We start from the raw sequence: 66115 nt of genomic DNA on the forward strand, positions 1-66115 counted from the left end.
AAATTATATATGCAGAGTACATCATAAAATACAGTCTAGATTATTTTTATTTTGACCCCATAGATAGTAATTGCGTTGAAGAAAAATGTAACAAGCCAAATCATCTGTTACGATCAACATCAAACATAACTACCAACACAAAATTAAATCCCCTCCTCGAAAATTCACTATAAAATGACAAACTTACGAAAATTGAATATTCAAAAAGCAGCTTTAGATAAATAAAAAAATAGATTATAAATTTTTTTCAAAAAAAAAAATAAAAAAAAAGATTATAAAATAAAATAAAGATGTAAAATCGTGAGCATACCCAGTATGAAGCTTAAAAGGTAGACTTCCAGGAAACCCAGGTAAAGATTTGACGAGCTTTGAATGAGAATTTGGTAAATTAATCGAATTTAATGGTGATAATTTGATCAATAAAATCAGAAGAAAAGCAGAGTAACTCTGTTTATTGATATTCCTCTGCTTCATAATTGGTAGAATTAATGGTAACTTTTTTGTATTTAGGCTCACTAATCAAAATCTATGACTGTCTATGAAGTGATTTAAATTGGGTTTTTAGGAATGTCTTTGATTTTTGTTTACCTGACCAATCATTGATAGTCACTTATCAACTCTTTTCTGTCTTTTTCCCTATACTAGAGTTGACAAATACAAATGGAAAACCAACACGTGTAGTTATTGATATTTTATACAAATTACAAAACAGTTAGGACATGTTAACATTTACTGAACTCAGCTCAACTGAAATGAACTGAACTGATTGGAGCTGAACTGAACGGTACTGAATAGAGCAAAAATGAATATTTTATGATAGAAGGAAATTAGAAACTGAACTGAACTCAAATTAAGCTGAACTGAACAAACAGGCCCTTAGGGCGTATTTGGAAAGATATAGTTGTTAGATTTAGTACTCTATACCTTTTTATTCTCTATGTTTTTACTTTAATGATCAACATTTAAAAAAAAATTAAAAAAAATAATAATAAATAAAAAATTGACAATAAAAACTCACTATTATTCTTTCAAAATCATAGTTTCAAGGTCAAATTTAAAATTGCTATTAATCACAGACTTGGAGGAGTACTCATTAGCAAGATTCTTTTGTTAATACATAATTAAAGATAAATAATTTAAATTGTTCAACCTTTTGCAAAAAGGATGTCTAATGGAAATCCAAATATTCCCATGAAGTCCAAGGTACAAATGTTGATCATATAATAATGTTGATCATATATATTAATATATGCAATTATGATAGAGGACTAAATGCGATCCATCTTTGAAACATTGTAAAACATTCTCGCGGCTTATATTCGGGGGCAACATGCCCTGCGCCCTACAAAAATAGCAATTTGATTATGCAATGCTACAAATTCAATAATGTCTTATAATATGATTTCTTAATTGCAAATAAAATGAAAAAAGTCATTTTAAGCTTTATTTGAACTGGGGCCAAATAATATGGAACAGTAAATAATCCTAAATTGGCCATATATTAAGAAAAAATAAAAATTAAAGAAATAAATCATATGAATTCGCGTTTTATACCTTGATTGTAGTAAATGTCAAATTAAAGTAGCCATTGGAATATCCAGTTACATATCTGCATATATAAAGCAATAGATTAGTGATAACCTTCATGTAGAAGTATTTATAATTTAACACCACCAATGATAAATAAGGAAAATTTGTTTAAGACAACCTTTTAAAGACAACCTTTTAAATTTTTTTTGGCAAAGACAGACCTTATTATAATTTTTTTTTGTTAACGACAACCAACCCCCACTTTCAGGCGTTCACCCACCGGAATCCGGCGTTGACCTTCACGTGACTTGCACGTGACCCTTATTTCTCCTAATTGCACCCCACCATCGTACCACCATTATCATTAGCCACCACCAGGCCATCATCACCGACCACCATAAGAACCACCGCACCAGACCACCAACACCATGAACACCTTCAACACCAGACCACCAACACCAAGGCCACCATAAACACCTTCGACATCGCACCATTACAACCACCAATCTTCTTCATCTTCTTTACCGCCACCGCCACCACCACCCGCATTATTCTTTGTCTCAATTAAGGATCTCTAATTGACATGAAAGAGAGAGAATTGGGTATGCAATCTTAGAAAAAACAACGGAAATCGATCAAATCTAAAGCTAGGGTTGGTATTTTTGTGGTGGATTTCGATTTGATGCGGTCCACGGGGGAGGGTGAGTGAGGCCGGTAGGTTGAATTCCTGCCATGGGGTGGCTTTTATTTGCTGCGAGGAGGGTGATTATAAGGTGGGGTTTCGGGATTTGCTGGTGCTTGGTGGTGGGGTTTTGGATTCAAATTTCGCTGGTGGTGTGGTTTCGGTGGTGGTGGGGTTGCGGGTTTCACTGATGGTGGGTTCAAGGTGGTGGTGGGGTTAGTTTCTAGTTGTGGTGGTGGCCTGGTGGGGGTGGTGGTTCGAGTGGAGTACAAACATGGTATCAGAGCCAACGTGACACAAAGGTCACGGGTTCGAATCTCATCCACCCCTCCTAAAGTGGAATTAATTCGCACCAGGTATGGGTGGGCCTGTGTTGCATCCACATTTCAAGCCCAAATAGCCTTTCATGTGAGGGGGAGTGATAGAGTATAAAACATATTCCTGGGCCTCAACCATCAGCTTAAGCTTTTGGTTGAGTTGGTCCTCTAACATTTAGTACTATTATTTTTTATTTTGATTTTGAAAGGAATTAAAAACAACTTCGAATCAAAATTTTACAGCAGTAAGGTGATTAATTTTAACATAAACAAAGTAATAACTCTCAATACATTACATACCCTGAAACTTGGCCATTATTAAGAAACCAAGGCCTCCAATAATAATCATCATTTGGGACGACATTAAGCTCCTTGATCCATTTCAGTGTGGTCAAATATGGAACACTCATATCTTGGTCACCACTGATTAAATTTGATTAATATCTGTCAAAGTTAATGCATTTTGTGTGCTCTTATATGAAGTATATTCTAAAAAAGCTTCTACAAGACATATGGATTACCTGAAGATTAGTGCCCTGAGAGGTTGGGTGGTAAGATTCTGATGATAAATGATGCTACTATCGATATCTTTATTGTACTTAAATACATCAGACTTTGTGTGACCGCGACAACGAATCCATTGGCTAATCGTTCCCTAAACATACACAATCTCAAGATTAGATTGTTTCACTCAAAATATTACAACTAGTATGCTATGGATAAATACTCCATCCGTCTCTTTATTAATTTCCACTTTCTATCATCTATTACTCGCATTATAAAGAGAAAGTGGACATTAATAAAGAGATGGAGGGAGTACTATTTATTGGGAAGACCCTAATGGAGTATTACCTCTCGAACATGAAGAGCTTCTTGGACATTAATGTTATTTGCCCACTGGCTAGCAATCAAACGATCATTTTCCTACAAAATAAAGGCCATTCAATTATTAACCCATTTGATCATAATCAATTTTCCCAACTTTAATTTGAATAATTGTAAATAAACCTTTGCTCTATTTATTATCAACTTGTATAACACGATGAAATGAAATATTGAAGCAAATACTACGTACCCTGCACCAACGATTTGAAGAAGAATGAGTGCATTTAGGATCCAGTACATGTTGGTCTTCTAGTGAATCAATGCACTGCATAGCCCAATATTATACAAGCATTAACTAGTTATATCTATACTAATCTATACTAATCTATTAAAAGACGTTTATAAAAACGTCTATGCGCCACGTAGCCTCTTCCAAATTACGCCATGTCACTTCACCAACAATTCATGACGCCACGTCACTTCACAAACATTTGACGGCGCCATGTCACCTACCCAGCATCTCCACATACCACACCATCGCTAAATAAAAAAAAATGATGATAAAAGGATTTGAACCCCAAACCACTTACAACAAAATTGATTCTTTAGCCATCTAAGCTAATTATCAAACACATTATAATTATGAAAACGAAATATATATAACTTTGAACCATATGGTTTAATTATTACAAAAAACATCACATATTTATTTCCTACTTCACTTTTTATTCCCTATTTCGTACTCCGCATATTAAAAAGCGTTCCTAAACCTCTTATTACACATATTACTATTAACCATCTAAGCCAATATCAACTATGTTATTTGTATAGAAAAAAAATTCATATAAGTGCAAACCACAAAGTTCAATTAAAAAATAAAAAAACTATATTTAAAGAATAACTCAATTTTGATTTGACAATGACAATTGTAGTTTTGAAAAGACTTCTAAAAAATTTATTGATTGTACGTCTACAACAATAGCAACTCGGGGCAACGCCCAGGGTCACTCACTAGTTATACTATATAAATCTTGTACAAATATGAATCAACAATTTGGTGCTTTTTTTTTGTTGGTGTTTAGAGAGCCACAAGGACGGGTGATGAGAATCGATCTCGGGATCATGTACCTGAGACCGGGAGGGGAGCTCTAACCACTTAAGCTATCCCTCACTCTCAACAACTTGGTGCCTTTTAAATTCTCATTACTTCATTTTGTGGTTAAAATAATACTTGAATTTTATTGATCGTGCTAAAAGAAAAGGTTTGTAATTAAATGTTGATAAGTTCAGATAAGATAATGAAAATAAATTCAAATAACAATTAATTAAAGCTATTAAGTAAATCAATTTACTATTTAAAATAAATACTACTTCGTAATAGTTTAATTTAAGTCCATATATAGTGTGTATATGATCGATGATCTTGTTGAGTTAAAAATCGTATGAGATTGTGTATTATATATTCTTATTGTTTGAAAATGATAATGCTTTAAAAATTATACAGTATGAACTGGTAAAAGTATGCATTAAGGAAAAGAATAATATAATGTATTGAACCACTTACATTTGATACATCTTCAAGAATCTTGTTGCACTGTACATTAGCATCATTTGTCCGATAATCTCCATTGCAGCTTAATTTGGCAGACTAGCAATTGAAGATACATGATGCATTATTAGTGAAATAATAAAAATTTAAAGAGCTAACACTCAACAAATATTTTAAAAAGATTACATAAATAATATCTCGGTATATAGAAAATTAAGTAACGTCAACTAACCTCATATAGCTCATCGGATATAAGAGAAATGCGATGAGCATATTCAACTTTCATTTGGTCATCAAGGTACCAAGCAGTGATTGGATTTACAAGAATGTATCCCTAATGCATATATTACCAAGAGTTAGAAAAATCTCAATAAACATACTAAAAATGAAAGTTGTTAGGTCGAATAAAAATGAACAAATGGAATATAAATATATACATATGTATATAAGATTCATTATTATACCATACCTGAATATTCATTTTTTGCCCAATTTCCGCTTCATTTCCTAATGGGCACGAAACTCATGAATTAGATTTAAGAATATCACACAAGGTCACAAGGATATCTTAGCTAGAAAAGGTTACCAGCGACCTTAAATTTAACAAAGGTTTGGATTGTAAAAACTAGCTTATTATATTGGTTTTATATAAAATCAAATTACTATACTAATAAGATTTTTGTTAAATATTTTCAATACCAATATTTTTGTTTATTCAAATTCTACTCACTTTCTATATTCATTTTCTTATGTGACCTACACGCTCACTATATTTATGATAGAGTGATTGCATATTATTCATATCCAATCATATCATCTCCTTGCTTTTTGCGGAGTAAGGCCCTGTTCTCTTCACCTTTAAAAAATAATATTAAGTAAAAATAATTTCAGTTTAGTAAAAATAAGTTCAGTCCAGCAAAAATAATTTCAGTTCAGTAAAAATAAGTTCAGTTCAGTAAAATAATTTAAGTTCAGAAAAAAAATCAGTAACTTCAAAGAAGTAATATAACATGGAATCAGTAAAATTAATTTCAGTTCAGCAAAAATAATTTCAGTTCAGTAAAAATAATTTCAATTCAGCAAAAATAAGGTGAAGAGAACGGGACCTAACTTTATAGGGAGGATTGGAAGTACCTTTTACAATCTCCCATGTAAGAGATGGAACAACTTTTCCCCCATATGAAGCACCAGCAATGTACAGAGGGTTTCTTGCAAATTTAGGATGCTCAATAAGCCACTGTATGCATCACTTTTTTAAAAAAAAATTAACTAACTTGAAACTTCATATTTTAGGCTTTATTACTACGCAAATAACAAACTAACCTTCTTCAAAAACCCGTGTGCTTTTTTTGATGTCTTTGTATCACTAGGGTAATAAGATTTGTTAGTTGCATAGGAGAATCCAGCGCCAACAGGTGAATCTAGAAATATTATGTTTGCAACCTAAAATATTAATTAGATTGTTATCTTATACATAAAAGAATTATTAAAAATTATACTTTGTATATAGTTATAAATAAAATATTTACTCTTAAAATAGGTACATATACTAAAAAGCTAAATAATGACTTTTTTTTTTACGAGAAAAATAATGATTTAAATTCTATAATCTGTCCCCTTTTGATAGTTCCTTATGGGCAAATTTATAGTCCCAAAATGTTCACCCCATTTGTTTTTTCCAACAACCATTAATATTGATTTTTTACCAAAATTTCCTCCAATTTGCAACAATATTTGTGCAAATTTGACTTTCCCATGTTTACCGTGTACTTTTATTACTTTCTCTCTCTACTTTTTTGCATACCCCAATATCAATTTACCTTTTCAATGAACTTTTACTATACTTATTTGTGTTTATTAATTTCCGTAAAAAATGCTCATAAAAGACTATCAAAAGGGGACGGAGAGAGTATATATATATATGAAGAAAAAACTATATTAATTAGATAGTTGGATTAAACAGGTACCTTGGTCCAGGAATAAGGATTTAATTCAAGTCTTGGTAGATCAACCTCCCAACTTGATGTTGTATAATTGAAATTAATTCCCGTATAATTGAAGGATATAGGCCCTTTTATTTGTTGTTGTCACAACAAAAGGTTATTAGAAAATAAATTTAAGATAAGTGCAATATTACAAGAAATCGCAATCATGCATATGGTACATCAAAGATAAAATAGTTATGCAATCTCGTATTCAAAATTATGTTCATTCGTAAACTTTCATTAATAACACTCAATATCAATTAATATATACACCACATTTTCTAATGATGAATCGAGCTTAAAGTTACTAAATTATAAATTTACCAATATGTCCAAAAACTAGATCAGTAAAGGATGAACAACCAGGTCCTCCAGCAAACCAAACCAAAATTGGATCTGTATCTGGATTTTTCTCAGATTGTATGAAGTAGTAAAATAACTGCACTTCTCCCCAAACTTCAACATATCTGCATTGACCATGCAAGACAACTAATTTGTTAATATACTTCCTCTGTCTCCTTTTGATAGTCCCTTATTATGGGCATTTTTCACGAGGATTAATGAACACAAATAAGAATAGTAATAGTACATTGAAAAAGTAAATTGATATTGAGTATGCAAAAAAGTAGAAAGAGAAAAAGTAATAAAAGTACATGGGAAAACTAAATTTGCACAAATATTGTTGCAAATAAATTGGAGGGAATTTGGTAAAAAATTAATATTAATGGTTGTTAGAAAAAGCAAATGGGGTGAACATTTTGGGACTAAAATTTACCCATTAGGGACTATCATTTGGGGACGGAGGGAATATTTGCAAGCGTTGCATTTTACATTTTTTATATATACATGCGTGTATAATTAATAGGGCTGTCAAAAGCTGACACAACACGAAATAAGCGGGTTTGGATCAAGTATTCTCGACCCATTTACATTAACGGGTTAGGTTTGGGTTGAGATTTTCAACCCGAAACCGACATGCATAACCCAATTATATAAATGGGTTGAATGAAAACCCGCTAACCCGAACCCAACACGCTTAACCTATTAATAAAGTAGTAACAAAAACCGAAAATTTTGTTCTAAACTTGTAATTTTGTAAATTGCCTTGACACCATATATACATTTAGGTAATTTTTGGCAGTTAATTTGGAGGATAAAATAAATTTCAACTTTTGTAAATTAAAATTTGGCTGCTAGATTGGGACAATTCTTGTGTATGGTTGTGCTACTAAAGCTACCTCAAAAAATCTTGTTGGACTTGGTCCACAATAATATTATTGTGGACCTAAGGTTTATACACACGTAACTGGCATCATTTTTAACATAGTGACCCCTAATATAGTAACCTTACTTTTTACATAGTAACCTTTTTTAAAACTTGTGTGACCTTTAATGCTCTTATGAACTTAAAGTACGACATTATGTTGAATAGTGACCTAATTTTAACATAGTGGTTTATTATTCATATTGACCATTAAAATTTTCATTAAAAAAAGTTAACCTTTTATAGCTGATGTCACACTAACTTTTATTTCAAAATAATAACCTTTATTTTAATATACACTAGGTGAAAAAATAACATTGGCACCGCCCTAAGGCCACCGGTTTTCAAAAACCGGTGGGGAAAATAGGGAGAAAAATAGGCGAGATTTTGATGGGTGATTTTTGCCACCGATTCAAACCAAACCGGTGGGAAACCCATTATTCCCACCGGTTCAAACCGGTGGCCTTTTATTAAAAAAAAAAAAAAACCCATATATAAACCCCCTAACCCTACCCAGCCCATTCACGCAGCCTCCTCTCTCCTCTCCATTCTCAATCTCTCCTCTCTCCTCTGCATTCTCCATCTCTCCTCTCCTTTCCTCTCCTTTGCATTCTCCATCTCTCCTCTCCTTTCCTCTCCTTTGCATTCTCCATCTCTCCTCTGCATTCTCCATTCTCGATCTCTGATCTCTCCAATCTCCTCTCTCCTCTCCATTCTCCATCTCTCCTCTCCATCTCTCGGTCTCCCCGCGCGTCCTCTTATCTCTCCTTTCCTCTCCCTCGTCTCTCCTTCTATCTCCTCTCCCTCGTCTCGTCTCACCACCACCACCATTACTAACCACCGCCGCCACCATCAATTTATCCACCCTCACCACCACGACCACCACCAATTTTCCCACCACCAATTTTTCCACCACCACCGCAACATAACACCACCACCGAAACAATGACCAAACCACCGCTACAATAACACCAAGAACACATGCATGAGCAAAACCGACTTTAATTGAGGTTAGTGTTTGATTTTAATCAATTTAAATTCGATCTTAATCGATTTTATTGGATTTTTTCTTGGTTTTTCTGGGTTAAAAAACAAATTTATCTGGATTTTTTAAATTGAATTTTTCTGGGTTTTTTGGATCGAATTTTCTTAGGTTTTTTTAAATCCAATTCGTGGGACGTGGTGGTTTTTGGTGGTGGTTTAAGGTGGGTGGGTTTTTGTTATTTTTGACCAAATTCGAAATGGATTTTTCTGGATTTATGAGTTTAATTGATTTCGAAATTTTTCTAGGGTTAATTAATCTTCGAAATTTTCCTGTGATTGATTGATTTCGAAAATTTTCTGGGTTTTTCTGGGTTTCGTAAATCTGTTTTTTCTGGGTTTGTCGAAATTTTTTTGTGATTCGTAAATGTGGTTTTTTCACATTTTTTTTGTGAGTTTTATTAATTTCTGGGTTTAATTGATGCGGGTGTTAATTGATGCAACAAGGATTGAAGACATTGATTTTGGAATATTGTTTTATGTTGTAATTTTTTATGTTGATGTTGTAATTTTTTTTTTTTTTTTTGTGATTTCTAAGTTGTAATTTTTTTTTTAAAATTTTTGAGTTGTAATTTTATTGTTCAATTTTTAAGTTGTAATTTTTTTTTTTTTTGGTATTGTACAATAACAATTAAATGAAAATTATATTTTTGTTGATTTTGAGTGTTTTTGGTACATTTTGATTATGATATTTCTGAGTATACTAAACCCAAATAAAACCAAAAAAAAAAAAATATTTACATGTACATTGCCACCGGTTAACCGGTGACAATAGTTGTTAAAACCCAAAAAAATAATTTGCGGGAAGTCTTATTGCCACCGGTTAACTGGTGGCAATACTTGTTTTTGCCACCCCCCAAATGACCACCGGTTCAAAACCGGTGGCATAGGGAGGTTTTAAAACGGTGGCTAATTGCTTATTTCTACTAGTGATAGTGACCTTTTTTTATTAACAAAACAATCATATTGTCTATAATGTTGGTGGTTCACAATAAATTAGTGTAAACCAGGTCCATTTAAGAATTTGTAAAGCTACCAACTTTAAATTCTTGTAGTACTTTTGCTATAATTACTAACTTTAAACTCTTTTACTATCATTAATGAATTAATGATGTTTGTCTTTTTAATTTTTATATTGAATATTATAGTTTATGACATATTATATGGGTAAAAGGTTACACGGGTAACCCGTTTAATAAGCGGGTTAGGTTTGGGTCAAGGGTTTTTCAACCCGTTTAACATCGACACGAACACGAACCCGACACGACACGAACCGTTTGACAGCCCTAATAGTTAAATTTGATTAAAACCACGTAAAAGTTCGCAGAAATTCTGAAAATTTTAGTCAAAATTATTAAAGATCAAATGAGTAGCAAAACATTAGGCAAATAATAAAAGGGAAGAAGATGAACAGGTATATTGATCATCAGTGCGTGAAATGATAGGGCGGTAGAAGAAGATAGTCAGCATTAATGAAATAAGAGGAAAGGGTTAGAAATAGGGGTAGGTCAGTAAATTCATAAATTAGAGTTAATAAAGTCAGCATTAGTGAGTGATTAACCCATTCTAAGTGAGATTTGGCCACTAAATAGAGTTTAATGAAAGTTTGGGTTCACCAGAGATTATGTTTTTTTTTTTTTTTTTTTTTTTTTAATACCAAATAGAATTTGTAAAAGTTGGAGGCTTAGAATTTCCCATAAAAAAACATTCTTAATGAAACAAACAAAAAAGAATAAAGTATGTACAATCTAAACACAACTTAATACCAACAAACGTTATTAGATTCATTGAAAACTCAAGAATTTAAATGGCTGAGAAATCCTCATATATATATTTTGAATCTATTTACTAAAAGTACACATACCCGGTTTCGAGAGTGAAAGGGAGCTTTCCAGGAAATCCAGGCAAAAAATCAACAATTGTAGAATATGATTCCGATGTTTTTGTTGTGGCATGTTGAGGATAATTGGACAATGCCATTGATACCAAACTCATCAATAATATTACTACCACTTCAACATAGTAAGCTATAACCCTTGATGCTAGCTTACTCATTTATGCACGCTTGTCGCCTTTCTACATATATTTTAATGCACAAAGTTTAATACATACTGATATGAAACAAACAAAAATACGAGTTTAATAAAGTATAAAAATAAAAAAAAAGTTATACTAAAGCTATAAATCGGGACAAGTCAAACATGATAAAAACAACAATAATACGAGTAGTAATTACTTCGTAGTAGAGCGCTCACCGGGAATATATTACTACTTCCGGAAAAAAAAAAAAATAGGAGAAGAACGCCACAGCAAAATAATGGTTATTTGTATATATGGCAAAATAACAGATGTTGAAAATGATAGAGAGGGGGGTTCGTTAAAAAGGCCAATGTCTCTAGTTTGATAATTGAGGGACCAAAAATAAAAAATTGAGTGGATCAAAATCTAAGATTATTGATCCTAATAACTGAGGGGACGTGGACGTATAGGAGACGGCCAATCGAAGTCATGTTTTTAAAGAAGCTACAAGCCTACAACAACCTACAATAACTTAAAAAAATTATATTCATTCTAATTTAAACTGGCTATCTTAAGTTTAAGCATCATCCATACGAAATATATTTATTACTTGTATTATATTTCCTCCGTTGTATTAATATTGCAACAATGGACTTTTTGCACTATTCATCACTCTTACACAATTATAGATATTTAGTATATAAAATGTGCTTTGAGATGCGTAATTTTCTCTTTGTTGCAATATTAATAGAACGGATGAAGTGTTACACTAGTGACATTATGTGTTACCTTTTCAAATGATTATATTGTAAGCAAATGAAATACAGAACAATTTGGCTATAACATTAAGGTATAACAATATGTATTTTACTCATGCAAAAACGTAACCTAAAAAATTGCCTGGATTCAAAACTAGTTAAAATTGTAAGTATGTTTTACTATTAGTGATAATACATACTTCGTAATACGGAGTACATAAATGGCAATGAGGGACTACAATGTAATAGAGGCAATAAATGGTTGAAATTTTTTCTGTGGAGGCGGATGCACCATGCTTGGTGCATTCAATGTTCTTTAAAAAAAGGCGGAATGAACATTCAGCTGTTCAGTAAAGAACATATAGTTGTTTTGTAAAGAACATATAGCTATTTTATAAAGAACATCCAATTTTTTTATGTTTTTTTTGTAAATCTAAAGAACATGATACTATTAAAGAACATTATTCATATAGTAAATGTACATGTGGTATAAATGATCATGTATGTATATGAAATGTACATTTTACTGTATTATAATATACATTGTATTATATTCTAATGAACATATATGTTATAATGTTGGTTACATGTTTTATGTACATTGTATTATTTGCATCATATAAGTATATGAAAAAGAACATTTTACTGTATTTTAATGTACATTGTATTATTTGGATCTACAACTTTTTCTAAATTTGTCTATTTGCTTGCTTTCTTCTTCCATAATATATTAATCGGTTGATCTTCTTCAAGAATTTCATTTTATTTCTCATTGCAACAACAAAATTATATCAAAATCGCAATTAATTTTTAATAAAATCAAATATTACAATTTTCAATCAAATTTATAAAAAACAAACACTCAAACTCAAAATAAACAAGTATGAATGTCAAATAAACAAGTATAAATGTCGAATTTGGTCTTACCTTTTATTTTTATTTGTCATCTTGAACAAGTATAAATTTCGAATTTCTTGAAATTTTGTTTGACGTTTGAGGAATTTAAATGGGTTTGAAGTTTTGTTTGGAGAGAGAAAGTGAAATTTTGGTAAAAAAAATTGAAATGATTTGTAATTAATGTATGGTAAAAAATAATAATTATAGTACTATTTATCTATTTCATTATACAAAATTTCTTTTAAAAAAATATATATACAAAATTGTTGCATAAAAAACTGATGTACATTATAAATGAACACTACGTTCTTTTATGTATATGTCCATGTACATTATAAATGACTACTATGTTCTTTTATATGACCATGTTTATTAATATATATCTGAATGTTCATTCCGCGTTTTTGTATTTTGGAGCAGATGCAACATGTGGATTGTGCATCCGCCTCCACAAACCAACTATTAATAAATGGCCACGACAAGACACATAAAAAGATAGATAAGTGTGATGATAAGGTGTAATTATATAATAATTCATTTTTTATCACAAGTCATGGGCCATAGCAAGACTTTATTGGCACATAAATGTTTTCAAAAAAAAATATTGGCACATAAATAGTCCCATCAACGGAAGGGCAGCATCTGTAGTGGGGTATACTCGAATTCAAATGTATTGATACGAGTAGTAAAAATCCGTGAGTCTAATCAGAGCGGACAGAAGACCGAAAATTTTAAAATTTAAGAAACAAAGACTAGACTAGTTTTGCTTGGACATTTGATATCATCATGGACCATAACAAGATTATTTTTTACTACAATTTAATCAAATATATGCTCCTACATTACATCGATTTTTTTTAAAAAATATAATTTAAACATTCATACATTTTAATTTGGTAAATAACTAAATATACTAGTAAAAATGATGGTCTACTACGCACACTCTACATTGCCATTTATAGAATTAAGAGCCGAATTTTACTGAGAAAACTCTAAAATCTGTTACATATAACATTTCTCTAGTTAAATAAAAAAATGTACCTCTTGATCATAGTTTATTTCCAAATTCAAGGCATTGATAAAAATATTACGGTATGTATGTGTCAAAAAATAATCTCAATTTCTTTTATTATAAACTTTATATTTATGTATGAATCTATGAAAATATATGAGCTAAATTAAATTAATGTATGAAAATATTTATTTAATTGCAGATTTAGAATAGAGTAAGATGGGGGAGAATTATGCATCACAGTATGTGAAGTTAACAAAGGAGCAAGAAGCTGTTGAAATTACCCCTTGATGGCCATGCTGACCCCTTTTCAAATCCTACTTACACCCTTGCAAGTTGTAATACTATTGGGGCCTGGCTTGGTAGGGAGTGCTGACAAAAACTCGATAATATTGTCGGGGTTGCTTGATGGCCATAAGTGCTGTGGTCGAAACCATGTGATGTAATGTGTGTATTTCCCATTAGAGGTGATGCCCTAAGGATCAGTTGCTGGCAGTGATGGGTAATTGGGTTTCTCCAATAAGTTCTGGAGGAGAGTTTGTTCCTGAACTGGAGGAGGGTTCACAACAGTCATAGCTGTCACAGTATTTTCTGATAGTCGTCCCTTCATTTCCCTGTGTTCCTGGCATAGTGCACACCAGTGCATGCAGCAGTGCACAACACATGAATCACAGGGCGAATCCTGTATTTTACGTTATGTCAGTAATTTCATCTCCCTACTATCCGAGAACAAACGAAGTTGTCTGACTCTTGGACATGTGTCTAACACAAGTTCCCGAGTCTTACTACATAGTTCATCAGTAAATTCTCAAAGCTGACATGACTATTGTATGCTCTTCTGATTAAAAAAGTTGAGCACTACAGAACTAAAGATCAGCTCTTGACACTCTTAACCAAAACAAAAAATGATACTATACCAAGTTTATTTTATTGCGCTAATTACCTGAAGATGATACTTCTTTTGCAATTCTTCTCGAAATAAGCCATTGTATATTCCTCATATCCACCAAGCAAACAGCAAGCCCTCACCAACAAGACGTAAGGTATTTGGATCGATGAAACCATTGAAGATTGATATCAATGCTGCAATAGTGATGCCTCCTTCGACACAAATAGCATGACAAATGCACGCGTTTGTCCAAGGGTTTTCTTCCTTAAATCTTTCAACATTTCGACCAAACAGAACACAGGGGCAGAACAATCCAGTCATGCCTGCAATTTACTTTATTAAATAAATAGTGTAGAAATTTTGATTGGTATGCAAATGTTGATGAGGCCACCAACATGACAAACGTTAGAGAATTTTAAACTCAAATTCCTGGTACAGCAGCTAAGTAGTTCGCTTTGGAAGAAATTTTATTAATTGAGGGTGTACATTTTTTTATGATGATCGATCAGTCAATAGAGACTTACAGCTCTCAGGATCTTGAGCACATCCACATATTCCACTCATCCACGGCTCATCAGCAGGAATCTCGAACCCAGCCGGTAGCTGTTGCCCACACTCCGGGCATGTCTTGACATGCAACTGTTAAGTGATGCACCAATTTATGTTTACTTTCATATAACACATGATCAATGATAAAGCAATTTCAAACATTTTGAGATGTTGTCGAGGCCAAGGAAAGTAATTTGTCTATAAGCTCACCAACTAAATAGCTAATAATGATTGTTATCATGATTTATCTTCTAAACTATGCTAGTTATTTGATTAAAGTTATAGTAATTTTGTAAATGAAGTATGATGTCTATCAACTATGCATTATTATTGCCTTGTAGAGTTGTAATTTTCTTTTAGTAATACATCTTGTTCTAAACTGTGAATTTCTTTACCACCAATAATAATCTTGTCATTCAAGAAGCATAACAGCATCCAAGGAATCCCATTAAAAAAAAAAAAAAAAAAAAAACAAAAATATCATCCAAGGATAGTCTAACTAATTTTAATAATTGTGGCATTGTCTCAACCTCTCATAATTAAGAATTTATATGATTATTACTAGAAAAATTATTGCATTCATCACTTTCCCCATCTTTTCTCCACAACGCCTAATCTAGTGAAACCATGCTTCAAAATACATACGAAAAATTATCAAAATCTACCAATTTTCCTTTAAGCAAACAATATTAAAATATATTACACTAAAAATAAATACCCCATAATATTTATGGTATACAAATTGTCAATTTGATACATCATACATACATGCAATCTTTATGGTATGTAGATCTATCTTGTTGGCACGCATTTTTATATTTTTATACTATAGAGCTCAATCAGCCTGTTCATGTTCCTCAGGTTTTTTTTTTCATGTGAACATTTAAACATCTTGATCTTTCGGGTAATTCTGTTTTCGCGATTAGGATTATTGATGTTGTCGAATCAATAAGAAGAGACTCAAAATGATTGAATCTCGTATACACCATTCTCGTTCATGACTCCATATGCAAAAACTAATTTAAATGTTATTATTTGGAAGATATGGCAGTATAGTATAAAAATATAAAAATGCGTGCCAACAAGATAGATCTACATACCATAAAGATTGCATGTATGTATGATGTATCAAATTGACAATTTGTATACCATAAATATTATGGGGTATTTATTTTTAGTGTAATATATTTTAATATTGTTTGCTTAAAGGAAAATTGGTAGATTTTGATAATTTTTCGTATGTATTTTGAAGCATGGTTTCACTAGATTAGGCGTTGTGGAGAAAAGATGGGGAAAGTGATGAATGCAATAATTTTTCTAGTAATAATCATATAAATTCTTAATTATGAGAGGTTGAGACAATGCCACAATTATTAAAATTAGTTAGACTATCCTTGGATGATATTTTTGTTTTTTTTTTTTTTTTTTTTTAATGGGATTCCTTGGATGCTGTTATGCTTCTTGAATGACAAGATTATTATTGGTGGTAAAGAAATTCACAGTTTAGAACAAGATGTATTACTAAAAGAAAATTACAACTCTACAAGGCAATAATAATGCATAGTTGATAGACATCATACTTCATTTACAAAATTACTATAACTTTAATCAAATAACTAGCATAGTTTAGAAGATAAATCATGATAACAATCATTATTAGCTATTTAGTTGGTGAGCTTATAGACAAATTACTTTCCTTGGCCTCGACAACATCTCAAAATGTTTGAAATTGCTTTATCATTGATCATGTGTTATATGAAAGTAAACATAAATTGGTGCATCACTTAACAGTTGCATGTCAAGACATGCCCGGAGTGTGGGCAACAGCTACCGGCTGGGTTCGAGATTCCTGCTGATGAGCCGTGGATGAGTGGAATATGTGGATGTGCTCAAGATCCTGAGAGCTGTAAGTCTCTATTGACTGATCGATCATCATAAAAAAATGTACACCCTCAATTAATAAAATTTCTTCCAAAGCGAACTACTTAGCTGCTGTACCAGGAATTTGAGTTTAAAATTCTCTAACGTTTGTCATGTTGGTGGCCTCATCAACATTTGCATACCAATCAAAATTTCTACACTATTTATTTAATAAAGTAAATTGCAGGCATGACTGGATTGTTCTGCCCCTGTGTTCTGTTTGGTCGAAATGTTGAAAGATTTAAGGAAGAAAACCCTTGGACAAACGCGTGCATTTGTCATGCTATTTGTGTCGAAGGAGGCATCACTATTGCAGCATTGATATCAATCTTCAATGGTTTCATCGATCCAAATACCTTACGTCTTGTTGGTGAGGGCTTGCTGTTTGCTTGGTGGATATGAGGAATATACAATGGCTTATTTCGAGAAGAATTGCAAAAGAAGTATCATCTTCAGGTAATTAGCGCAATAAAATAAACTTGGTATAGTATCATTTTTTGTTTTGGTTAAGAGTGTCAAGAGCTGATCTTTAGTTCTGTAGTGCTCAACTTTTTTAATCAGAAGAGCATACAATAGTCATGTCAGCTTTGAGAATTTACTGATGAACTATGTAGTAAGACTCGGGAACTTGTGTTAGACACATGTCCAAGAGTCAGACAACTTCGTTTGTTCTCGGATAGTAGGGAGATGAAATTACTGACATAACGTAAAATACAGGATTCGCCCTGTGATTCATGTGTTGTGCACTGCTGCATGCACTGGTGTGCACTATGCCAGGAACACAGGGAAATGAAGGGACGACTATCAGAAAATACTGTGACAGCTATGACTGTTGTGAACCCTCCTCCAGTTCAGGAAATGACTTCAGAACACAAGTGTGATTCCTCATCGTCTTCTGAAAATGGAATTGACCATCACAGCCACACTGGTCTAGAGATTCAACCAGTATAATTCGTTAAGCTAAAAGTGGATACAGGATTTTCATGATAATTTTAACATTTGCATCAAGGAGAGAAATGCTTTCTTGGCATAGAATAGTCAATTTTGTTTGCTTCAGTTAAAACTACGGAGTACTTAGTAATGAGATTTACGATTGAAATGTTGCATGATTTCTTATCACATACGAATTATTCGGTGCTTCTGAAAAATTTTATTTGATGCACAATAATTTGACAAAAGATAAATACAACCATTTTATTTCCTTTGAATACTAGAAACAATTAAGGATTTACTTTTCATTAATTTCTGCAAACAACAGGAACATGTATACAAACTCTTACTGTTAGCCATTTTCTATAGACTCTTAATCTTGAAAAAAATTCTAACATGAATCTACATTTAGATCGGGTATAGCTGCAATACAACTTTTCATTGCTTCAATTTCAGTGACTAATTCTCATTTAGAGTAATTCAATAGGATTATATACAAAGGTGAATGTTTTGGATAGTAATGGTCCTTGAAAGTCTTTACAAAAATGCTTCTCGTTGCTTTGTTGGTAGCTCTAGCTCCGGTTCAGAGACACTGAGAGGGGAAAAGTATTCATCAACCATATCCTTGGAGACTCTATCTAAACTCGGTGGATCCCACTGCAGATAAGCAACATCCTATTAGATAAACTTCCAAACATGATATATATCATCTTGGTAATCTGCAAGTGCAGGGGCGCACAAATATTATGTGGTTGCCGATCCTCACAACTTCACAAGAGTCTCGGCAAACAATTAGCAACGCGAGCATAATTTCGGTGGGAAAGGCCAAAAAGAAAATGTTTAAATTAGAAATTTAGAATACCTTGGGTGAGAAGTCCCTGTCCACCATTCGTGCCCGTACACCCTGGAAGCATGCCAAGAACATTATAAGAGACCATAGACTGGATAGAAATAATAAACAAGAATTTGTAACACATTAATACCTCCATGAAGTCATTTGAGACCTTTCCAGTGATTCCCTGAAGCGACATCCGGTACTCACGAGCCAGACACTGGTCAAGAGTCTGATATCTACCTTCCCGTATCTGGTGGGTTATACACAAGTTGTTTGCATAAAGTGGGCATCAGATGCAAAAAGTATTTTTTTGCCTTTTACTTGAAAGGGGAGATAAAGATGGGTGGAAGAAACTCACTGATCTCAAGGAAACCTTCAGGCTCAAGGGGGACACTTCCCGCAACCTCTTCAAAGTGGAAGCACACCAAGCATGATCTGTTTTAGTTGCCTCATCTTCCTGAAAATATTGCACACATAGAACTCTTTTAATGCAAGATTTACAGATGTATCTACCATTACAGGCATTAAACAACATGAGGTAAGTTAAATATTGAGCACCAAACCAACAAACATGATCCTGCAAAATGTGTAATCCAGCTTTGCCACATGTTGCCAGAGAGAGGCAGCAGCAATTGCAGCACCCAAATTCAGCAGATAAAAAAGAATACTGACGGTGATATTTTACAGAATACAAGAGCAAGATGATTGAACAGGCACCACCACTGACCTCAGTTATCCAACATACAGGGCAGACAACAGCTCAAACTTTGTGAAGCATCATACAATAGCACATAATTTTCCAATAAATGAAAAACAACATATTCCCACCGGCTGTAAATATTTATTACTACGTATATTATATTTGATCTTTCAACCAAAATGTTTTGCTCTCCAGGAGTTCCATTTACTGGCACCTTATCTCAACTATTCGCCTACCCCAAATGGCATTCTTCTGAAGAACCATGTCCTTAAAGTCTAGCATGTGATTAACTATATAGTATATACTACTTTATGATACTTTCCCGAAGGTAGCAATTGCACATAGACCATTTCTTTTTTGAGCTGTTCTGTATTTAGCATTATTGATGACAATCATGTCATATGAGGGGTAATAGCAGATATATAATATTACAAAATCATAACAGGACATGTGACAATTTTTCCAGGCATTTCACAGGTAGTATGCATGACTAAAGGAAAATGAGCTTAGAGCGGTAAGAAATGGTTGAAAACTAGGAGAATAAGTGTACCAGCGAACCAATTATCTCCTCGACAGTGTCATGGCCAAAACATTTATTGAGTGTCTCCATCCTGAACAAGCAGATTAAATGAGATGTACACAGGCATATGAGGAACAAACAATAAAGGCAACATCAATAGCCATCTGTCAATACAGTACAAAACAACCTGACAGACACCGAGAACAGAAAAGATAAAGTCATAGTCCTAGCCAAGATAAAGTCACTTTGGACCAAGATCATGCAAATTTTCATAAAATGGCCATGTTTGACACTTGGAAATATGCCCCGTGTCAGACACTTCTAGCCAAGTCCTAGTAATAAAGCCTGCGGCTTAATGGATGTTGTTAACATAGAAAAATATTTCTGCAGCTACATCAGCTAGTGAGAAGAAATTGACCTTTTTTAATGGGGATGGGAAAATGTTTATTCATTGAGCTCATAGTTCCCATAATTCCAGTGGAAATCCAGGAAGAAACTAAAAACATCTAAACTTTCACCTAGTTTTGTTCCTTGGAAATAAATCATTCACAGAGCAGTAGAGCACAAGATACTGAGACTGTGAGACAGTACCTTTAAACAACATAGAACTCAAAGTTCTAGCAAGAATATTGTGAGCCATAAAAAATGCTTTAAGCCAATGATCAGAATTCACAAAGTAAAGCAAACCTGTGAAGTATGCTCATATTGTCAGGAGAGACAACGTCAGCAAATTCCTGCAGGGAAGTCTCAACAACAGAAAAATCATCACTGACCAGATTGACTAAATGTTCTTCTATTTGAGGAAGCTTCTGTCAAGTTCAAGAGAGTATAGTAAGTATTTGCATCACTACAAAAAGAACACAGTGACAGTATCAGGAACAAAATGCAATAGAACAGACAGCACTAAGTGAATAATGTGTAGCAAGCCCACACGCAAGCATTTCAGCACCACTGAGCAATTTGCTGGTCAGAGCCAAATATTCTCCTACAAGGGAAAAAAAATATCAAATATTTATCAAATTAAGTTAACAAGGCAGTGACATATCATTCAGCAAAAATACTGAAAGTAATTGAGTAACTTGAGTCAAATAAAAGGAAGCTATCAAAGATCCACCTGTCCACTAAAAGCAATACTAATGCTCCAAGAGGAAAAGCAAGGTAATAAACATTGGTTTCTGTCTTCTTGTGGAGGAAAACTATACTAGGATGCAAGATGCATACAATTTAAAATGCCCCAGCCAACAGATCTAGCTCTTTTACTAAAACTGGTCTTCACCGGCTGAAAAACTAAATCTTTTGTTCTTTTAGATGTAATTACCCAAGAGGTGATCCATCCCGTACCCCCACACAACCATCGGGTCATAGTCACCAACACATCCATCCGGTTTCCCTCCTTCCTTTCTCAGTTTTAACGATTCCACATTTATTACAATAGAAACTTTAACAATGAAATTTTTTTGATAAAGCTAATGAAAAAAAATTCACCCCCCCCCCCCTTCCTTCCCCCCCCAATGAAGGGAAGAAGAATAATTTTCGGATAGTTTCCTAGCATTTCCCATAACTCAGGACTTTCCCATGTGTTAAGTGCATTCCTTGAGGAAAGAAAAGACAATAGTAATAGTAACCACAAGTCCACAAGCACACTCAAGAGAAGACAAAAGGTTAATCTTACCAATGTGCCCAGGTAAATGAGAAAGATAAAAAGAGGCCCCAGCATCAGGATGAAAACCGATTAATGTTTCTGGGGTGGCAAAAACCTGAACTCACAAAGAGGGAACAACATAATTAGAAGTAAATCTACAGAGAGTTCCAAACTCAATGCAGACATCAATTTAGAGGAAAGTGCAGCAGTGGTATTCTCTAGTTCTATGCTTAGATAAATTCAATACAATTTAAAACTATAAGCAGCCTCCAGGGTAGATCGTAATGGTAGTGCTTTATATGTAACAGAACTTTGAAAGCAAAGTCTCATGCCCATGTCAATCACTCGATGGTAACACTTGTCCATTCCCAAAAATGTGAATTTCTTCATAAATTTCAACTACCACTTTAGAGACGGTATTGATGATGAAATTGTTCGAAGAAAGAACATATTTGAGGATGGAGATTCATGACCATGGACTAGGCATTCTACCTTGCAAAATGACATATATAAGCAATACCCTACCAACATTTATCACAAACCAACAAACAGGCTGCAAATTCTCTAGAGTTCAGATACCTCATCAAAGTCATCATTCAACCAATCCAAGGATGAAGCTAATAACAGGTAGGGAGGTAGTCACAAAAGCTCATTTTGTTTCTTCTTTTTGTATTGATATTAAGATATAGTCAGGTATAAATATCTTGCTTCGAAAGGTGGCAAAAAGAATCAGCACAACTCAGGAAGCATACAGCAAAGGCAAACACTCACAGTTTTGTCGGTTGCAACACGAAATGTCCCTGGAATTGAAACACCTCCTCCACCACCCATTGTAATACCATTCAGAAGGGCAACCTACAAGGATTACAGAAACATCTAGTAAATAAAAAATAAAAACCCAAAATACATAACTGAAGCTTCATTTTTCTTCATCCTCATTCAGAATTACAACAGTACATAGAAGAACAGAACCCAATGCTACAAGTCACAAATCAACCATTGCAAGAATGATACCACAATATCAGGAGTGGTCATTTCACATAATTGCAGACTAGTATATTTGTATTCTATAGAAAAATTAACAATAAGCAATGCTCTATTAATATCAGAAGTAGCAACTATAAGTCCACAAACTAATTCCAAACATTTAATCTAATTTAGTTTGCTTTATTTACTTTCACTAATGAATGGAGAGTACAAATTGTAAACTGAAGATAAAAGTTCAAAAGTTTGTAGCATTGACATGTCAATCCATAGAATAGGCTCTCAAATCATATTCAACATCAAAGATGACAAAGGTTCAGATTATAACAAACATGAAGCCACTTTCAGGTAGCTTCTTGCCAATAACTGGTGAAAAATAGATCAACTGAGGTCCCTGACTTGAAATGCTAAGAGTCATGAAACTATATGTCTACCCTTTTAACACAATATCCTCCATTGTATATGTGTACCCTTTTAACACAATATCCTCCATTGTATATGTGTACCCTTTTAACACAATATCCTCCATTGCATAGTCACTTCCAATTCTATCACACATATACTGTTTAAGATGTCTGGTGGCTGGTTGAAAAACATTCTTCCTCGAAGATTACACAAAAAATTTAGTTATTAACACTAGTTTTACATCATGATGTAAGTATTTAGAATAAATCCATAGCACACAAAAATAGATGGGTATAAAGAGAAGTCTCTCCACCAACTAAAACTCTAAAAGAGCTAGTTGCTCAAAATGTACTCACATGTGGCTTCAAGTATGTGCCAAGCATGTATATAAATGTGTATAGAGTCCCAAAAAATTCTTTACAGTCATCTATCTTCCCTGCATTAAAAAACAGATATTGAAACCATCAAACAGAATGACAAAGTTCATTAGACCAAAAATAAATAAAAGCTGCAAGGTACGGACATTATCTCCACATAAATCTATCAAATAAATATTGGAACGCTTTTTAAACACATCTCCTATATATGATCTTGTACATGTAAGCATGCACAATTATATGGGAACTAATTGTCCAAGTAATCAAGTATGCAAAGTCTTTAAAACTTCCTGATTCCTATCTATGAGCTAGTGCATGTAAATAATGTTACAAACATCTTATGGAAATAAACCGAACGAAAGTCACAAAACGCAATTAAGAATAATAAAAGAGTTACAGAACCTATAAGATGCAAAATTATAAGTTGAAGTGATGGCATTGGCAAGGTTGTATCTTAAATTAAACAATGTCAAGATCAAACCTTTGTTGATACAGCGATAAAGTGTAACAATATCTCCACCAGCACAAAATGCCTTGCCACTGCCCTTCCAATATTGAAAACAAAAAAGATTAAATGTCACACCATTATTTGTGAAACAGATTGATAAGACTTGTAAACAAAATCAGATAGGATACCTTGATTATCACAAATCCAATATCAGGGTCATCTTCCCAACATTTGTAATACTTTTGAAGCAAAGCACCCTACGTTTAGATCAAAAGCACGCTTTGTAAGGGAAGCACAATGTTAGAACAAGACTAGATTATGCAACGTTCAATGTTCAAACATACAACTATGCAAATAAGTTCATTCTGTAAGCTAACACATATTTTAGGAAGATATTGCTGATATCACCCTTATTTATAATACATTCCTTTTGGTATTTGGCAATGTGTCTCTATTCTGCATACGCATCTATAATCTATAATTCAATATAAAAATTCCACAACATATTCCTCTTTTAACACAATTATATTGAGAATGGACGAACAAAAAGTGAAAACAACTTTTTCGAGTTTCTTACAACAGACAACGATATCGATCAAACCCATACTTCAAATCCAAACCTTGAAACGCGCAACAATTACATAAAATTAACCTCAATTACAAAGATAAATAAATAAAATTAAATATCTGAGAAATTACCATGTTAGTGTTGAGAGCATTAAGAACAGAAGGACGATGAAGAATAGCAGTTCGACAATGAGATTTTCCTTCAACCAACACCTGCTTCCATCATCGATCAAAAGAAACAATCAGAAACCGTAATTAATCAATTAATTACTGTAATTGATAAATTAATTATTAATTAAGGGAAAAAAATACCTCGTCATTAAGATGAGAAGAGAGAGTTCTTCGCCATTGACATTGAAATGATGTTTTTCCTCCTAAAACGCGGCGTATTGCTGACAATGAGGACGATGATGCCTTGATCAACCTCACCATTTTTCTCTCTTCTCTTTCTCTTTCTAATTTTTCTGCTCAGTAGCGTTTTTGTACAGCTTTCCTCACTAGTTCGTCTAATGGAAATGAAAGTTTATCTTATCTGTATGATAATCTACAATATTATTAAAATTCAATTTATATCACCATAGGGTTCTATGGTGTAGTGGTTAGCACTCTGGACTTTGAATCCAGCGACCTGGGTTCGACTCCCGGTAGGACCTTTTTGCTCTGTTCTTTACTTTTTTTCTTTTTTTTTTTTTTTTTTTTTTTAAAAATCTTTTTGAATAACATTTGTATTGTCCTCTTTTTAAGATATTCTAAGCGTTCAAATGCTTGATGCTGCCCTTGATATTCATATATTCCTTACTTGACATTGAAGTGACTGCGATGTTGGTTTTTAATACCTTGTGCTCGTTGGTTTTTGATATTTCATGCCTTGCATGAAACTACAGTTTATGATTCTTGGAATTGGTATCTAATCTACTAATAACTGCTATAAAATGGTCAACTTTGTTTGCTTGATGTAACAATTAATTAACTAATTTTATTATGGGGCTTACATTAGTAGGGGAAATGGAGAATTTCCAATTACTTGAAAAAATTGGAATGAATTTGGATTCAGAATTTGTTGAGAAATTTGGGGTTGTTTCAATTTGTTTTATATTGTCATTTTTGTTGGTCAAACATATTTGGAGCTCTGTAAAGATGGAAAAAGAGCCTACTAGGGTGCTTGTTACTGGTGCTGCAGGCATGCAATCTGACTCCTCTTGATAATCTTTCATATTCCTCTATGCTTTCAAATTTCAATTTTTTTTAAATTTATTCGTAAACTTGTCATAATTTTCGTAAAAGTCTCTATAGTCCTAGTTTTATTGTACACTCGTATTATACAAGACTTGCTATTTTGGCTTCGAGTCACAATATGCTTGAAGATTTTGTCTGAGAATATGCTCATAACAGAGAAAAATCATATTCTTTTACTGATTCTTGCTGTTAAGAAACAAGTTTACAGCAATATGCACCCTTGAAAATATTATTATTATGCAAAAAAGGCTGAATTTGATATGAATGTTTTTGTTAATCTATCTTAGCATGCATGTAAGGATTTTGGAATAATATGAACTTTGCAGGACAAATTGGCTACGCGTTAGTCCCTATGATCGCTAGAGGGCTGATGCTTGGAGCAGACCAACCTGTAATTCTCCATCTGCTTGATATAGAACAGGCTGCAGAGGCCTTAAATGGTGTCAAAATGGAACTAATCGATGCTACCTTTCCTCTCCTCAAAGGTATTGTTTTCTGCTATAAAGTCACCCTCACTTCACTATATCTAAAAATGCAGCATTGAGGCATTTGCTGAGGATGATGTTGGCCTTGTTTTAAGCAGATGTTATAGCCACTACCGATGTCATGGAAGCCTGTGAAGGTGTTGACATAGCGATAATGCTAGCCGGGTTTCCTAGGAAGGAAGGAATGGAAAGGAAGAATGTCATGTCAAAGAATGTATCCATCTATAAAGCTCAGGCTTCTGCACTTGAACAACAGGCTGCTGAAAATTGCAAGGTGATCGAGTTTATTAGTCATCGCTCTTTAGCTTACTTGTTGAAATTTACAATCTATTGCCTTTAACAGTTTAACATGCTATCAATTTTCATACAGGTGTTGGTGGTTGCAAACCCTGCTAATACAAATGCACTCATTTTGAAGGAATTCGCACCTTCGATTCCTGAAAAAAACATTACTTGCCTTACAATGCTTGATCATAACAGAGCAATTGGTCAAATTGCTGAGAAGCTTAATGTTCATGCTAGTGATGTAAAGAATGTCATAATATGGGGAAATCATTCTTCAACACTATATCCAGATGTAAATCATGCAACTGTCACTACAGTTGATGGAGTGAAGCATGTTCGAGAACTTGTAGCAGATGATCATTGGTACACTTTACATACTCGTCCTTTTCACTTGAATTTCACTTATCTAAACTTTTTGCCGTTATATGAACTTAGCTTGTAGCTGATGGTCATTGGTAAAAGTCAGTGTATAACTGATCATCAAACTAGTAGGAACTTGGAATTTATAATCAATTTCATATCCTTTTCATATGTAGGTTAAACAAGGAATTGATCACTACAGTACAGCAGAGGGGTGCAGCTATAATCAAGGCGCGGAAACTGTCAAGCGCGTTGTCAGCTGCAAGTGCAGCTTGTGACCACATTCGCAATTGGGTGCTTGGAACAAACAAGGTATTTCATTTTTTTATGAAACGAAATCCTTTTATGTCACAGTAGAATAATTGCTATTTTTCTTGCTTAACAATATTTTCATCACTTCATGTGTATAAACCTTTAATTTAATCTAGGGAACGTGGATTTCGATGGGAGTGTACTCCGATGGCTCTTATGGTATCCAACACGGTCTTATCTACTCCTTTCCTGTAACTTGCAAGAATGGAGAATGGTCTATAGTAAAGGGTAAGCTCCTAGTTCACCTTAATTGCTACTCGTATATTTTTCTAATCAAATGTCTGAAATATGTTTCCCAAAATGACAATCTTAAAACAATAAAACTAGTATGTATTCAACCAATACTATCATAAACTAAGCAATATTAGCATAACATTTTTCTTTCAATCCATATGTCTTATGGCATGGTATAAAAGTTGTAGCGCGGTATTGCTTGTGTAACATGGGAGGTTACCTAGGATGTCTTATGGCATGGTTTAAAAGTTGTAGCGCGGTATTGCTTGTGTAACATGGGAGGTTACCTTGGATCTATGTATGTTGTAGGGCTAAAGATCGACGAGTTTTCAAGAGCAAAGATGGATGCAACAGAGAAGGAGCTCATTGAGGAGAAAGAACTAGCATATTCTTGCCTCGGCCAATCAATCTAAGCGAGCTCATTCAAGCTGTCATTTTCAGCAATGATAATTCAAGCTGTCAAGTTTAGTGGTGTACATAAATTCCATGTTAATTAGCTTGTTACATATTTACTTACATGTAACGTTGAATTGGGTTAAAAACAAAAAATGGTATACAGCTCAATGCATTTACAAATTGAATTTGTTCTTAGTTCATCATGACCTGCCTCCATTTATATCTTAGCAGGATATTTAAGCTCTTGCTGGTAAACTTCATCTAGAAATTAATTGTCAGAACTACCTAATACATGTTATGTTCTTGGTAGTTGATAGCTTGTATTAATTGTATAATTTTTACTCTAATAAGTTTCTTTTAAACTTTTACAGTCTCAGTATGTGAAAGATTAGTCATTACTTTTTCTTGGAATAGGTATAAATAACGTATATAAAAAACGACCCCTGGAATGATGAAAACTACATATTTGAATATTGAGATAAATGTAATAACATCCAATATAATAATTATCTTTCTTATACATTATTGTAAAGTAACAATACGGAATAAAGGTTTAAATAAACCAGTACATCGGTCCATATCTTAATAATATCCTAACATCACACTTTACTTAAGTGAAACGAACCTGTCTTAATTAACCGTCATGTAAAGGTGTAATAATGTAACATGGAAAACAATATATCTTGGGCGGCCCATGGCGCAATACATTCTAGTAGAACTATCAAATTTTAATTAGTTTGGAAAGGAGAATTAAATAGAGAAATATTGGGAGAGTGCCACATAATATATAATCCAAATAATTGTGGGTGGTCCATAAAAATGGCCGGTTGGTCTAAGTTGGTTAACCCACTGACGTTGTATGAATTAAGGGGGTGGTGGAGCAGGTTGTTCTTTAATTTGTGTGATTTTCTTGATGAGTTTTCATGGGCATTCATTTTCTGACTCATCATTTTCAGCTACCAAAGACTGATTTTTAATTGACTTTTATTTATTTCAATTTCAAATACAGTATTATTATTGATTGTAAGGCTATTTATTTTTGCTTGTTTTTTCCTTCGGTCAACTTATTTTATTTAATTGCTACTATTAGTTTAATACAGTACTCCGTATAATTCTATTGCGTGCATGTCCTTCCATTTCTAAGTACAATGTTTATTGTATGTGGACATCACTCTCAATATCAACAAAAAGTTCCAAATGGTGTTTAATTGCAAAAAATATATATATTTTTTTTTTAAAAAAAACATGATTCTTTGGTTTAGATGGATCATTCTCGCACTACTCTTCTTCCATTCTTACTAGATCAATTTTTGGAAAAACGTTTTTTATATCTAATAATTATAAAATACTCTTATGTTTAGTAAATGCGATAACTTTTTTTATTAGTGCGTGATATATTTTAATATGTATGTATTCTGTCCAACATAAAAATAAAATAAAAAATAAAAATAAAAAAAATACTACCACTCTTTATAATTTTAGACGGACGGAGTACTGTGTACGTAGTGTCAAATATCAGGATATGACACGGAAAATGGTGTCCCTTGTCCTTGTGAACATCTCATTATAAATTATGGCCTTATGGGCAATCAACACACATGTTCAGTGTTATGCTTCATATATTCCAAGCATGCATGCATTCAGGCTGCTCTTAAAACATAATTTGTAGGGATTTTGAATTGGTTGTTTGACATACCCTTGCATGACACCTAAGCTAAAATGAGTCGTGGACTCGTGGTCCATCCACTTCAACAATAGGCAGCCTTCATACGATCAGTTTCAACTTTAACTCACATAATGGAATTATTGATATTTATTCTGTGTAATTGGACCACAAACTTCATCAAAAATAGAATACATCTATCTTCATCAAAAATATAATACATGTATAACTTTGGACTAGAATTTCACCTTGGTAAATTTACTTTTTATTTACTTTTATCTGGTATCCATTATCTTTTATCTAATACGGAGTACTATTATACTAGAGATAGATATAAACTATACAGTACATAAAAGTAAAGACATAAGACTGATTCTAGTTTGATATTATCAATTGGGAGCTATAAGGGATATATAGGTGATATTGTAACTAATGTAAGTACGTTGTTTCTTTGATCGAGAACATATAAAAAAAATACATCATGAAGCTAAGGAGCTACTACTCCTATCATATGGTCTTGGAATAAAACCTCCTTTGGACTTGTAGGTGGACTCATATTTAGCAACAACATATTCATGTCTCATCTTATGTTGCAATTAATATATATAAAACAGAGAGAGTGTATCATAATATATATCATGTGTATGATCAAATTATATACTCGTATGTATAGGGACATGTGAGTATCATATATAAGTGTGTGAGAAACCACCAGCAAAAAGTACTTAACAACAGCTTCCAAATGAAGCAAGGTTGTTAGTTAGGAAACCCAGCTAAATGGTGAAGATCGATCAGATAGATGCTGACTCTTTAGTCCTAAAGGATTCATCCATTTTTGTCTTTTGTCTTTCTTTCAACCAAAATTAAATTGGTCCCCTTAATTTTTATCTATGTCACTAAATGCTCCACATGGGTGGGAACTGCTGTGAACTAATCAAATTAAAATCAATTCAATTATTAGTTCGCCTTCCTTCTTTGCTAGCTAGCTTCATGGTATGTCAATAAGGGTTTCCATTTTTGATATATTCGTACTCATGTTTGTTTTTGGGAGGTAGATAACACTCTTATAATTGAAAAGTTGATCATGAACAAACGCGATATAACAATATGTATAATGAGTTTGTGTGTAGTGTTGTATGTCCTGTATCGAGTCATTTTTATCATTGTTTCAATTTATGATGAATTTGCCACAAATAATACATATTTCAGTTATTAATTCACATTTAACAGCTAATTGGACTGTGTAATCACTATTTATATCTAAAAGGGAACATAATCAAGTCAACATGTCCAAGTTTTTTTTTAAAAAAAAAAGAAAATAAAAAACCGATGATTGTAATTTAGCAATACTTTCTCTTAAAACGACACAACGTATAATTATGAATGATTCATGACTTGTTATTTGAAGACAATGAGAATAACATCTACGTACAATCTTTGTAATTACCAAGACTATGGCCCTGTTAGGGAGAAAGCTGAAAGATGAAGCTGATTGAGTTAGCTGATTTTGACTAGCTGATTTTATTAACTGATTTGACTAACTTATTGTATTAACTGATTATATAAAAGTGTTTGGTAAATAGCTGATAGCTTAAAGGTGTTAGAGTATGTGAAATGACCAATAAGCTAATTGTGGGGTAGGTAGTTTAGATAGGATTTTAAATTAAATGAGGTTATAAGTGTCATTTCACAATAATTAATGAATAAGCTAATTGAAAAAACTTCTAAAATGAGTTTTTTCAAAAAGAGCTTATTTAGTGGAATAAGCTCTTTCAATAAGCTTACTACCAAACACTTGTATTAGCTTGTTTGACTAGTCAATCAGCTAAAGTTAGTCAAATAAGCTAATATACCCCCAATAAGCTTAATACCAAACAGGGTCTATATATCCGAATTGATGGCTAAAGTATACAATAAGCCCCAATTACAAAAAAAAAAGGTTCCACACTTTCGTTACCTAGTACGTACGAGTTACTAGCTAAAATGTTTGAGAAATGTTTGTGAAGATTAAGAATGAGTGAGTATTAGAATAAGTCGTAGACGTGTCAATTGTTGGTTCTCCTTAAGTCCTTAGGGCATAAATTTGCAAGTTGCTTTCAGAATTTTCAGATGTTAAAATTCTAGCTAGCCTAGTTTTGGATCCCTATGTTTTCCATAACAAACAACTTTTTTTTTCCCATAATGGGCCCCAATCCCTTGGGACAAGTTCAATGTTCCATGACCCCTCCCTCTCCTCACAACTTCCCCCATTAATGGGGCAAATTATTTAGTTAATCACTTTTGAAAATGAGATGTATTCATAATTTTTAGCACATACTTGCATTAATACAACCATAAAATACATGATTATATACAAGGAAAGGAAAATGATGTTTATAGTCTTATAAATTGCATACAAAAAGGTATAAGTGGATATATAAGAGATTAAACATTTTTATATTTTGACAATTGATTTGGAAAAGATATTAATATTTATCTGTAGACGAGTACGTATCACAATGTATATTGATAATTGAGGCACTTGTTAGCTTGTTTTAAAAGATGTATACAATCCTATAAATTGTGTAGGAAAAAAGTATAAGCAGATGTAACAAGAGAAATAAAACATTAGTATTACATAAATTCATGCGTAATTTTGTCATACATTCTTGTGTGTATACAAATTTGGAAGTTGTGATATTTATTTGTAGTCAGATATTACCATATATAAATGATAATCGAGGCATTTGTTTGCTTGTTTGAATTATATTCCTTACCTTCATAGCTAGAAGGATAGTTTATACTCCGTATGCTGCTATTGGTTCATGTGGGAAGGGTGGAAGACATAATAAAGTATTTACACGTGTTTAATCACTAATGTATGTATCATGAAAGTATAACTATAATTTAATTTGTTGCATTAACTAGGTTTACCAGTTTAAGTAGGGCACTAACTGATGTTAATTAAAGCAAAAAATTGACTAACGACTAGAAACAAAAACGAAAGAAATTAAATTTCATTATAAAAGTTAAATAAATGTACTAAACAATTGATTTAAACAACCAAAAAAATAATAATTAGCAACGAACCAACAGTTAATTACCTAGTTTTATTGTCTCGTCATAAACCCCAACAAGTTTCGTCAAAATCGCATGAGTTCACCAACAGTAGTGATCGATAAACAGTCTGACATAAGACTTGTATACAACTTAAGATAGTCCAATAAACATGTCCTAGCTAGAAGATGTTAACCCATGATGATGACTTCTTCATTGCCAATCAAATTAAATACTTCCTGCGCACAAACTAAGGGCATGTCTAGTTCAGCTTAAGTTCAATTCAATTCAGCTCGTAAAAATTGCCTCCTCAATCAGTTCTATACATTAGAACACACAAAAAGAAAGTGATGATTAATTAGGATGGAAATAAGAGATGGGGTTGGGGGGAAGTTGATGATGAAGGAGGTGGTGGGACACATAAATAAAAGAGGCGTAGCCGACAAGAGCGTAAGATGGGTCGTGTGTGGTTCCGCTTTAGCAGTAGAAAAAGAAAGCCTGCAACGACGTTGACTCCATTGTACGGATTTTTGTCAAACATTATTAGTCAGACTCATCCATCTCACTCAATATATCGTTATTACTTTCCCTTCTTTTAATATTGCACTATAAAATTGACACATTTTTTTATACTTCATCCGTTATTAAATACTCCCTCCGTTTCCTTTTATTTTTTACGTTTTTATTTACAGTGTTCCTTTTTATTCTTTACATTTAGGATATTTCCTTTTTAAGTCATTGATATTTGACTAAATTACCCTTACTTTACATTTAGGGAGTATATGATTCACTTTATATTTTTGGTGATTTTTAAATACTTGCTCCATTTCCTTATATAATATTTAATTTATTTCCATTAACTAGTGAGACTCAATAAAATAATATTTTATTTCTTCGAAAAAAAATATATATATATTTTAGGAGGATGGAAATAATAGAGGAATATCGTATGAAAAAGTAAAAAGGGAAAAATGTTGCATGGGAATAATAAAAAATAGTAGAGAATATTGTATGGAAAAAGTTAAAAAAGAAGTAATGATTTTTTAGTATGTGTGTCTTTTGAATGAAAAAAGAAAAAAAAATAAGTAATGATTTTTCAGGTATGTGTGTAATTTGTGTGAAAATACTAAAAAGTTAGTAATGATTAGGTTTTATTTTTAATTAAACTCCCTCCGTTTTCAAGTACTCGCGGAGTTTTAGGAGAAATTAGAAAAAGTAATAAAATATGGAGATAGTAGGGTAGTTGAGAAAATAAAAAAATTGTAATAAGCAAAGTAGTGGAAAAATATGAGGCTATAGAGTATTATGTTGGGTGACTTAAACATTGTAAAAGCTTTTCAAAAAAGGAAATAGGGCAAGTACTTAAAAACGGCCAAAAAAGGAAAGTGGAGCAAATATTTAAAAACGGAGGAAGTAATAGGAGGAACATTTTGGGACACCCAAAATAGTAATTTTACTTGTAATTATGGGACGGAGGGAGTACTTTAGATTCTCTTTCATCCTATTTACTTTTCACTAACCCCACTACCTCCATATTTTATTAATTTCTTCAATTTCTCCTAACACTCCGCACATTGATAAATGGAACAAGTATTTAAAAATTGAAGGAGTAGTAGTGGATTAAAAGAAAAGAGAGCTAACAAATTAAATTATCCATATAATATAAACATAAACTAAAAAATCAAGTACTCCCTTTGTTTTTTTTTTTTTATTTATTTTATATTTGCATCTTTTTTTTTATTATACGATTATTTTCAGTTCAGTTTTGTTCTGCTGTAATAAGTTTAGTTCAGCTTTTAATTCCCTTCTTTCATAAAATATTCATTTCAGTTTTGTTCAATTCAGCTCTAATAAGTTCAGTTCAGTTCAGCTCAACTCATTTTAGTCAATGAGAACATAATATTTACAATGTAAAGAAAGATATTTATTTCTAGAAATAAATATGATGCAATATTTATAAAATTTTCTTAAAACTATTGGCGCATAGCACTTATATACTTTAGAAACAAATAGGACCTCCGTTTTTAAATACTTGTTCCATTTCTCCATGCGCAGAGTTTTAGGAGAAATTGGAGAAAGTAATAAAATATAGAGGTAGAAGAATAAAAAATTGTAAAAAGCAAAAGTAGTGGGAAAATTTGAAGGAGAGAGAATATGAAAATAATAAAATATGATTATGGCGGGTCCATAATTTTATATAATTTTAAATTGGAGGAGAGAGAATATAATTTTATATTGTTTGTTTTTTTTGATGATTCATTCATAAAGTCTTTGTGCCAAAATATATGTGGGACCCATTTTATAAGACTTTTCCAGTTCCAAATCTCTGCAACCAAAGATTATGGTGCATCACCTTTGCGATTCTCTCTTCCTTTCCATTACATGACAAATGCTCTTCACCTTCATCTCTCCTCGTTTATTCTCACTTGTTATTATCCATCAAAAATTTAAACACAAATATTTTTAAATTTTTTGGGGAATATATACTTCCTCTAGTCTTTTTTACTTGACCTATTTTTTTATCACGCTTGCCGATGCAAAACTTTAACGATCAATAACTTTAACTCTCCATAAGTAAAAATTATTTAAGTTATATATTATGATAGTACTTATTGAAATGAATTTAAAAAATCTTGCATGAATATGTTATTCCTTACATAAAGTTCACAAAATACGGTCGAAGAAGGGGCGGTGAATAGTGTAAAAGTCAAAGCGGGTCAACTAAAAAAGAACGGAGGAAGTATAGCCTATGTTAGCAATTTCGTTTTGCGATAATTATGATGTAATAATACAAGTTCAAGTATACTACGTATATAATACAGTGCCATCTAATTAGTTCGGAATTACAAAGTTTCTTACCTCAACTCTCTTATCCTCAAGCGTTGATCCGTGTAATTAGGCTAGCTAATTACTTGATTCGTCTGCAGTCAAAGATATTATTATCATAGTAACAAAATAAGAATCTTTGTAGTACTTCATATTATTAATTTATTATGATGCAAATTACTACACATATATCATACTACGGGTACTATGTCTATATGACCTGTAATTTAGAATACATTAATTATGTAATACGGAGTATAAAATTTAGTGAATATAACCTCTTTAATTCGATTTGTGAAAGTAGGAAATAAAGGAGATAAAATAAAAAGTGTATGAACATCATATCAATTACGACGTGTTTATCAAAACCAAAATTTCCACAAATTATTGTAAAACTGGGACACTTTATCCTATGATAAGGTTGTTTTTGAAGAGATTGGACTTAAGTCACTAGCTTAAAATTCACTCCATTTAAATCATACATTCAATTTTTTTTTTTTTTTTTGAAAGATCAAAATCATACATTCATACAAATAGGAGTATTGATTAACTTACGTTTTTAATTAAAAGAAAAGCTATCAATTAACTATATATAGCTCTCGTTAAACCAAAAAAAAAAAACTATATATTGTTAAGGGCTTGTTCACTTCAGCTTAATTTTAGTTCAGTTCAGCTCCAATCAGTTCAGTTCAATTTAGTTCCAATCAGTTCAGTAAATATGAACAGACCCTTAGCTTAGATGAACATCCCATCACTTGAATGTACTTATTGGAGGTAAAGAAAAGTTTAATTTGACATGATAGCAATATAATAGTGATATATGATGATTGATATAGCTGGTTCGTGCTAACAATGTAACAAGAATTCCTTCCATCATGTACTCCCTCCGTCCCCAAATGATAGTCACTTTTGAAGAAAAATCACGGAAATTAAGGAGAATGAAAGAAAGTACATCGAAAAAGTAAATTTACATTGGGTATGTAAAAAAGTAGAGAGAGAAAGTAATTAAAGTACATGGGAAATTAAAATTTACATGGGAAAGTTAAATTTGCACAAATATTTTTGTAAAAGTTAGAGAATTTTGATAAAAAAATAATATTAATGGTACTTGAAAAAAACAAATGTGACTAACATTTTGGGTCACTAAAAATGGCAAAAGTGACTATCATTCGGAGACAGAGGGAGTAGCTGTTTTATTTCAACATGCACATGTTATCTTTAGTATTTTAATTAAAGTGATATTTTGGTTTTATATTTATATTCTCACGTTTTTGTCTAAATTTAATTTGTAACCCAATAGAATGTACTGCTCCGTAGTAAGTAGACGAAGAATTACAGATAATAATTAAAAAAAAAATGCATATGAAGTGATGTTAATAAGCTAAGCTAGATTAATCTCATACTCCGTATGATAATGTTAACAATCGATATTATGAAGATACGCATTAATGATAAGTGGATGGAGGTAGTAAATAATAAAGAGATAATATGTAACGGAGGTAGTAAATAATAAAGAGATAATATGAAGCATTACAAGTGGATGGAACAAAAAAATATAAATAATAAAGAGATAATATGAAGCATTATGTAGCATATAGAGCATTGCCTTTCAGTATATAAATTAAAACAACTATGGGCCTGTTATCATTGACTGAACTCAGCTGAACTGAACTGAATTTCAACGTATGAGAACAGGGCCTATGTTATATTATACATATACGGAGGTTGTATAATATTTCAATTCATGTATATATGTATGTCATTATATGCCACATCTCATGGATTTAGTAATATAATACGTTTTAATTAAACAAAATCAAAATATAGACCCTAAATTATTGTAACCTTCATTGATTTAAAAATTTAACATGCTTAATATGGGAAACACACAATTTGAGGTAGCAAGTTCAATCATTTGAAAGTTAATGTTGGCTTAATGATATTCTTATTGAAAATAGCCACAACCCTATCATTAATTGATAACCTTTGGAAATAATTTGTAATTACATGAACTTATAATTATAATTAAGAAAAATGGAACGTAAAAAATACACTACACCTCTAATTGATTACGTATATACAAGTATTATCTTTTAATAAAACTTACAAACTCTCCTCAGTTTTTCCTTTAACAAAAATTAAGTTGTAGTCTAGCTAGATAGCAATATAGTACGATTATTTAATATATCATATCATTATTTATTCTTGTACTCCGTAATAAAACACGGCAATAAGTAAGAATTTGGAAGTATGCTTATATTCATGTAGGGCTGGCAAAAACTGACCCGACCCGAAAACACGACCCGAACCCGACCTGAAAATAGCGGGTTAGGGTTGAAGTTTTCGACCCGAAAACTTAAATGGGTTGACACGAACACGACACGAAATTTAAATGGGTTAGGTTAAGGTTGAATATTCCAACCCGAAAATGATCCACCTAACCCGAAAAAAAATAAAAATAAAAAAAAAACTTACTGAAGTCAGCCCAAGCCCACATTTGGATCCTAATAAAAACTAAAACCCTAAAATTTTCTCATATGCTCACCCCTTTCAGCCGCAAGAGCTATCTTTCTCCCTAATATTTCATTTTTTCCTCATCTTTTATCTCTCTTCAACTCAAGAATTCAAACCCTAAAGACTTAAAATCGTTTCCCTTTCCACACCTTCTCTTTCACAAACATAACAGTTCAAGAGTTAAACCTTCATCAATCACCCACGGAGCAATTTAATTATGAAAGAATGAGCAGTACGGTACGGTGTCGGCGGCACTACTAATGATAGCAAGGGCTGGACATTTACAAGAACACATTATAATTAATGCTAAGGATATGATGTGATGAATCAGATGATGTATGCTATTTTCATGTTTTTGTTATACTTCCTGTAATGTATAGTTAACAATGACCCTTTATAATTATTCGTTCAACACACTTTTTATTGGTTTGTAATTGTTAATTAGAATCGTTAGTTTATTACTTTGTTAGACTATATATGTTGTTTATTTTGGTTTCAATTGAAGCACTGATCCTATGAACTCCGTGTGTGAAAAAATCAGGGAGTATGTAAGTAGCAAGTTTTTTGTGAAAATTAATCGGGTTAAATAAGGTCAAATTCGGGTTGACCTGAACCCGAAAATATCAGGTTCAGGTTGAACTTTTCAACCCGAAAAGTTAAATGGATCAGGTTCGGGTTGAGGGGTAGCTGACCCGAAATCAGCTGACCCGAACACGAACCCGACCCGACCTGATCCGTTTGCCAGCCCTATATTCATGTAACAGTACAACTGTACATATATAAATATATACTCGTAATAATCATGCAATTTGTCTGTAAATAGCTAAAGGTTTATTAACAAACGGAGAGAAGCTTCCTTGCACTTGCATTTTCATGATGACAATTAAACTGTTAAATTTAAGAACTTTTAGGATCATCCCATTCAATTCACTAGTGATTGATTAAATTATCCTCTAATCATTGATATGATATGGTCCCAAAATCAAATCAAATCAACTCAACTCTAGGTTTTAGCTTATTTTGATGAGGGGATCGGGAATTAGTAATCAACACTAGCCACAATTGTACATTACTACAGAGTTTACTATTGTCATCTGTTCGATATGCTTCATTTGTTCGGAACTATTGTTGCATTGCTTTACAAGGTTCGATCTAACTCTTTATAAATAAATAAAGATACTTGCATGTGCAGCGTTTATATTTAATTAGTAATAAGTAAATTCTCTCTACACGGTTAAGGTCTGGCGCATAGCATCCTATAATTAAAAGGCATAAATTATGCCTTTTAATTATAAACGAAGGGTATGATTAGAAACGACTTCATAATATAGGTTATGCCTTATGCCTTTTAATTATAAACAAAGGGTGGGTACAGTGTATATATATAACTACTGCTCCATCTGTTTCTTATATAGACAACGATTTTTTCAAATATAAAAAAAAATCAAAATGAGAAAGACTTTAATGTAATTTTAAAGACAAAAATTATGAGTCTAATTAGATAAAATCAAACTCAAAGACGTATATATATCTTAGAGATCAAAGCAACTCAGATACTCTACTGAATCTAATCGATTGAAAGTGTAGACCATACAGTTCATTGTTGTATATACATCCAATTAACATTGTACTAATCTATCCAGTTGCCTCAAATCTGATTACAATATATATTTTTATTGAGAAAGTCAAGTTAGGTAAACCCTGGTGACTCAAAAGAAAAAATAAAAATAAAGACAAAGTAAATGAGTAATGAGTAGAGTCAATAATTGATTAAAGATACCTTCCCTTCTCTCAACCCCAAAATTACCTCTCATAAAGTACCATACATGAAAGAGAGAGAAAGAGAGATGAGGTGCTTATAACTTGCCAATTGCCATTACTCATGTGAGAAAGCAAAGTGTGTGCAACTCCATAAAGTATTTTTTCCCATTTCTCTCATCTTTCTTACTACTACTATTACTACTTGTATTACTCTTATTCATTCTCTCTATCTTTCTTCATTATTCATTCCATGTTCATTCCCAACAACAACCTCCCCATGTTTCCAAACAATAATCCCTTCTATTTCATTCTACATTTCTCTTTCATCATCATCCTTTCGCTCACTCTCTTCTGTTCAAACTACGTTACACTACTAATAAACTAATTATTTTTAAATTATCAATTAACCCCGCTCTTGTAGTATTCATTCACACGTTATTCCTAATTAAAAGATGTTACGCTACGAATGGAACAATCATTCCCCCCCTCCCCCTAACCTAATCCTCTCCGACATCGATCTCCACCATCATAATCATAATCATAATCATAACCATAACCATAATCATAACAACAGTCATGACTTCACCACCCCATCACACCACCACCGTCCAATCTTCGACGACTCGTTCACGATACCCTACGACAATACTCCCCCACAAATCCCACTCTTCTCCGACCCACGTGGCTTCCCTACAGCCGGTTCATCCTCCTTACTAACCCTTGAGTCACTCTCCTCCGTCATGCAAATCCCCAAAACCGAACCGGATCTTTTTACGAACCGCCCCATTGGTTTGAACTTAGGTCGGCGTACTTACTTCTCCGCCGATGATGACCTCGTCAGCCGGCTCTACCGCCGGTCCAGGGCGGTCGAACCGGCGTTGCACTCACCTAAATGTCAAGCTGAAGGTTGTAATGCTGACCTTAGCCATGCTAAGCACTACCACCGTCGTCATAAGGTTTGCGAGTTTCACTCCAAAGCTTCTACCGTAATCGCCGCCGGATTAACTCAGCGTTTCTGCCAGCAGTGCAGCCGGTAAATTCCTTTTTACCCTTTACACCTCCTTCGTCTGTGTAATTAGGTTACAGTCTCGAGAGAAGATGTTTATTTTTATAAAAATTGGACTCCAATCATTCGGGCTTGTTTTCCCGAGGGGTACTTTTGTCCTTTTGTTGTTGCTTATTAAGGGTATTAGATTAGGTTAGTTAAGAATGACCGTTAATGAATAATGATAATATGAAATGACGAAAATTACCTTTTGTGTGTTTTGTAATAGTGATTTATATATGCTTTGTATTAGGTTTCATCTGCTATCGGAATTTGATAATGGCAAGAGAAGTTGCCGGAAAAGATTGGCTGATCACAATCGCCGACGTCGAAAATCAAACAATCAACGTGTTACTTCTACTGCACCGTCTATGTCCTCAGGGGAAAATGCTCAATCATCTCCCTCCCAAACTATTTTAAGTAATTTTCCGTTTTTTCTATTAATCTTAAATTTCTTACTGTATTTAAATTACTACTTCGTATTATGTTAACGTTTTTAAAGTTCTATTAAAAATATGTCGGTAATTATGTTCGCACTCCTTAAATTCAAATATCGGTGACAATTCTGTCTTATTGACAAGAAAGTAAATCGAGTAGATAGGCATGTTAATTAGTACGGAGTAATAAAATAAGTCCAGGAGAGTGTGTCCCTACCGTATTGGGACATTTAATAACAAACGCGTAATTAGTTATATTAGTTTTGATGAAGTAGGTTTTGTTATTGATTACGAGGTAATTAAACATGATGATTAATTTGTACATTTTAATTTGCAGGGTCTCCATCAGATTCAGGGATGAACTCGTCGTCATCGGTGACAATTGCAGTATCACCACCAAGGGTATCATTTGATTCAAGTCTCATGCAAATAAGGTCAATTGAGTAGCTAAATTTACCTATCATGTATTTAGAGGCAATTAATCAATAGGAATTCAATCAAATGGTCGAGAGGATGGAATTAGAGGTATTTCAGTTAATAAGCTAACGTAGTAGTAATCATTATTGTATGTGTAATATAATCCAATTTATCTAGTTAACCTATGTGTTGAGCAATTAGGTTTTGATGATTATAAACTAATGATGATTATCTATCTAACGTGTATGTTAAGTTGTGCATAGAAAGAGCAAGTTATGTTTGGAACAGGATACAAGGAACCTGAGCAATGACAAGTATATATACAAGGAACTTGAGCAATATAGGATAAGCAATAGAGGAACAAGAACAATGATAAGTGTTACGGTTGATAAGCATGATGATGGCTAAGGAACCATGAAGGTAACTATGTAAATAGGTGTTTACATATGTTAGCTTCACGAGGTAAGTATCCTATACATATATATGTCATGTATGTGTAGAAGTCTTTTAATTTAGTTTAGTTTTCTTTACTGTTTTTATAAATGAAAAAAACTAACCTTCTGAGTTGCTTAGTTATCCTCAGAAGTTTGCTCAGTTTGTCATCATTAAAAAGGGGCAACTTGTTGACCCTTATGAGGTTTTGATGATGATGTTAAGAATTGAGCAAACTTCCATTTAATAAGGATTTTCTAGTGTTGTGATGTTTGCAGGTTCAGTAAGCGTTGAGGGCTGAAGTAGGAACTGAAACAGAGGAACTTTAGAAGATCCATGAGGATACAAGTAAAGTTAGAAGAAGAGTTCCAGAAATGGAACTTCCCGAAGTTTCTCAACAGGAACTTCAAACGGGTGTAACGACCTGGTTCTGGTGTAATGCTGGGGCAAACCCTAAGATCCAGAATATATCAAGACTACAGGATTCCAGAACAAGAGTTTCAGAGAAGCAACATGAAGACAGAGAAATAGAAGTATATTGCTCTAGGATTCATGTAAGTATGTTGGACATAAAAGTCGGTCTGGAACAAGTCTATATAGAACCTAGGTGAACTCCAAACAGTCAATGAAATTAGAGTAACTGACTTGTCAGGAACTCGGAGACTGTCAGAGTTCAGGAACCTAATAGGAACTTAAGTGTGCACGTTGTTAAAAGTCGGTTTTAATGATATATATATTTACATTATACGTGCATATCTTTTAGGGATTTGGTTTTACTGAATAAAGATATTTATCTTCTAATAAATCCCTTTTGGAAAAAGATAAATTTTGTTTAAAAAGTATTTTTAAACTAAAAGATAAGATTGGAATTAAATCTGATTTTATGTTAAGTTTATCTTATTATTATTGACAGATTTTATTCTTAACAAAAAGATATATTTTCGGAAAACTTGTTTTTAGAAAATATCTTTTAAACTTATCTTTTCAGAAAATCTATCTTTTCAAGATGAAATGAATATTTCGAGTGTACTATAAATATGCTCATAAGTATTCATTCAAAGTTGAGGCTGACGAAGTGTAGTGGTCGTGCTTAATGATTTTAGCCTTCACCACGAAGCTAAGTCAGTTCTCCTGGTCAAAGTTCCTATCAGGTTTTGGTTACAGTACGTCCAGTGAGTTCCAGACTGGTCCCGAGTGTCCAACATATTAGTTTTATCTCTTTATTCATAGATATGTATTTAGGGATATTCAATGAGATCTTGTAATGGGAAAAAGGGTTTTGAGTGTTTTGTATTTTGGGGTGAGATTGTGAATTCTCTTAAATTCACACAAGTGATGAGTTTGAAATCTCGTAAAATTCGAGTGGTAGCTGTGAGTGCACAGTGAGTGAAAGGAACCTGAGAAGTGTCTTGGGTCACCTAGGAAGTGTCCTGGGTAAGGGGAGAAAAAGGGTCCTAAGAAGTGTCTTAGGTCTGGTAGGAAGTGTCCTATCATAGAGTCAAGTGTCCGTGGTGGAACTTGCAAAGCAAAGGTCTGTGTAATAGGTTGTACTAGGAGAGTTGCCTATTATAGTGGAATTTGTTTATAAGTCCCAATAGGGCCGAGGTTTTACTTCCAGTTAGGCACTGGATGGTTTCCTCGTAAAACTTGATGTGTGCTTTAAGTTCCTTTACGTTTTAATTGTTTATTTCCGCTTAAGTTCCGCGATTGGAACCTACTACCATTCACCCCCCCCTCTTGTAGTAGTTCATCTAAACTAACAATTGGTATCAGAGCAGGTGCTCTTGATAAACCGGGCAACCCCGAGGAGCAAGTTCCAGGCTAGGATAGATATGTACAAGGAATGCAGCGAATGGAACTCAACCCTAGAACGTTCCCAATACCACGTAGAGACCAAAGTCTGCTTGTGAAGCAGAAGTGATTCAAAGATGAACATCTTTGAGGTAAGTGTCTCGTCTTTGAAGTCTTGATTATATGCATGATATTATATGTAAAAGTTTCTTGCAGTATTTCTAGTTAAATTTTGGATTTTGTTTTGGAAGTTTGTAAATCAATTTTGTGTAACCTCAAATCTGATTTATAGTGTGAAAAGTATTTGTCAGATTTACAAATTGATTTATTTTTAAAGAATCGGTTTACTAGAAATAGTTCAAGGAACGTATTGTGTAGAATTATGCATATTTGGTCTCTTGGAACCTGGATTACTCCTGTATGGAAACTTAATTCTTTAGGCAAGGTAATGAACGTATATTTTGAATAATTGCCAAAGAATGACCTTCTCATGTGTATGTGTTATTCTGAATATTTATTATGTAGACACATGATGTTTATTGTTAGTAAAGATAGTTGGTTTAACCGTAGTTATTTTAATTATGGATTATTGACGTCTATTACTAACATGAAGGCACCCAATATATATTGGGTAACCAAAGCCAAAAGATGACTGATTTTGCAGGCTATATGAGTGGAGACAACTTATTAATAATGATGATCTTTGGTTGTTTGTATATAAGGAATTATGTGCAAGTTCCTCTCACTAGAAAGCCTTTATAAGAGGGATATAGTAGGTGAAGCGACAATATGGATAAGTGTGTAAGTCACCTATACATCTCTCTGTAAAGATTGGTCATGTGCTTTTGGTATGTATTAATCCTTCACAAATTCCTATTGAAATTCAATTCCCTATTCTTATGAAGGATATTTGTGAATGGATAAAAAGAGAAGTTGTTTTGATGTTTATAATGTATATCATGACAAACTAACTTCTCTTCTAGTTTTGTGCAAGTTATTAATGATTGTTTTGTAGGTTTGTCCATTGAGACAAATTGATGCATAAAAGTTTGTTCCATTAGGAGCTCAGTGCTTAAATTGGTTGGAACTTGGTGAACTTGAAATGATAGAACGAATTAGGGATACAGGAATAACAAAGCTTCTATATCAAGGTGCTATAGGAGTTATTGTATACGTTCTTGTAAAGATTCTGGTTCAAGTTCCAGTTAAGTTCTTATTATTCAAAGTTTTTTTGGAACAAAGCATTAATTCCTGTAGCAGACTCTTATGAAGGATGATGAGTTAAGATGATTATCTTTGACTGCGTGTTGGAGATTCATCATTTCGTTGATGGAACGACATCTAAAAGGGAGTACTCTTACAGGAACTTTATGTTTCAACACTTTTATGCTTTAGGTTTTTTCTATCTCTTTTGACTAACCTACTGACATTTTAAAGGCACAAAGGAATCTCTTGGGTTGTGAACTTTCAGGTTATATCTTTTGAATGATAATATGAGGGACTTTGACAAGGTGTTGAAGAATTTGAGATTAAATCAACACGTTCCTCTACCCAAGATACAATGGTCTAAAGGACCAGAAGGACATGTTCCAACTTTATGTCAAAAGGAACATGGAAGAGTTGAAGGTTTATAATAGGAGGGAACTCGCATTATCTCGACAGCGAGGTTCCAAAAGAGATGATGATAGCCAAATCAAGGTATCTCTTACTATAAACCTACAATGGAAGAATTTTGACTTATAATACTAACACGAAAGGTAAAATTTCTACATAACAGGAAGTTAGTAAGTCAAGTTCCTATCCCATTGTGAATATTTTTCTCGTCGAGTTTTTAATGCACATTCTGGTTTTCAATTGCTTGTAACTCTATTTGTTTCATGGCTTCAAGATGACATCATCAATAAAGAATGGAAATGTCACATATGAAGGGAATCAAAAAGGGAACACATCATTTGTGGATCTCAAGGTGATTCCTAACAACAACCTGACATTTCTAGGTTTTATTGAAGATGAGATACTTCTATGCTTCAAACTGTGAACATGTAAATCTTTTCATGCTTGATAAACCTAGTAGGAACTCGATAATAGGTATATGTATATGTAAGTTCCAAACAGGTTAAGATCGAAAAGCATGAGAATCAGACACATGTTACATTCTCTTTCAACATCAGGTAGTTGGTAAGCAACACTAATCCATTGGATCTTAGTGATATGGATATGTTTACCATGTGATATGTAGAGACTAATTGAAAGAGATGTCTTGTTTATAAGTAATGAAAGCAAATGTGCACTTGGTTACTTTTCTTAATAGAAGAGACGATGAATTGTTTGTTGAAAGTCTTTTCTATCACAGGGTAAGTGGCTAAGTGTTCATCATCTATGAGGTTATAGATCTAACAACGGAACCTAGTTCCAGTCACGTTTAGTGTTTGTTGCAGGAACACAGATTGATAACAAGTTTCCAATTTTGAATCATGAAAGACAAGAAGAGAACAAAGTTATATACTAATGGTCTTTGCAGGTTCTTTGGAATAGTTTTCAATGCCTCTTGCTACATCATCAACACTGAAGCAATAGATCTTTGATTAACAAGACACCCTATGGATGTTTGATGATAGAAGTGCCAAGGCGATTTATCCATAAACGCCGAGAACAGCAAAACATAAAGAGTTTACCCTATCTTATTTAATGTGCAATAAGTGAACATATTTTGAGACTAACATGTTTGTTCCCATCAGACAGGTGATAAAAGGTGAACTCGCAAGTTCTTGAAGAACTATCTGAGTTCCTAGTAAAGAAATATGTCACTAAGAATAACAGCAAGGGATAGCTACATATGTTGAGGAACTTCGAGGTGTTAAGTTCCAACTCATGCAGCAAAGTTCAAAGAACTCAATACAAGAAAGCAAGTTCCAACGAAGTTCCAGAGCTGAGATAATATTTGTTCCGACCAGCAATATCTCAACAAACTATGGAACTAAAGTGTCTTTCATGCATATGTAACCAAAGGGAAAACCTCAACAACCAAGGATCAGAGAAGAGCTCGAGATATCAACTGAAAAAGATGGACTTCATAACTCATAGTTGTATAAAAGATAAGTTTGTTTTTAAGGTTGATGTAAACATATAATTGGTTGTTATCAGGTTAGATGTGCAGCAGGAACTTAATAAGCTTAAAAGGAAGAGGATGCATGTCACATCCTGAACCTATTCTAGAACACCTAAAAAGGGTCGGAGATTAAAAAGGGTGTTCTGGAAAATGCTTATTGAGTAAGGCACGTGGATGGAACAAGGCCAGGTTGGTTCTTAAAAGAAACAACCAATACAAAGGTATGTATTGTCTTTAAGGAACTTGTTGCGTGTGTAGCTAGACTTGAAGCAAATTGAATAATATTTGTTCTTGCTGTTTATATGGGATTAGAGTTGTACCACATGGATGTCCTGTATGTCTTGATATGAATTTTTGTAGACGTCTATGTGGAACATACTCTAGGATAGAATGCTATCCAAGTTCCTTCTTGAAAATTGAGTTTTAAAAAGTATCAATTTTTGTTTTCAAGATGAACTGAGTTATTAGTAGTACTTGTTTACATTGATATATCTCTGGTACTACTAACGAGCCATTGTGCATTGGTTTTTGCTAATTTATGATAAGAAAATATATTTGTAAGCATTAACCACTGACAATGGAACTTGAGTTAGAAGTGGAAGTTCATATTAGATTCGAGATCATCAAGGAACATAACAGCCACTTCAAGAACTCCAAGGTAAGCCATCATATTCAACCAATGCTTTAAAGTTATATTTTTATGGGTAAGAGACTACATAAGATACAAGTTCCTTTTCACATGTCGGCATTAGATGAATGGAATTGATATATTTGTGGTATGAATGCAATATGTGAATTTGTGAATTGATTCTCTTATGGTTTTGTCTTGACTTGTCATATTCTTGTTTGTTGCTTAATAGAACAAGACTTGATGAAACATAACATGAGTATAAAGTATTTTTCCCATAAGTTATGTCAAGCTGGGGTTCCTATGCATGTAATACTTAAAGTAAAGAATATGCGCTTATTGTTTATGTGTCACACTTAATTCTTGTGTTGTAAAAGACATACTTACTTGCCTAAGAGTATTAGAGGTCTCATAATAGAACTATGGGTGCTGTCAAACACGAAGTTCCTAAGTTGCCAAAGGAACAATGAAAGAAACTTTGATGGAACAAGACAGGTAAGTTCCCAGACCGTTTACACCTCACTTGTTTAAATTTCAGAGGGAACTAACCTATATTTTAGCCAACTTTCAAGCATCCACGTCATATATCTTCGATCGCAACATTATTCTACAACTCTAAGTTGTGTGTCCGTGTTGCATATACTTTAATTGTCCCATATTCAGAAAATCGAAGATTCTTATTCACCCAATTCAATTTCCTCTTTCCGTTCACACACTTTTACTTCTTATTCTTGATTCCCATGTGCTCTAAGTTTGTTGATCATCTTTTTATGATTTGATGAAACATGAAAAATGGTGATTATATTTTGAGGGGGAAGTTGAAGATAAATAAAGAAGTAAGTACTTGAAAAGGAAGAAGAATGGTAAGGGACTCAGGGGGAATAAGGCAGGAACCAAGAAATCAAAATGGTTCAGATCTGGTTGTGGAACTCAAGTGTATGAGTAAGTAATATCTTCATTGATTTAAAAATGTGTTATTCCAGGAAAGTATGCAAAATTTGTATAATGACACCCTTTAAAAAAAAAAAAAAAAAAAAAAAATAAATAAATAAATAAAGAAAAGAAAAAGAAAAGGGTGATCAAATATTTAATTTCCTGGATATCTAAAGATGAAGAATATTGACTTTGATGTGGAGTACTCGTATACTTGGTGAGCTAGTGAAGGAACAACGACAAACGTTGAAGGAACTTGGCTATGATGAAACTGAAATCTATTTAAGTTCCAGTATGCAGAATGTTCCTCAAAGAAGTTGGTGGTAGAAGTAAGGGAATTTGGTTATCAATTGGTAAGATGAATATGTGTTGTGTTTAGCAGGAGGTTCAAGAGTATGAAATGAAGAACAAATGTGGTGAACCTTATCATCTCAAAAGGTCTAAACGAAGAGCACAAATTCCATTTCATGTTCCCTCTACTTATTTTGTTCCATATGCTTCTTTATATATCCTTTGAATTTGCGCTTTCATTTGTCTATTCATGCAGTTCATTCCTAACTTTTTAGCCCTGATCTTTACTTATTTGTCAAGTTCAATTAAGGGTTTTGAAGTTGGGCCTTTGGATTGTGAGTTGGAAATTAGTGTGAAAATGGCATCCGTGTTTGAAAAGTGAGTACCTTGAGGCTTTTAGGAACAACAAGTGTTTAACCATTATATATTTACTTATTATATGGTGGTAGGTGTGACATATGACTTTAAGTGTGTATAATTTACGAAAAACAAACATGTGGAACAATACCCTTTTTGATAATGACAAAAGGGGGAAGAATATGTATGATGCTTATGGTATGCAGTAATTAAGTCTAAAGTTCATACATCATGATCGTTGAAAGTATATATATATATTGATAATGATGTGTATTGCTAAGTTCCTAACTATGTTAAGTTCTTGTGTATGTTCTTAATGTTCTTAACTTGTTCATATGGTATTTCCTTGAAAAACTAAGGGGGAATAAATGTACAATGATTATCCTTTAATATGTGATAAGCATCATTAGTTTGTCATCATCAAAAAGGGGGAAATTGTTGAGCAATTAGGTTTTGATGATTATAAACTAATGATGATTATCTATCTAACGTGTATGTTAAGTTGTGCATAGAAAGAGCAAGTTATGTTTGGAACAGGATACAAGGAACCTGAGCAATGACAAGTATATATACAAGGAACTTGAGCAATATAGGATAAGCAATAGAGGAACAAGAACAATGATAAGTGTTACGGTTGATAAGCATGATGATGGCTAAGGAACCATGAAGGTAACTATGTAAATAGGTGTTTACATATGTTAGCTTCACGAGGTAAGTATCCTATACATATATATGTCATGTATGTGTAGAAGTCTTTTAATTTAGTTTAGTTTTCTTTACTGTTTTTATAAATGAAAAAAACTAACCTTCTGAGTTGCTTAGTTATCCTCAGAAGTTTGCTCAGTTTGTCATCATTAAAAAGGGGCAACTTGTTGACCCTTATGAGGTTTTGATGATGATGTTAAGAATTGAGCAAACTTCCATTTAATAAGGATTTTCTAGTGTTGTGATGTTTGCAGGTTCAGTAAGCGTTGAGGGCTGAAGTAGGAACTGAAACAGAGGAACTTTAGAAGATCCATGAGGATACAAGTAAAGTTAGAAGAAGAGTTCCAGAAATGGAACTTCCCGAAGTTTCTCAACAGGAACTTCAAACGGGTGTAACGACCTGGTTCTGGTGTAATGCTGGGGCAAACCCTAAGATCCAGAATATATCAAGACTACAGGATTCCAGAACAAGAGTTTCAGAGAAGCAACATGAAGACAGAGAAATAGAAGTATATTGCTCTAGGATTCATGTAAGTATGTTGGACATAAAAGTCGGTCTGGAACAAGTCTATATAGAACCTAGGTGAACTCCAAACAGTCAATGAAATTAGAGTAACTGACTTGTCAGGAACTCGGAGACTGTCAGAGTTCAGGAACCTAATAGGAACTTAAGTGTGCACGTTGTTAAAAGTCGGTTTTAATGATATATATATTTACATTATACGTGCATATCTTTTAGGGATTTGGTTTTACTGAATAAAGATATTTATCTTCTAATAAATCCCTTTTGGAAAAAGATAAATTTTGTTTAAAAAGTATTTTTAAACTAAAAGATAAGATTGGAATTAAATCTGATTTTATGTTAAGTTTATCTTATTATTATTGACAGATTTTATTCTTAACAAAAAGATATATTTTCGGAAAACTTGTTTTTAGAAAATATCTTTTAAACTTATCTTTTCAGAAAATCTATCTTTTCAAGATGAAATGAATATTTCGAGTGTACTATAAATATGCTCATAAGTATTCATTCAAAGTTGAGGCTGACGAAGTGTAGTGGTCGTGCTTAATGATTTTAGCCTTCACCACGAAGCTAAGTCAGTTCTCCTGGTCAAAGTTCCTATCAGGTTTTGGTTACAGTACGTCCAGTGAGTTCCAGACTGGTCCCGAGTGTCCAACATATTAGTTTTATCTCTTTATTCATAGATATGTATTTAGGGATATTCAATGAGATCTTGTAATGGGAAAAAGGGTTTTGAGTGTTTTGTATTTTGGGGTGAGATTGTGAATTCTCTTAAATTCACACAAGTGATGAGTTTGAAATCTCGTAAAATTCGAGTGGTAGCTGTGAGTGCACAGTGAGTGAAAGGAACCTGAGAAGTGTCTTGGGTCACCTAGGAAGTGTCCTGGGTAAGGGGAGAAAAAGGGTCCTAAGAAGTGTCTTAGGTCTGGTAGGAAGTGTCCTATCATAGAGTCAAGTGTCCGTGGTGGAACTTGCAAAGCAAAGGTCTGTGTAATAGGTTGTACTAGGAGAGTTGCCTATTATAGTGGAATTTGTTTATAAGTCCCAATAGGGCCGAGGTTTTACTTCCAGTTAGGCACTGGATGGTTTCCTCGTAAAACTTGATGTGTGCTTTAAGTTCCTTTACGTTTTAATTGTTTATTTCCGCTTAAGTTCCGCGATTGGAACCTACTACCATTCACCCCCCCCTCTTGTAGTAGTTCATCTAAACTAACACTATGGTAGAAGATCCATGCTCCCTTTGTGCCGCCTTCATTCATCGCAAGGAATGAAATTACTCATTGTTCAAGGTACGATCATCTAGTGTGTACTCAGGTAAATTTTAAATAGAGTATGTGTGTATGTTATTGGAAACACCAATATTAGTAAAATTGTCTCATTCTATGTCATTATATTATAGACTTTTTTTTTGTTAGCATCTTTAATTTTTAGTATACTAGAGTATCTTTCTAAATTTCAACATCAAGGTACGTAGCATGTAGTACATCCTATTGTGTTTATTATGTTGGGATTTTTCCTACAACTAAAACCCTTTCGTAGTTTCATTCTTGACATACATAAATAACTCAATACAAATGCTTCTACGTACAAAGCATCAATAATAATAATCCTTTTTTCATCTTTTATAACTTTTTGATACTTTGTATATATCTATTGAAAATATGTACTATTTGAATATCTTACACATATCTATCCTAAGAATTTTACACATATCATATACGAGTGACCTAGTATGTGAACAATGTGAAATCTTTTATGGACCTTCCCCATTCTCTTAAATGGCCTTGATTACTTAGATTAAGGGTATGTTCTCATTGACTGAACTGAGCTGAAGTGAACTGAATATTTTATAAGAGAAGGAAATTAGGAGCTGAACTGAACTGAACAGAACTAAATGAACCGAACTGAATTTCAACGTATGAGAACAGACCCTAAATTGACTTATACGAGATTCTAACTCGACAAGGTATAAGGAAATGTAAGTGAAATTTCCAAGAAAATTGTAGGATTGAGTAAGGGGTAGGAGGAATAATTTCCCACAATACAAACGCGGTAAAAAAAACCAAGGGGGGTGGAGTGGGACCCAAAAAGAAGGTGTAACAAGTGGTGGAGGGGTAGAGAGTAAAAGACCAATCAGCTTTTCTTTCTGTCTCCTGCGAGGAAGCCTGATTTGATCATCATCTTCATACAGCTAAGCTACTACCCTAGTTTACTAGTGTAGCACTTCAATATTTAATATAATAATCTTTTTATTTTTATAGGAGTAATTTTATTTTTGGAGGGGGTTAATTACCCTTTTTATTTACAACCATCCATGTCAAAATCATGAAAGTGAGAGATGTATTTATCCTAACTTTCATTTGCTTGGTCTGCTTCTTGGTCCCCTCTTCTTTTTCCCCTTTCTTTGAAGTTTGGCTTGTGTTTATCATCTTTGCATTCATTTTTCTCTCTTGTTGATTTTTTCTTTGCCGAGAGAGGGTGTGAACATTCCATCAATTCATCTCTTTTGATCAATATCCTTTTTTAAGTAATAAGTTATTTACGGAGTGTATAATAATGTTTTTTGAGCGGAGATTAAGGAGAGTCTACAAATATAAAGAAAAAAGTGTGGATATACATCAGTATATATATGTATAAAAGGTTATAATCTTGTAACTTTAATTTTAGATAAAGCGAAAAGAGACAAAAGTTAGCATATGAAGAAATATTGAAAAATACTAACTTAAACATGGGACATTCGAAATTTATAAGTTTTAATTTTTTTTTTTTTTTTTTTTTTTTTTTTTTTTTTTTTTGTATAGGAAAAGTTTTAATTATATATGAGTGGAGAGAGTGTAGTGTATTAATAGTAACATTCCAAAGTCTGATGTTTATATTATGCATTATTCCCCTCCTTTTTTTTATAGAATTTAAGGAATAGAACTATTTAAAATAAACTTATCTTGTTAATAATTCATAATCCATTTTTGTTTCCCACCAAAGTCAAATTATATTTAAATTTTTATACGTACTACATCATTATTTTGGATGCGTTAGTTAATTAGAGGAAAGTATAAGAAATCCTTAGGGGGTGTTTGATAAATGGGAATTGAGGGAGAGAATGGGATTTTTAATCCCAAATTTTAAAAAAAATCTCTTGTTTGTTAAGTGGGATTGGGAACAAATAAGGGAATGAGATTGAGAATAAATGGGGTGAATTCCCACCAATTTATTACCAAGGGAGGGTAGGTAATAAATTGGTGCAGTGGCGGAGCCAGAATTTCTAAGTGAGGGAGGCCAAGATTATACCTACGTATATATAATTTCGCAACTATTGAATTGATGACATTTACTTTTAAAAAAAAGGATTTTTCTACACAGTAACCCTGTTTTTTCACTTTTCTACGTTGTGCCCCAACATATATGACTTTCGACACGGTAACCCTAATATACTTTTTGTTTCCATACGGTAACATTGTCGTTATCCTGCCGTTAAAAAATTCCGTTAGTGGGGCCCACCCTCCATTTATTAATATTATTTTTATCGAATTGGTATTTCGTCAAAGGTTTCGGGGACTATTTTGGCCTTTAGGGGTCCAAATTGAGCTCAAATTTGACAAAAAAATAACGTAAATGTCTCGTTTTGTGTGTTAAAATGTCAACACGTAAATCGAGACATTTCTTAATAAGGAAAATGAGGCATCTACGTTATTTTTTTGCCAAATCTGAGCTCAATTTGGACCCTTAAGGACCAAAATAGCCCCCAAAACCTTTGACGGAATACCAATTCGATAAAAATAATATTTATAAATGGAGAGTGGGCCCACTAACGGAATTTTTTAACGGCAGGATAACGGCAAGGTTACCGTATGGAAACAAAAAGTATATTGGGGTTACCGTGTAGAAAGTTATATATGTTGGGGCACAACGTAGAAAAGTGAAAAAAAAAACAGGGTTACTGTGTAGAAAAACCCTAAAAAAAAAAAAAAAATTTAGCTACAAAATTTGATCCCTTGACTTCTTAGAGTTCTTACATGCTATCACATGGGAAAAACCAACTCCTCTACACCAAAATCAATGAAAATTTAGAGCAAATTTAATAAATATCTTGAGCCAAGGGGGAGGCCAAGGCCCCCGCCAGCCCCCCTGCTCCGCCCCTGAATGGGTGGGAATGGGGATAAGTGGAAAATGACAATTTTGCCATTAATGAAAAGATTGGAGAAGAAAGATTAATAAGGGTAATTTTGTATTTTTGTTATTTATTCCCTATCTGTTCCCATCCACTATCCAAACAAAGTATTGTTATATTTTTATATATTCTCGACTGAAAATTTTAAGGTACAACAGCCTGTACCTTGGTTGGTATAGACAAAAAAAAAGTGGAAAGAACATGTAGCTACTTTATAAATAGCATGTAGTTATTTTATAAAGAACATATAACTGTTTCGTAAAGAACATCTAATTTTATGTTTTTTTTTTAAATTATTATTTTTATATTTTTTATTTTTTTAATTATTTTTTTAAATATATATCTAAAGAACATATGTAATATTAATAATGAACATGAAAATATTATGTAATGAAAATAATTTATATATACCCATTATAATTTTAAAACAAAATTCAAAGAACAATACACAATAAGCAATGAACATTATATCATAAATAAAAGTATACTATATTGACAATCAAAGAACATGAACATATGTTCTTTTCACTCTTTTTTGGTGCAAATATGTTCTTTTTACTTAGATATATGTTCATTATATTTTAATAGTATGTTCTTTTCATTACAATTGTACGTTCTTTACATTTGTACGATACAATATGTTCTTTCCATGAAATAGTTGTATGATGCAAGGTACCCACGCCTGTAGGAACCACATATTGATTCCCGACAATCAATTCCCAATCTCATTCCCACATTTTAATCCCCAAACTCCCATTCCCACATTCCCAACGCCCCGTTACGGATATCAAACTAATGACCACGAATCGATCTCTAGCTCAACCCCTTACGGCCTACTATTAGGCCAAGACTATAAGATTGGTTCTTGCTAGACGTGATTGAAATGAAACAATTATATATATATATATATATATATATATATATATATATATATATATATATATATATATATATATATATATATATATATATATGTTATATATTCATTAATTTTCCATACTCGTTTGGTAACATTAGAGAGATTTGAACTGATGAGAGATCATATATGTTGATGAATTATCTGTTGAAATACTATTTCTACATATCTTCGTGGGGATCTTCCCAAGTACACTGAAATAACATCAGTTATGACTCATGCAGTTTTCCCTTAAAAGTTGTAAGTCTTGTAACGATAGCCTTGGCATCTCATATCCTAAAAGTTTAACAATTGACAGTAAAGTAAACCACAAGCACATAGAATATTGTTAGGTATATGGTTTTAACTTTTAAGTGAATATATAATGCCTAGGCCTATCCAATTTTCAGCGATCCATATTAATTGTGTATCAATCTCATGATACAGTATCTGATTCATGAGCAACTTATCTCGATCCTATCGAGGAATAAATAATTACATAATTACACAATTAACAATTTAACACCATGCACAACTGACACCATGCATTAAAAAAAAAAAAAAAAAAAAAAAAAAAAAAAAAAAAAAAAAAAAACAGAATCAAAGGTGAGATTGTTTTGGGATTTTGAAAAGGTGGAATTGTTTTGAGCAGAATACTCAAAAGTGGGTGGGATTATTGGTATCCACTTTATTTAATTTAATTTGTGTAGCTTTTAATTTGTAAATTGATAATGAGGCAAAAGCTCGATCTCTTCATATCATAGGGTTTAGGGGTTAGATTACAAAGTTAGGCAGATTACCCTAGAATCAAAGATAATATCAAAGCTTTCCATAATCTTTCTTGTGCCAACTATATATCGAAGATAAGAATCCTCTATAACTAACTTGACTAGTTCAACATAGATTAGTATTAATCTATTGTTCTTATCCTTTGTAAATAGCTTGTTAGTCGTTTAGTCTATCCTTAGCATAGTTAGTGTATATCTTTACCTTGTTAATACTCTAGGCCTTAGCTTTTGTAACCTACTGTAAGCCTATTTAAAGGCTCTCAATATCTCAATGGAAATTATCAAGCTTTCCACTCATTCATAATACCTTATACTAATATACACTATATTGACATATACTACTATACCCTATATTGACATATACTAATATACCCTATATGGACAATGGAAATTATCTTCGATACTATACACTATATTGACATATACTAATATACCCTTAACAAAATTGGTTATGAGCCAATGACTAATTGTTGCACCGTATTTGTTTTGTTCTTCATTTCTTAACTACTAAAAGTTATAGTCCAACACTCTTTCTTATAATAGTCTCATAGACTCAAAGTATATATCTAAATGTACCCATAAACACTAGGGATGTCAATGGGGCGGGGCGGGGCGGATGTTGGTTTTCCCATCCCCATCCCCACCTAATATTTTCATCCCCATCCCCATCCCCGCGGCGGGTCTAATTTTCATCCCCATCCCTGCCCCACCGAGTACAACTCCAAAATCATCCCCGCCCCACCCCCCACTTGGATATCCATCCCCACCTAATTCCCACCAAAGACCCGCCTAATCCCCACCCAAGATCCACTGAATCTCCGTATCTCAAATACACAATCCTACATAATTAATACGAATTATAAAATAAAACATTCTAAACACATTTTTGTGTTATAATATAAGTGTCGTACAAAGTATTATAATTAATATTGTATTTCACGTAATTATTTTATAAATAGTATAAAAGTATATAATTTTGCTTTAAAAGAGATATATAGATGTGGGTATGAGGTGGGGATGGGGCGGGTACGAAGTGGGGCGGGGCGGGGATGAGGTGGGTACAACTTAAAATCCACCCCCGCCCCATCACCCATGGCGGGTATGGTTTTTATCCCCATCCCCGCCCCACCACCCGCCAAACCGAGACCCATCCCCGCCCCACTGGGGCGGGGATGGGGCGGGTCTCCTACTTGACCCGCCCCATTGACATCCCTAATAAACACGCATTAAGATACATATATGATACATCATTAAATTGTTCACATATTAACAATCAAAATAAGTAATTTTTGTTCACCACTTTATAAATTTTATATCTTCATTTCAAACTGTTACTCCATATTGCACTTTTGGAAAAGCTACAAGAAAAAGCATAAAGAGAGTATATGAAAATCTAAGACATGTAACATGTTTTACATAGAATTCATGGCCTAAAACATGTTGCCATAGCGGCCTACAAATCATATACCCAAGTCAATGCTAATCACTCCAGAAAAGTTGCAATGATTTTAGGATCCTTTTTCTTTTTTCCGACTTGTCTATTTCCTGGTTAATTTTGATGCTGACACTTAGCCGACGATAAAATTTCATTACATAATTTCTTGTCTAAAAGTTAAAAAATCCTTTTTAATTGTTAGGGTCATTAATTAATCAAGTTGCTCACTCAAAGTTCAAATTTATCAAAAATGATGTGCGAGATTAGAGTTCAAATTTAACACGTGAAATTAGTAAAGTAGAGATTAATTTATGAAATTGCAAGTTGTAAATGTAGCGAATAAGGATCGAAGTCGCTTTACTAGTAGTCTAATTAGATGGGAAAAGATGAAGGTAGGACTCATAGGAGCATTTAGATTTACGGGGGCCCAATATCGAATTACCTATCTTATTCTCATGGATGGCCCACACAAGGTTAGAATGTTTATTTATACGGGAAACAATTGGGTATCTACTGAATCCAAATTTTAGGAATTTGATAGGTCCTTTATTTTGTGATCTTGCCCCATGTCCCATATGAATATATTTATATAAATTTATTATATCGACTAATATTATAAATTGAGTAACATGAAATACATATAACACGACCTGAAGATTTGGACTTATTTTTTTCACATTAAGTTCTAAACTTACGTATGAAGTAGTACTTGATCTAGTGGTAAAGATTGTTATCTCATAATATAAGATTGTAAGATTAATTTTCGCTAGAGGCAATTTTAGGATGGAAATCTCCTTTCCTCCCTCCCCAATTCTCAATATGTCTTGCCTGTATATTCGGGTTGGGTTGACTAGTGAGAGATTCTAGTCCAACTACTCTTTCCTTGTCCAATTATATGTCACTCTAAGAATATGAAGTATATTGAGATATTATATACAAGTATGTTTTGACAAATATTCTCTCCACCTAATATAATTGATTGTACTAACTTAAACAAGAATTTGATTTCAAAATCGAGTGAAAATTATGCTATCCTAAAGAGGTTATATACTATTTATTTAGATCATTAGAAAATCGATTGAAAATCCTGTTGTTAGTGTAAAGACAAAAATCGAGGGATAAAAATGTGAGCTTGCTAGAACAATTCATATATTTATAATATGTGAATATCTGATATATGGGTCAACGAAGGAGTTGAATTTCATATATGTGCCAAAATAATCCGAATTGTAATAATGTCATGCAACAGCCAGTGGTTGCTTGAGAAGACTTTTACCGTCGTTTCTTCAACTTGCATAAACTACGAGTACCCTTAAACCGCAACGCAAGCATTCCCCTTTACCTTCCGTTAGGAACTTCAACTACCAAATAAAATAGTTGGTCGAACTTTTTGGACCGTTTTCAAGAAATGTCTACTTCATTTTTAACTAAGTAAACTAACCCATAACAAATTTGATCAAATCTATCACTTCATTTGTATAACCTATATTTTTAATATTAAAGAGTCAGTTATATGTTGCTTATTAATTTATTATAAGAGATGACTAAAGAGGAGTTAGTAGTGAAGATCTAAATATATATAAATATATATGTATAAAAGTAGTTCAACCACTCACAAATAAACTGAATCCACAATACATGTAAAAATGAAATATCCTTCTTTCAATTATATTTGTTTGCTCAAACTTGTGCACTTATTTACTCATTAGCTTCTTACAAAAAATTGCTACCATGCTTTCATTTCTAATCAATTCTTTGCCTCTCTTGCTCCTTTTCTCTCTTTTCATAGTTCCATCTTCATGTCATGATACAGTAAACTCCATGCTTCAATCACCTCCCAATCAAGTCCACCACAAACAACATCGGCCTCATGCATGGCATAAATTCCGAAAACTTGCTAATGCTAGGAAAGGGAGTCGAGTTGAAGACATCGCGGAGCTCAAGAGTTACTTTCAACGTTTTGGTTACTACGACCATCATCCTCTAATTCCCAAGGGTGAGGGTGATGATTTTACCAACGAATTTGACGACCACTTGGAACACGTTGTAAGTCGTTACCAACAAAATTATGGTCTACCTGTTACTGGTACTCTTAATCCTAGTACGCTTTCTATGATCATGTCTCCTAGGTGTGGCATTCCGGACCACCCTAATCCTAATGATATCAAGAGGTCATCATCTTCGTTGCACGAGACTCGACACTACCTTTATTTTCCGGGGAGACCTAGGTGGAATCGCGATATACCAATGACACTTACATATGCATATTCCTTAGATGACTTGATCACTTACTTGAGCTTGCATGATATAAAAGGTGCATTTGAGCGCGCTTTTTCAAGATGGGCGTCAGTTATTCCTGTTAAGTTTGTTGAGACTCAAGATGATATTGGCGTAGCAGATATAAAAATAGGGTTTTATAACGGTGATCATGGCGATGGAGAGCCATTCGACGGGGTCCTAGGGGTGTTAGCCCATGCCTTTTCGCCCGAAAATGGTAGGTTTCATCTTGACGCGGCTGAAAAATGGACAATCGATTTTGATAGGGAAGATTCGGATGTGGCGGTAGATTTGGAGTCCGTGGCATTGCACGAAATCGGGCATTTGCTAGGGTTGGCACATAGTAACGTCAAGGAATCAGTCATGTATCCAAGTCTTAAGCCTAGAGAAAAGAAACTTAAATTGAGGTTTGATGATATTGAGGGAGTGCAATATCTTTATGGTTCCAACCCCAACTTTACTATAGGATCTTTGTTAGAATCTGAGACTTCTTCATCTCAATCCTTAAATTGGAAGGAAGGGTTGCAAATACTAGCCACCCTATTGGTAATTTCAATTTTACATATAAATCAATGAACCTTTTTTTTTTGTTCAATGAAGTTTATCTTTAACACATGTCATCTGTATCTATGTCAAGTAGATTAAATGAACTTTTTCATTCTATATATATACCTTGTATATGTATTTAGTATTTAGTATGGTGTAACATTTGATTTTAGGCAATTTTTGTATGACAACAACCTTACAACTAGTATTAGCCCAAGGTACATAATGTTTAGGAATTCAAAATCTATTTCATATAATTGCACATATACTTTTAAATTGCTACTCGTAATATTTACTTCAGAAGATAGAAAATATATCCAATCAGTCTAAAAAAAAAACTATTGATTTTAGAAATATAACTTGAATACCTTTATTATTTAAAAATGTTATACTTTGTGGATAATTTAATAAATTCATAAAATGTTGACATAAATATTCTTGACTAGTTGTAGTTTATATTTGACAAACATTAGGTGTAACAGAATTGGTTGAATAGGATTAGCTTCAAAATTACTCCAAATACACCAAATGATGCACAAATCATAAAGTTAAATCAACCAACTGCAATTCTGCAAGATTGTGCTTCAGTCAAAAAACCTCTTATGAAAATAATTGATTTTCATTCTAGAAATAGTCAATTTTTTAATACAATTTTTTGTCAACAATAATATCTCGTTCATTTTATGTTATATCTAAACTTAAGCTTAGGTGGAAGTCAATCAACTTATTATATTTTGTCATTGGATTTTTTTTTTTTTTTTTTTTTTTTTTTTTTTTGTTTTTGTTTTTGAACCACCTGCAGATAATTATATTAATAGAGGTCAATTTCCGCCACAGTTAAGATACTTTGAGGAAAGGGACCTAAACAAACAAACTCATTACAACCTCTAGAGTCCCATCTAGCCACATTGTGAGCTAGTGTATTACCCACACGTTTTACATGGGAAATCGAGAAATTAACAAAGCATAAAGAAAGAGCACAAATATCATCAACAATAAGGGAAAAAGGAGTTAAAATTTCAGAATTCTTCTTAACTCCATTTACGACCCTTAGAGCATCACTCTCCAACTCAACAGCAGCATAGCCTAATGTTCGTTCCAATTGCAATCCAAAACGGCAAGCAGCTACTTCAGCCATGGCAGAGTCCCACACAACCTCAAGCTTACGGACAGCAGCAGCCAGAAGCTTCCCCGAGTCGTCCCTGAGCACCACTCCCAACCCAGTCACACTCCCACAGTGGGCATCGCAATTAATCTTAACCACCCCGAGCAAGGCTTCACCTAAGATGTAGCTGATGGTTGATTAACAACCCCCTGCCCTAAGAACACCCTTTTTACATACTCACCATACTCCACAACAAATTTCACAAAGTTAGAAGCAACACTCACCGGCCAAAGCAACACTCACCGGCCAAACACTCGCATTTTCAAATACAATCATGTTGCGGCACCACCACGCAGCCCAAGCAAGCGAAACCAACTCCCTCAACTTATCACAGTTCACCCTCGAAGCAAACCATAGCAGCTTATTGCTAAAACACAAAGACGGAGCTTCATCAATCAAAGGAGCAAAAGAGCTAGCATCCCATATCCTCCTAGCAGCATTGCATTAAAAAATTGCGTGCAAAACGGACTCATCCCCATTGCCACATATCGAGCACACCTTATTCTCCACCATATGTTGAAAGTGTAACCTATCCCGGCCTCACCGCGAGAAAACCTTTACAAGCCCTCCACAGAAAGTGAGCCAACTTTGGAGGAACCTTTAACCCCCAAATTAGCTTCCATACTTCATCAAGAGGTTGAATTTGCGCCCTTGAAGGACCTTGCTTACCCAACCAATAAACCGATCGAACCGAGTGTATACCTTCTTTGGAGGGCCACCAATACATCACATCTCTCATGGGTCTATAAGATAAGGGGATCGATAGTATTAAAGCTCTATCCGCAGCATTAAAATTGGCATTAATCATATCCACACGCCACTGCATTGTCTCGTGGTCAATTAGCTCGTACACCCGCAGCCCCATATTGCTATGGCTCAAGGGAGTTGGCACACAAACAAAGGAATCCCCAGGCAGCCATGTCGAATCCCAAGCCGAAATATTGCTCCCATTCCCAACTCTCCATTTCAATCCATCAAGCAACAAAGATTTAGCTCCCCATATACTTCTCCATGTGTAGCTAGGATCAAAACCCCGACAATCCTCCAAAACATCACAATTTTTAAAATATCTCGCTTTCAAGATAGAATGTAGGAGGGTGCCTTGATTATGACGGAGACGCCAACTTTGCTTAGCCAAGAGAGCTTGATTAAAGCACCGGAGATCGCGAAACCCCATATCACCAAGGCACTTCAGTTTACACAAATCTTCCCACTTTTGCCAATGCAACTTTTTCCTTGAAGCCGAGGACCCCCACCAAAAGCGAGCAAACATAGAGTGAAAATCATCAATAATGCCATTGGGTATTTTCAGAATGCTCATCATATATGTTGGTATCGCTTGAGCAACCGCTTTAATTAGGACTTCCTTCCCGGGCACTAACAATAATTTCTCCTTCCACCCTTGTAACCTGTTCCAGAGACGCTCTTTTAGGCCTGCAAAAATAGCTCTTTTGGACCTCCCAATTATCGTTGGCAGTCCCAAATATTTCTCATGCTTTTCCACTTCCCGAACTCCTAGGGTATCCACAATTTCCTTCCGACGATCTATGCAAACTTTTTTACTAAAGGCAACTTCAGTTTTGTTTAAATTAATTTTTTGGCCCGATGACGCTCTCTCATACTTGCTAATAAATTAGCTATCACTGAGCACTCTTGAGTATTAGCTCTAGCTAAAAGAATACTGTCATCAACAAAGAATAAATGTGATACCCGGGGTGCACCCCTGCAAATCCTGGCGCCATGAATAAGACCTTCACTAGCCGCCTTATTAATCAACCCCGAAAAAGCGTCAGCACATAATAGAAAAAAATATGGAGAAATTGGATCACCTTGTCGGAGGCCCCTCGAAGGAGTAACTGACTCGGAAATTTGCCCATTAATTTTAAAAGCAAACTGAACGCTCTGCAAGCAACTCATAATCCTGCTCACCCACGCCATAGAGAAGCCCATTTTGCACATAACCTTCTCCAAAAACACCCACTCCACCCGATCATAAGCTTTGTTGATATCCAACTTCAAAGCAATGCTACCATCCTTCCCTTCACCCCCTCTCTTCATAGCATGAAAAATTCGAAAGCCACAAGAGCATTGTCTGAAATAAGCCGACCCGGAATAAAAGCACTCTGATTAAGGGAAATCACCTTATCCAAAAGACCCTTGAGTTTATTAGCCACAGTTTTTGAGACAATTTTATAAATCACATTACAGCAACTAATAGGTCAAAATTCCGTAAGTAGAGTAGGATCATCACACTTAGGAATAAGGACAATGCAAGTATTGTTAACTTCCGACAAATCAACCACCCCCCTCCACCAACCCTTAGCTTCACAAAAGCTATGATATCAGGACCGACAATATGCCAGAATTTTTGAAAAAATAGAGCATGCATACCATCATGACCGGGAGCTTTATTCGGATGCATTTGAAAAAGTGCAACTCTAATTTCCTCTGCGGTCCGCTCACAGTCCAGCATTGTATTCATTTCATCAGTAACCACTCTTTCTATACCTTCCATAGCATCCGGGAACCCAGTCGGAGAACTAGTAGCAAAAAGATTAGAGAAGTAAGCAGAATTCAACCTCTCCAAGTCAACCCATTGTTCGTACCATTCCCCATTCTCATCAAAAAGTCTCTTAATTCTGTTCTGCGCTTTCCTCTGACTCGCCTTGTGATGGAAATATTTTGTATTTTTGTCCCCATCCCGGAGCTCGTTAGCTCTTGCTCTCGCGTACCAGTAAGATTCCTCCAACTCGTACAAAGCTTCAAGATCCGCAGCTAATGAATCAAAAAAAAAAAAAAAAAAAAATTTGTTTACTTGTGATGGAAATATTTTGTATTTTTGTCATTGGATTTTTTGATTTTAGTGTAGTAGTCAAACAATCAAAATACTTGTATGATCAAGTTTGGTAATTGACTTAAATTTTTTTTGGTAAAATCCCAAGGCCTAACATTTCTGCTGAATGCAAAAATCTTGTAAGACTAGCTTTTGCACATTAGTTTGTTGGTATTTTATTATTCAAATTACCTTACTATCCTCTATTACAGTACACTTAAAGGTTACTCCGTCTTTTGTATTGATAAAAACAACCAATGCAAGCCAGTTTTATCAAATATACTTCATACTATGTGGCCATAGTCAAACAAACAACATGAAATACTAGCATAAACAACTAGTCAAACTAGCTAAATTACCAAAGACAAAGTATCAAAAATATTAAAATAAATAATTAATTACTATACTTGAAGTGGCAATGGAGTAGAAAAGCACAATCACTTATACTCTATTGCAATTAAAATATCAAAAAAAAAAGGGGGCATGCATCACGCAATCCCTAGGCTTTAGCACTACATCAATTGGTGAATTTTGCCGACCGTCACCGACCTCATTCCCTTCACTCCAATACTCCTACAGTCCTACTCCATTTCAACTTACACCAACCATATATTATTAATATTTAATTACTTTGTAGAATCAATAATTAAAACTTTGGGATCGGAAATATAGATATTCATGCATGCATATGTTACTTATTACAACAAATTATGACTACGTACAACTTATGTAGGTACAAAAACGAAGGGATGATGGTACATCACTACATTATATCTACTTCTTTTATATTCACAATGAACTTTTAATTTAGTTGAGGATGGATATTCTCATCATATTCCGTAACTCCATAATATACATGTTTTGATAATCACATAGTCACATACAAACGGGTATTTTTTATATACAATATAATCGGAATAATGGTTCACACCAAGATTAAATTGTCTTCAATTAGGGCCTGTTCTCATAGACTGAACTCAGCTGAACTGAACTGAACTGAACTGAACTGAACTGAACTGAGTTGAACTGAACTGAACTGAACTGAACTGAACTGAACTGAACTGAACTTATTAATTATTGATTTTTAACTACGGATTAGTGATCTTTGATTATTTATTATTATACATATGTGTATAATAATAAATAGGAACAATGAATTGTATCAATATTATTATTATTATTATTATTATTATTAAATGTTATTATTATTATTATTATTAAATGTTATTATTATTATTATTATTATTATTAATAATTATTATTATTATTATTATTATTACTATTAAATATTATTATTATTATTATTATTATTATTATTATTATTATTACTATTAAATATTATTATTATTATTATTATTATTATTATTATTACTATAAAATATTATTATTATTATTATTATTATTATTATTATTATTATTGTCGTCGTTGTAATAAGAGCGTAAAAGAATGAAATCTGGCTTTATATCATTAGCAATATCATTAGACATAAACTGAACTCAGCTGAATTGAACTGAACTGAACTGAACTGATTGGAGCTGAACTGAACTGAACTGAACTGAACTGATTGGAGCTGAACTGAACTGAAC

At 33.3% G+C, this 66115-nt stretch overlaps 5 protein-coding genes, 1 long non-coding RNA gene, 1 other non-coding gene and 3 pseudogenes across 10 annotated transcripts in view; 5 read left to right on the forward strand and 5 right to left on the reverse strand.

Moving 5' to 3' along the window:
- The window catches only part of LOC145614290 (uncharacterized), a 4834-nt gene extending 4277 nt beyond the window's left edge, over nucleotides 1–557 (reverse strand). The window contains exon 1 of the long non-coding RNA XR_014107086.1: nucleotides 311–557. This is a non-coding gene — a long non-coding RNA (uncharacterized LOC145614290). The remainder of the gene's footprint in view (nucleotides 1–310) is intronic.
- A 190-nt stretch (nucleotides 558–747) lies between these two features.
- On the reverse strand, nucleotides 748–11637 carry LOC145614289 (serine carboxypeptidase-like 13). Of its 4 annotated transcripts, none has more exons than XM_081669316.1 (15): nucleotides 11449–11634; nucleotides 11058–11269; nucleotides 7213–7355; nucleotides 6871–6974; nucleotides 6227–6346; nucleotides 6038–6140; nucleotides 5373–5410; nucleotides 5136–5237; nucleotides 4919–5002; nucleotides 3605–3679; nucleotides 3382–3453; nucleotides 3051–3184; nucleotides 2830–2952; nucleotides 1555–1609; nucleotides 751–1342 (listed from the first exon to the last, which is right to left on the reverse strand). In XM_081669316.1, the coding sequence occupies exons 2-15, from the start codon at nucleotides 11246–11248 to the stop codon at nucleotides 1256–1258; spliced, it is 1431 nt and encodes a 476-aa protein (XP_081525442.1). In that variant the 5' UTR covers nucleotides 11249–11269; nucleotides 11449–11634; the 3' UTR covers nucleotides 751–1255. The 4 variants fall into 4 exon arrangements, 3 of the variants coding, with proteins under 3 accessions (XP_081525444.1, XP_081525442.1, XP_081525443.1); XM_081669317.1 differs by having other exon boundaries at nucleotides 11430–11460; XM_081669318.1 differs by lacking the exon at nucleotides 2830–2952 and having other exon boundaries at nucleotides 748–1342; nucleotides 11449–11637.
- A 2461-nt stretch (nucleotides 11638–14098) lies between these two features.
- On the forward strand, nucleotides 14099–18188 carry LOC145615442 (cell number regulator 6-like; annotated as a pseudogene).
- Nucleotides 14355–16128, reverse strand: LOC145614573 (cell number regulator 6-like; annotated as a pseudogene).
- Nucleotides 18189–18445: 257 nt separating the features above from the next.
- LOC145613380 (3-hydroxyisobutyryl-CoA hydrolase-like protein 1, mitochondrial) lies at nucleotides 18446–25234 on the reverse strand. Its single transcript, XM_081668478.1, has 14 exons — nucleotides 24958–25234; nucleotides 24778–24858; nucleotides 24267–24335; nucleotides 24112–24175; nucleotides 23610–23689; nucleotides 22636–22719; nucleotides 21895–21979; nucleotides 21122–21207; nucleotides 20910–21031; nucleotides 20253–20313; nucleotides 19361–19459; nucleotides 19151–19252; nucleotides 19030–19071; nucleotides 18446–18824 (listed from the first exon to the last, which is right to left on the reverse strand). The coding sequence occupies exons 1-14, from the start codon at nucleotides 25075–25077 to the stop codon at nucleotides 18705–18707; spliced, it is 1215 nt and encodes a 404-aa protein (XP_081524604.1). The 5' UTR covers nucleotides 25078–25234; the 3' UTR covers nucleotides 18446–18704.
- On the forward strand, nucleotides 25227–25298 carry TRNAQ-UUG (transfer RNA glutamine (anticodon UUG)). Its single transcript has one exon. It is a non-coding gene; the product is annotated as a tRNA-Gln (tRNA).
- Nucleotides 25299–25625: 327 nt separating this feature from the next.
- LOC145614160 (malate dehydrogenase-like) lies at nucleotides 25626–28175 on the forward strand. Its single transcript, XM_081669164.1, has 7 exons — nucleotides 25626–25825; nucleotides 26208–26366; nucleotides 26465–26640; nucleotides 26737–27014; nucleotides 27188–27323; nucleotides 27440–27551; nucleotides 27867–28175. Exons 1-7 carry the CDS (start codon nucleotides 25627–25629, stop codon nucleotides 27968–27970), a joined length of 1164 nt encoding a protein of 387 aa, XP_081525290.1. The 5' UTR covers nucleotide 25626; the 3' UTR covers nucleotides 27971–28175.
- Nucleotides 28176–39892: 11717 nt separating this feature from the next.
- LOC145615462 (squamosa promoter-binding-like protein 8) lies at nucleotides 39893–48401 on the forward strand. Its single transcript, XM_081670537.1, has 3 exons — nucleotides 39893–40786; nucleotides 41052–41218; nucleotides 41573–48401. The coding sequence occupies exons 1-3, from the start codon at nucleotides 40206–40208 to the stop codon at nucleotides 41680–41682; spliced, it is 858 nt and encodes a 285-aa protein (XP_081526663.1). The 5' UTR covers nucleotides 39893–40205; the 3' UTR covers nucleotides 41683–48401.
- Nucleotides 48402–59361: 10960 nt separating this feature from the next.
- On the forward strand, nucleotides 59362–60560 carry LOC145615386 (metalloendoproteinase 4-MMP pseudogene; annotated as a pseudogene).
- Nucleotides 60561–61341: 781 nt separating this feature from the next.
- Nucleotides 61342–66115, reverse strand: part of LOC145615672 (uncharacterized) — a 6839-nt gene continuing 2065 nt past the window's right edge. Inside the window, exons 2-7 of the mRNA XM_081670732.1 lie at nucleotides 63999–64470; nucleotides 63837–63906; nucleotides 63318–63747; nucleotides 62283–63240; nucleotides 61920–62125; nucleotides 61342–61811 (exon numbers count right to left, since the gene is read on the reverse strand). Of these exons, the coding sequence (XP_081526858.1) occupies nucleotides 61342–61811; nucleotides 61920–62125; nucleotides 62283–63240; nucleotides 63318–63747; nucleotides 63837–63906; nucleotides 63999–64470 (2606 nt within the window). The remainder of the gene's footprint in view (nucleotides 61812–61919; nucleotides 62126–62282; nucleotides 63241–63317; nucleotides 63748–63836; nucleotides 63907–63998; nucleotides 64471–66115) is intronic.

This window comes from Chenopodium album, chromosome 25 (assembly GCF_948465745.1).
Source record: "Chenopodium album chromosome 25, dcCheAlbu1.1, whole genome shotgun sequence".
Classification (NCBI taxonomy): domain Eukaryota; kingdom Viridiplantae; phylum Streptophyta; class Magnoliopsida; order Caryophyllales; family Amaranthaceae; genus Chenopodium; species Chenopodium album.

Coding starts and splice junctions, on each gene's coding strand:
- LOC145614289 (XM_081669316.1), bottom strand. CDS start 11,248: ATGAGTAAGCTAGCATCAAGGGTTATAGCTTACTATGTTGAAGTGGTA. Junction 2,953..3,050: donor CTCAGGGCACTAATCTTCAG/GTAATCCATATG, acceptor AAATTTAATCAG/TGGTGACCAAGATATGAGTG. Junction 1,343..1,554: donor TGACATTTACTACAATCAAG/GTATAAAACGCG, acceptor CTATTTTTGTAG/GGCGCAGGGCATGTTGCCCC.
- LOC145613380 (XM_081668478.1), bottom strand. CDS start 25,077: ATGGTGAGGTTGATCAAGGCATCATCGTCCTCATTGTCAGCAATACGC. Junction 23,690..24,111: donor TTATCGCTGTATCAACAAAG/GTTTGATCTTGA, acceptor TTTTTAATGCAG/GGAAGATAGATGACTGTAAA. Junction 21,980..22,635: donor GTGTTGCAACCGACAAAACT/GTGAGTGTTTGC, acceptor TTGTGAGTTCAG/GTTTTTGCCACCCCAGAAAC.
- LOC145614160 (XM_081669164.1), top strand. CDS start 25,627: ATGGGGCTTACATTAGTAGGGGAAATGGAGAATTTCCAATTACTTGAA. Junction 26,641..26,736: donor AGGCTGCTGAAAATTGCAAG/GTGATCGAGTTT, acceptor ATTTTCATACAG/GTGTTGGTGGTTGCAAACCC. Junction 27,552..27,866: donor AGAATGGTCTATAGTAAAGG/GTAAGCTCCTAG, acceptor TGTATGTTGTAG/GGCTAAAGATCGACGAGTTT.
- LOC145615462 (XM_081670537.1), top strand. CDS start 40,206: ATGTTACGCTACGAATGGAACAATCATTCCCCCCCTCCCCCTAACCTA. Junction 40,787..41,051: donor TTCTGCCAGCAGTGCAGCCG/GTAAATTCCTTT, acceptor GCTTTGTATTAG/GTTTCATCTGCTATCGGAAT. Junction 41,219..41,572: donor TCCCTCCCAAACTATTTTAA/GTAATTTTCCGT, acceptor TTTAATTTGCAG/GGTCTCCATCAGATTCAGGG.